Source organism: Vigna umbellata, chromosome 10 (assembly GCF_029865625.1).
Source record: "Vigna umbellata cultivar VRB3 chromosome 10, Vumbellata_1.0, whole genome shotgun sequence".
In the NCBI taxonomy this organism is placed as follows: domain Eukaryota; kingdom Viridiplantae; phylum Streptophyta; class Magnoliopsida; order Fabales; family Fabaceae; genus Vigna; species Vigna umbellata.
This window is the reverse complement of record NC_142174.1, coordinates 8103130-8175218: the sequence shown is the minus strand read 5'-3', so window position 1 is coordinate 8175218 and position 72089 is coordinate 8103130. Positions and strand designations below refer to the sequence as shown.

Genomic DNA, 72089 nt, shown 5'->3' with positions numbered 1-72089 from the left:
CAACTGTAGAAGAATTTGAGCATATTCTGGGCTTGCCATTAGAGGGTACCAAGCCATATCAGCACTTGGAGCATCATGCCTCTGTTTCTACCCTTGCTGTTATAATGAAATTACAGCCCAATGAATTGGAGAACCGGTTGATAACGAGACATCAAATTCGGGGGCTGACACAAGGTTACCTTGAACAATATTTGCACGACCTGGGCGATAGGGAAGAATGGGAGACCTTCATGGATGTACTAGCCCTCACTGTGTTTGGCATTGTCCTGTTTCCCAAGCTGGAAGACTTTGTAGATTACACTGCTATTGATGTCTTCGTGGCAAAAAAGACGAGATCAGAAAACCCCGTAACAGCAGTCCTCGCAGATGTGTATGGGACTATGAGTTTTTGCCAGGAGAGAAAAGGGAAGAGGATTCTTTGTTGTTTGCCGGCGTTATATGCGTGGATGACGGCACGAGTATTTAAGGGAGTAGTCGATGTTAGAAGTTCATCTGAGAATCTGTCGCATCAAGGAGGTAATGGGTGGGCTCTTTTCTTTGCCGGTTTGAGAGAGGGAAACGTAAAATGGCGCCTTCCTTGGCTTGAGACTAAACCATCTATCCATCATTGTGGCAACTTCCCTAACATACCTCTCATAGGCGCTAGGTATTGTATTAACTACAACCCTATTTTGGTCCAAAGACAGTTCGGATATCCTATGAAGGGAGCGCCTTCACCAGATTATCTCACAGCCTTCTTCATCTACTATGAGGACGGACATTGTACTGAAATGTTGAGGAGAGTCAGAAGTGCCTGGGAAAATGTGGTGCGAGCAGAGAAGGACCTGAGGAGTGGAGTGATGGATAGCAGGGTTAGTTATCATACCTGGATTCTGGAGAGGGTAAGAGAAGTCAAGTTGCCTTTCAAGCCCATCAATGATCAATCGGCGAGTGAAGGGACATTCCAAGCCCCAGAAAGTGAAGAGGTGAAACAGTTGAAGGTTGAGGTGGAGAAATTGAGGGTGAGGAATGCTAGGTTGGAAAATGAATTACAGAAGGCTCGCAATGATTTTGTGGATATGAGGAATGATAACGAAGAAAAGTCACGGGCTTATGAAAACATTGTCAAAAGCCAGAAAGCAGAGAGAGATTATACATTCCGAGTAAAACAGGATCTTGCGGCCGCAAGTAAGGAGTTATCCATGAGGGTGAATGAGAAGAATGTGGCTCTAGAAGAGGGCAGACAGTGGAAACAACTCTATGAAGAAGCCAAGAGGGATAAGAGGGAAGCCCTAAAAAGACTAAGGGAAGCGCAAGTCCAAGCACAAGAATCGGGGCATCAAATGAAGGAAATGGCTACATCATTTGAGGCGGAGTTGAATCAGGAGCGCTGGAAGCTGGCAGAGGCTGAAGGGGAATATCGAGCCATGTTAAAGCAGATGGAGGATTACATCGAGGAGCAGGAGGAGCGATGGAGGTCGATGGAATTTGAAGAAAGGCATCAGGCTTTGATAAAGCGAATGAAAGAGCACATCGCAGAGCAAGAAACGGCCGTAAAGCATTGGAAGGAAAGCTTCTCTCAGTTGGCTGCTTTGGCAAATGGGGCAATTGAAGACATCCCCAGAATGGTGTCGGAAGCTGAAGCGAGTACCCACTTCTATAGCCCACCAGTAGAGATAGAGCTTTTTATTAATCACTGTAAACGGTTGATAGACGAGATGAAATCCCTCATCACTCGGGATAGGAATTGATGTATTTTGAGATCTTTATGATTTGTTTCCTGTAAGAAATGTAATGAACTTGTTTCCCTTTAAATGAAAGGCGTGGGATGTCGTTTAGCATCTGCTTATGTTAATTTCCATCAGTGATGTCATTACAATCTTGTGATTTCCCCCTATTACTAGCATGCATCATCTTTTCTTTTGTTCAGCATGTTTCATTTCCATCTAATTAATTAAAATAATAAAGCAGTACGCGTGAGAAAAAACGACGACCAAATTTCCACGACATCCCTACCGGACCCGGGCAAATTCAAAAGCCATGGCAAGCTGGGAGGAGTCACAAGAGTCTCTCAAAGCGGATGTTGGCCAGTTGAAGGACCAGATCGGCCAGATCTTGGCGGCGCTTGAATCCATGAAGACTACTGGAGAGTCTTCATCTGCGCATGTTGAGGGGAATGCTCACCCTTATCCCCCAATGTTCAACGCTGCGAGCCAATCTGTTCCTTTCCCACTGTATGGTTTACCTACGGGTTACACTCCTCCTGTAGGAGAGTACTCAGAAGCTGAGCACGCTTCATTCCCCGCGACTGTCAATATACCACCAATCGGCACTCAGGGACCTGTCTTAGTGTCGGCTCCCATGGTGGGCACGGGAATGAATGAGACCAACACCACTGATGGAATTCGGGTGACCCCAGTACCGCCTGTGGTTGCTAGGGAGGATTTTTCAGCCGAAGCTGCACCACATGCCACGGTGGTTGGGGGATTCGGTAGCCTCGTTGGAGCTACGGGTAGGTTGGAAAGTCTGGAGGCGAGGTTGAGAGCTGTTGAAGGAGTTGAGAGCTACGGGTTTGGAGATGCGGCCAGATTAAGTTTGGTTCCGGGCTTGAAAATCCCGCCTAAGTTCAAGGCGCCGGAGTTTGAAAAATATAGGGGTAGCACTTGCCCTAAAAGCCATGTGACCATGTACTGCAGAAAGATGGCTGCGTATGCTCATGATGAGCAGCTACTCATCCACGTTTTCCAGGAAAGTTTGGCTGGGGTGGCATTGAACTGGTACACCCACTTGGAGCCACACCGAATTCGTTGTTGGGCGGATCTAGCTGACGCCTTCGTGAAACAATATGTATACAATACTCATGTTGCTCCGGACCGTCTGCAGCTGCAGAATATGACAAAAAAAGGACAATGAAACTTTCAAAGAGTACGCCCAGCGATGGAGAGAGTTGGCTGCGCAAGTTGAGCCGCCGTTGTTTGATAAGGAGATGGTGTCGATGTTCGTAAACACACTCCAGCCGTCATTTTATGAGCATATGGTGGGGAATGTATCTGTCAATTTTGCTGACACCATCATCATTGGTGAGAGGATAGAAATTGGATTGAAAAATGGGAAGATAGCCTATGGCCCACCTGCAGCTACAAACTACAAAAAGCCCAGTTTCAATCAGGGGAAGAAAAAAGAGGGGGAGGTACATGCTGCGTCGGTAATGCCTGTATGGAGAGGACGAGCTCCCAATCCTAATTATCGACCATACTTAAACCCACCCCCTTACGCTGCTAACACCACGTTTGCTCACCAAGCTAGGCCTCAACAACAACAAGCGTATTATCCACCGCAGCGTATCCCAACCGAAGCTCCAAGACCGGCCGCAAACATGGGCCCAAATCTGAATGTGGGTCACAACAACAACCCAAGGGGAAATCAATTTGTTAGGTTCACCCCGATCCCTATGACCTACACTGAATTGTTACCTAACCTAGTCAAAAAGGGTCTGGTCGCCATTTGTCCGATGAAGCCTGTACAGCCGCCGTATCCTAGGGGTTATGACGCGAATGCCAGGTGTAGTTATCATGCAGGAGGCGTTGGCCACTCGACCGAAGGATGTATGGCTCTCAAATACAAAGTTCAGGCTCTGATAGATTCGGGTTGGTTAAAGTTTCAAGAGGACCAGCCCAACGTCAATACTAATCCATTGTCCGGGCACGGGGGTTCCTCGACGAACGCCGTCGAGGTTGGAAACCATGATCTGATAAGAGATGTGGGCGAAATCCGAAGTTCTAGGAGGTTTATCTTTGAAGCTTTGTTGAAGGAGGGCCTAGTGAAGGGCGATTATGATCTGGGTGTAACGTGCGCACTCCATCCGGAGGCCGGGCACTCTATTGAGGAATGTATGGAATTCGAGATTTTTCTACAAGACTTACTTGATAGAAATCTGATGCAAGTGTGCTGCAAGGTCAGAGAGGAGGAAGTATTTGCACAAATTGGTGGAGAATCTGATGTGACTCTACCCGAACCTTTGGTGATCCATTTTACTAGGACCACCCCTGCACTGGTAACTGAAGGAAATCCGTCTATGGTCATCCGAGTGCCAACTCCTTTCCCTTATAAGAACGAGAAAGCCGTCCCATGGAGATATGGGGCAACTGCATTAGATGAGGGAGAATATGCAAATCCGACTGTGGAAAACATATCAGGCATTGGTGGAATGACCAGAAGTGGTCGAATCTTTACACCACCAGAATTGGCGAGAGAAAGAACCAATGATAGGGAAGCATCAATGGCTGCAAAAGCAAAGGAGTTCTTGAGGGGAAGAACGTGGAGGCCGAGGAGACCCCCGACACAGAGGAGAAGAGGGAAATATCTGAAGAAGAAGTTGGTGAATTCCTAAAGTTCATACAACAGAGTGAGTACAAAGTGGTGGAACAGTTGAATCGCATGCCTGCCCGGATCTCCTTGCTAGAATTACTCATGCACTCTGCCTCGCACCGAAAGTTGTTGATGAAGATACTCAGTGAGGCTCATGTAGAACAAGGTATTTCTCTGAACAAGTTCGAGGGCATTGTTGGCAACATCGTTGCTAATAATTACCTCACCTTCACTGATGAAGAGATACCTGTTGAGGGGAGAGGTCATAACAAAGCCCTTCATGTCTCTGTGAAATGCCTGGATCACGTTATAGCGCGTGTCTTGGTGGACAATGGCTCCTCTCTGAACGTCATGCCAAAATCGACATTGGAGAAGCTCCCCTGTGATGGAATGCATATGAAGCCGAGCTCTATGATTGTGAGGGCATTTGACGGCAGTAAAAGGGTAGTGATGGGAGAAATTGAATTGCCCGTTCAAGTCGGTCCTTGTGTCTTTCAAGTGACCTTTCAAGTTATGGATATCCTCCCGGCTTATAGCTGTTTGTTGGGTCGCCCGTGGATCCATTCTGCAGGAGTTGTGCCTTCCACACTACACCAAAAGCTGAAATATGTTATGGGAGATAAGCTGGTGATAGTATCAGGAGAGGAGGACCTCCTTGTGAGCGGACCATCATCCTCCCGTTATATTGAAGTAGCCGAGGAAGCTCTCGAGGCAACTTTCCAATCTCTGGAGATCGTGGGAAACACCTACGTGGAGCCATTCGCGATCAGTCCACATCTGTCGCGTGCTTCTATCATGATGGCCAAAGTCATGTTAAAAGAAGGTTACATGCATGGGAAAGGTTTGGGTAGGTATGGACAGGGGCGAGCATTCCCTCTGGAGGTCGTCGAGAACAAGAATAGGTATGGCCTGGGATACAAGCCCACCAAGGAGGATAGGAGAAGGCTGATAGAAGAAAGGAGGGAGCGCAGTCTGGCTCGGATGGAAAGACGGGAGCCCAAAGTGGGAAGAATTCGTATCTGTGACCTCAAGGAGAGCTTTCGCAGTGCTGGTTGGGTTAACACTGGCCACATAGCAGCTGTGGGAGATGAAGATGGATCGGAAGGTTCCAGTTTCGTGTGGGCCTGCTCCCCGGATGCACGACTCGACAACTGGGAGATGCTGGATTTGCCCGTGATGCTTAATTTGAATAAGATGTAATAACTTTAATTAATCCTATAGCTTTACCCGGGGCTTTAGGATTCATGACTTACGGGTTGACGCTTTTAGTTTATTATGCTCAGCGCGATAATCAAAGTGTGTTTGTTTGTGTTTTATCATCATTTTGCATTCCTCGTCGTTTTTCGTTTATTTATTTCCTTTTCATAAACTCAAATAATGCAGATATGACAATGAATGTTTTGAAAGTAATTATGTTGATATTCCTGATTTTGGGCGCCCCGTCAATAATACGGAAGATGATTGTGATGATGACCCGGAACCCCCTCCTGAACTGTTGAGACTAGTGGAACAAGAGTGTAAGGAGATGAAACCTCACCAGGAAGATGTTGAAGTACTCAATTTAGGGAATGGGGATGAGGTAAAGGAGGTGAAGATCGGTACAGCCATGAAAGCAGAAGTGAAAGAAAAATTGCGTGACTTATTGAGGGAGTTCAGGGATGTGTTTGCTTGGTCTTACAATGACATGCCAGGCCTCGATACAGATATTGTACAACACAAGCTCCCGCTCAAGCCGGAATGCCCACCGGTAAAGCAAAAGCTAAGAAGGATGAAACCGGAAATGTCCTTGAAGATCAAGGAGGAGGTACAGAAGCAATTCGATGCAGGGTTTCTAGCTGTGGCGAGATACCCAGAATGGGTAGCAAACATTGTACCGGTGCCTAAGAAGGATGGTAAAGTTCGGATGTGTGTCGATTATCGAGATTTGAATCGCGCAAGCCCAAAGGACAATTTCCCATTACCACACATCGACACCCTGGTTGATAATACAGCCAAGTATTCACTGTTTTCGTTCATGGATGGTTTTTCGGGGTATAACCAGATCAAGATGGCGCCAGAAGATATGGAAAAGACTACTTTTATTACATTGTGGGGCACATTTTGTTATAAAGTGATGTCTTTTGGACTCAAGAATGCTGGGGCAACATATCAAAGGGCGATGGTGGCACTTTTCCATGATATGATGCACAAGGAGATTGAAGTTTATGTGGACGACATGATCGCGAAGTCCGAATCAGAAGAAGAACACGTCCTCAACTTGAGAAAGTTATTCGAGAGATTGAGGAAGTATAAGCTTAGGCTGAATCCCGCCAAATGTACATTTGGAGTGAAATCCGGGAAATTGTTGGGCTTTATTGTCAGCCAGAGGGGGATAGAGGTGGATCCAGACAAAGTGCGAGCGATAATGGAAATGCCTGCGCCTAAAACGGAAAAAGAAGTTCGAGGGTTTTTGGGTAGATTGAATTACATTGCTAGATTCATCTCCCACTTAACTGCTACTTGTGAACCACTGTTCAAGTTGTTACGAAAGAATCAGGCTGTGGTGTGGAATGAGGATTGTCAGGCCGCTTTTGAGAGAGTCAAACAATACTTACAAAACCCTCCTGTATTACGTCCACCAGAACCAGGAAGGCCACTCATTTTGTATTTGACTGTATTGGACAAGTCAATGGGTTGTGTGTTGGGTCAGCATGATGAGGATGGCAAAAGAGAGCACGCTATATATTACTTGAGCAAGAAGTTCACAGACTGCGAACAACGATATTCATCGTTAGAGCGGACTTGCTGCGCATTGGCGTGGGCCGCTCATCGTTTAAGGCAATACATGTTGAGTCATTCCACATGGTTGATATCCAAGATGGATCCTATCAAGTATATTTTTGAAAAGCCTGCTCTTACTGGAAGGATAGCTCGATGGCAGATGCTATTGTCAGAGTACGACATCGTATATGTCACTCAAAAATCTGTCAAGGGTAGCGCACTAGCAGAATACCTGGCTCATCAACCCCTTTGTGATTATCAACCAATGCAACCTGAATTTCCTGATGAGGATATCATGGCTCTATTCGAAGAGAACAAAGAAGACCGAAACGAAAAAGCGTGGACGGTGTTATTCGACGGAGCCTCGAATGTGATGGGACATGGAATAGGGGCAGTGCTTATCTCCCCAGAGCGTCAGTATATACCAATGACGGCAAGGTTGTGTTTTAGCTGCACAAATAACATCGCTGAATATGAAGCCTGTGCCATGGGTATTCGAGCAGCAATTGAGTCTAAGGCAAAAATTCTGGATGTGTATGGAGATTCGGCTTTGGTCATCCATCAACTGAAAGGAGAATGGGAAACTAGGGATACAAAATTAATTCCCTACCAAGCTTACATCAGGGGATTAATGGAGTATTTCGATTCCATCACATTTAACCATATACCTCGAGAAGATAATCAATTAGCAGACTCACTGGCCACCTTGTCGTCAATGTTTGAGGTTGATCAAGATGCAGAATTACCAAAAATCAAAATGAAAAGCCATGCAGAGCCCGCATATTGCCACTTCATCGAGGAGGAGTTAGACGGTAAGCCTTGGTACTTTGATATCAAGCGTTATCTTAAAACCCGAGAATACCCTGAGGATGCGTCTGAAAACGATAAAAGAGCACTAAGAAGGTTGGCCGGCAGTTTCATCTTAAGTGGGGATGTTTTATACAAGAGAAACCATGACATGGTCTCCTCAGATGTGTGGATGCAAAGGAAGCCGAGTTGATATTGAAAGAAGTGCACGAAGGTACATTTGGTACACACATGAATGGACATTCGATGGCTAGGAAGATCTTAAGAGCTGGTTACTTCTGGTTGACCATGGAAAACGATTGTTGCATACACGTGAGAAAGTGTGAGAAATGTCAGATATATGCAGATAATATCAATGTGCCACCCACTACTCTGAACGTGTTGTCTGCACCATGGCCATTTTCGATGTGGGGAATAGATGTCATCGGAGCTATAGAACCAAAAGCGTCAAATGGACATCGCTTCATACTAGTCGCAATCGACTATTTCACCAAGTGGGTTGAGGCTGCTTCGTATGCCAACGTGACTAGAAAGGTTGTGGTTAGATTCATAAGGAAGGAGTTGATCTGTAGGTATGGGCTACCTAACAAGATCATCACTGATAACGCTACCAACCTGAACAATCAGATGATGGCGGAGTTATGTGAGGAATTCAAAATTCACCACCATAATTCCTCTCCTTATCGTCCAAAGATGAATGGGGCAGTAGAGGCTGCTAACAAGAACATCAAGAAGATTGTGCAGAAGATGGTGGTCACCTACAAGGACTGGCACGAAATGCTTCCTTTCGCTTTGCACGGATACCGCACATCAGTACGAACATCAACTGGGGCCACGCCGTTCTCGCTAGTGTATGGGATGGAAGCGGTACTTCCATTTGAGGTCGAAATTCCCTCCTTACGCGTGTTAATGGAAACTAAGTTAGAGGAAGCTGAGTGGGTTCAAACCCGATTCGACCAACTCAACCTTATCGAAGAGAAAAGGTTAACAGCAGTGTGTCATGGACAGCTGTATCAAAGGAGAATGAAAAAGGCGTTTGACAAAAGGGTGCACCCAAGAGAGTTTCATGAAGGCGAACTGGTGTTGAAGAGGATTTTGCCCATCCAAAAAGATCATCGAGGCAAGTGGACCCCAAACTATGAAGGGCCGTTTGTGGTGAAGAAAGCATTCTCTGGTGGGGCACTAATTCTCACAAGGATGGATGGGGAGGAATTACCGTTACCGGTTAATTCTGATGCGGTCAAAAAGTTCTATGTATGATGATTCCGTGATAAGGGTTGCCGTTAGCGAATATTAACATTGCCTTTTAAATTGTTGTAATCTGTGTTATTTCATTCAATAAATACCGCATATTAATTTTTGTTCATACTTTCTGAAATTATTGCATGTCGCGCTGAGCTGTTTAGGTAAATAAAGAGGAATGAAAACGAAAATAATTGAACGAATGTCAATAAAAGCATCACGGGTATTCAGTCGGCTTAGCTCGGTCCTGGTGGGTGTCGTAAAAATAAAAAAAAAAAAAAAAAAAAAAAAAAAAAAAAAAAAAAGCAAAAGAAAAGACACATGTTGAATTCGTTGTCAATGAGGTTGTCAAGGGCGTAGTGTTTTCGAAAAGCAAAAGCAAAATAAATTTTGAAAATACCAAAGTTGGGTCTTCTCCTGATGCAAGGTTTCGGGGGTAACCATCGTTCTTTTCCGGCTAGAGCATCTGCATTCATACTACTTGAACCCTCAACCTTTTCATTTCCCATTAAAACAAAGGGTTGTCATGAATACAATACTGGGGCAGTGTTCATCATGGTACACATCCCCAACGATCTGTTGATTGGGAGATAAAAAAAAAAAAATAAAAAAAAAAAAAAAAAAAAAAAAAAAAAAAAACAATGAAGTCGATGTGTCAACCACTACCGAGTTTTATTCCAGGGCTAAGGTCGCGAGAAAGTAAGGTAAGCAAAGATTCAGAGTGACGTGTGGCCATTTTTTCTTTATCCAAACGTTAAAAGAAGTTTATCCAATTGCACCCCTTTTGAGCCATAAATTATATTTGTTTTCATCACCCCCGACAAGAATCATTAGCACATCGATGTCAACCTAAAGGGTACATCAAGGGCATCCGAAATCAAGGAGGGGATTTCTAAAAAAAAAAGAAGAAAAAAAAAAATAAAAATATAAAGTCTCAAAAGTACACAACAGAGACACGAAGCAAGCGACCCAAAAGGGGAAGAAAGAAAAAAACAGCAATGAAAATAAAAGGATGCCCGAAGTTTCAATCTTTAGGATAGTTGACTCGACACCTTGCAAATGATTCTTGTTGAAACAATTTAACCGCCAAACACTTATTTGAGCCTTCATTATCCATTTCTTTCAAAACCCTTTGACCTTTGGCCACGGTACAAGCCAATAAAAGTCCACGCTGACTGAAGACTGTTTGTCCTAATCTTTCTCACGATTTTAACCCTGAAACGAAATGATGGTGAATGACACAATCACTCAAAAGAAAAAAAAAAAAGAAGGAAGAAAATGAAACAAAAAAAAAAGAAAAAAAAAAGACAAAAAATGTGAAGTCTCCCCGTCAATCAAGAATCGCCAAATTGGGGCAATCCTTCCTACCCGAACCTTTCCACCTCTCCAAATCAAGTTTACTATACGCAACAAAGTTGGGGCAGCCCTTGCGGGTCATGCGTGTGTAGATACTAATAACACCTCCCAAAGTTCAAGCTAGTGCTAGAGGGAATTTGAACCCCTAGTTACGTTCGCTTCCTTGCATCAAAGAACCCACTGCTCCTTGCCATTATTTTGACTGAATGCATTTCGAACGTACATCGCGTTTGACGTCAACATCGACAACGGATTCCATGCATAGAATTCCCAAAAAAAAAAAAAAAAAAAAGAAGAAGAAAAAGGTGCAAGATAGAGAAAGCGAGAGCAAAAGAAGGGAACGAAACCACTGGCTCATATGCATTCATGCACCATCATAACATAACATCATTTCATAGAAAGCAAAGAAAATTGTTCAAAAATCCGTAAAGGGAAAATGAAGTGGTGAAAAAGGTTAGCAGACCTTTATATCTAAATCTCTCTAATGTTTTGCTCAGTATCTACCAATGTTTCTTCAAAAAAAAAAATCTGAATCCCAGAGTTGTTTCTACGATAGCTCACCTCACACACAGTCATCCATAGGGTTTGTTCACCCTCCACGAGGTTAGTACGCCTCATAGCATTCATCCATAGGGTTTGTACACCCTCCAAGAGGTTAGTACACCTCACATCATCCATAGGGTTTGTACACCCTCCACGAGGTTAGTACACCTCATAGCATTCATCCATAGGGTTTGTACACCCTCCGAGAGGTTAGTACACCTCACATCATTTGTTCAGGGTTTGTACACCCTCCACGAGGTTAGTACACCTCATAGCATTCATCCATAGGGTTTGTACACCCTCCACGAGGTTAGTACACCTCACACCATTCATCCACAGGGTTTGTACACCCTCCACGAGGTTAGTACACCTCACACCATTCATCCACAGGGTTTGTACACCCTCCACGAGGTTAGTACACCTCATATCATTCACCCATAGGGTTTGTACACCCTCCAAGAGGTTAGTACACCTCACATCATTCATCCACAGGGTTCGCACACCCTCCACGAGGTTAGTACACCTCATATCATTCGTTCAGGGTTTGTACACCCTCCACGAGGTTAGTACACCTCATATCATTCGTTCAGGGTTTGTACACCTCGTTCCCCTCAAGCACGGTTTTGGTTCAGCGTTTCAAGCCCAGTCTTGCCTGACGCCTCTAGTTTTTCTTTGATTTTGGGCCCCTCTGCTCGGCAATGATCGTTTATGTTGCAATCTCACATTCTTCATCGATTTGTTTAACTTATGTTTCGTATTCATTTTGCTTCCTTAGAAATCCAGACGAAATTAGTATTTCTATCTTTACTTATCTTTTACTAAATAATGTGAAGACATTACATTGTCATATTATGTAGTAAAATCTAAGTAAAGAGGGGCAGCTGTCAATACCCAATTTCGTCCGGATTATTTTTATAGTTTCATTTACCCATTTCTTTTTTAGTTCTATTTATTTTAACTTATTGTTTTTTTATTACCCTTTTTCTTTATTGCTTATTTTGTTTTGATTCTATTTCTTTTATTTATTTTACATTTTTTTTTCCTTTAATTTATTTATTTATTTATTATTTATTCTTATTTTTATTTTTTATTTTATTTTCTTTTAATTCTTCATTTTAATTTTAATTCTTATTTTTCTTAAAACTTTTTATCTTTTCATAATTATTAAAAAAAAAATGAAAAGAATAAAAAATGAGAAAAGGGACAAATTGGCAAAAAGGAGTTAGGCAAACGGTTCCTGCTGTGAGGAGACAAACTGGTTTTGGGGCAGGCAAGGACAAGGCACGTTTTGGGATGGCAGAGACGTTTTGGAGCCTGCATGGCACATACACGATTTGATATACGGAATGGCAGGGTGGCACAGAAAGCAGAGAAAAGCATAGAGAAAGTGGGATTTTGGGAGGAGCTACAGGGGCCTTCATCAAAGGAGAGAAATCCATTGCTGGAGATAAAAAAAAGAAGGGGAGGAGGATTGGACACGGCGTCTTCGAACCTTCATCTTCGATCATCATCCAGAGCATCCAGCATTTTTACAGCAAAGAGAAAGGAGAGGTCAGCCACTCAAGGGAGAAGGGGGGTTTTCCTGGAGATCTTCACTACCAGCACCAACTTCACTCGCAGTTGCAGCAGCCACCAGAGACGCCAAGCAATAGCATAGGAGCTCCAAGAGGTAAGCAACTACTTCACTCGTTCATATTGTCCTGTATGATGGAATGAACACTGGAGCTTTTATGGTTGCTATTGCCTTTTATACTCGTTATTGCGTTTTTTACACTTGATATTGCTCTGTTTAAGATTGGTGTATTTGAACCTTCACCATCGTTTCCGGCTACTATAGTAACCAACACCCTTTCAGCCACCCTTTTCTTCCACTCCCAATTTTCACCCTTCAAGTTTCCCTTCATTTCCAATCAACAACACCTTAACCCACAACCTTCACGCTCCCACTTCAAACTTCCGCCATCTTCATATTCATCTTCATCACCTTCAACTCCGTCATCCACTATACCTCCAACGTCTGCCCATCACCCCGTGAACCCGTCATCCTCCTTCACGCAATCACCGCCGCTCCCCACTTCATCATCTTCATCCCCGAATCAGCCTTCACCTTCATCACCACCAAAACAGACTCACCACCCCAGCCTCATCCTACCCTTAACCATCTTCATCCATTTCCCTACTCCAACCTTTGTCTCCCTCCCTCTCAAGCTTCCATCAACCCCTCTGATTCTCCACTCTTCTCCATCATCTCCAACACCCGTGAACACCTCCATCGAGGAACATAACCCATCATCCACTACACCTATCATCGCACAAAAACACCCTTAAGGCCTCCACTTCACTCTGCAGATACCTCCTTCATCCATTCCCAACAACCCAAACACGCCCCACGACCTTCAACAAGAGACCAATGCTCTCTTTGCAGAATCCAAACCTGTAAACTGATATCCTTCATACACAACCCCATACCAATGCCATTTTCCTGTGTGAAAAATAATTAATCCAAGCACCCACCGAGGCTGTCGCCGTTATCACTGGCGCCGAATCTGGAGCTCCCCCGGCAACCGCGTGTGTTGGCGATTGAGTCTGGGTCTTGCGTGAAGAAGAAAGGGAGAGGAAGCAGAAACCCGTCTTCGAGCCGCGCGAGAAGAGAAAGAGCTTGCGGACTCGGCTTGGGCTAACGAGGGCTCCGGTGGCACAAGCGGTGGTCGGCGCTGGCATAGGCGACGGTGGGCCTGCGGAGAGAGCAAGAGACCTTGGATCTCTGGGAGAGTGTTGGGTCTGAGTGGGTGAGGAATGGGGATGGGAAGGCGGAACCCCTAGGGGAATTCTAGGTCAGAAACCACCCGGGTGGGCCAAGCCCAGAACGAACGCGCGTTATTTGGCCTTTTCCGAACGTTCGTCCTTTCCCACATCTTCCAAACGAACGCTCGTCCGTAACGAGCTTTCAATATTCTTCCCAACGAACGCTCGTCCAGAACGAGCGTTCGTCATCCGTCATCCACATCTTCCCAACGAGCACCAATCTTCCTTCCCAACGAACGCTCGTCCAGAACGAGCGTTCGTCGCTCGCATTCAACTTCAAACCGAACGCTCGTTGTGTCCACAACGAGCGCTCGTCCACAACGAGCGCTCGTCATTCAGCCTCGTCCAGAACGAGCGTTCGTCGCTCGCATTCAACTCCAAAACGAGCGCTCGTCCACAACGAGCGCTCGTCATTCAGCCTCGTCCACAGCGAACGCTCGCATTCAACTCCAACCGAACGCTCGTCCACAACGAGCGCTCGTCTTTCAGCCTCGTCCACAGCGAACGCTCGCATTCAACTCCAAACCGAACGCTCGTCCCCAACGAGCGCTCGTCATTCAACCTCGCCCACAGCGAACGCTCATCATTCAACTCCAAACCGAACGCTCGTCCCCAACGAGCGCTCGTCATTCAGCCCCTTTCCCAGAATCCGTTCGTCATCCAGTCTCGATCTTCCCAACGAACGCTCATCCCAACGAGCGCTCGTCCTTCAGCCCCTACCCTAACGAACGCTCGTCCCAACGTCCGCTCGTTATCTCTCCCATTGAACGCTCGTCATCCAGATTCCCACCAACGCTCGTTCGTCCTCCTCATTCACAACGAACGAACGCTCGGTCTTACTCTCATCCTCAACGAGCGTCCGTTAACACTCGTCCGTCCTCGTCATTCGCAACGAACGCTCGTTATCTCACATTCACCCCCAACGTCCGTTCATAAATCCCCTAACGCTCGTTATTTGTTTGTTTTTTCTTATTTTATTTTATTCTATTTATTTGTCTGTCTTATTTCATTTGTTTTATTTATTTTTATTTATTATTTTATTTTGTTCTATCTACTTATTCTAGATATTTACTTTTCCTAAATATATATTTAATAATGCAATATTTACAATTTAAATAAAGAAATTCACAAAAATATGTTTTAAAGGTTTAGGCACATGTGTGATCGCACGCATCGTCCTTGTGCTGAAAACCTTTTCCCTTTCTTTTATAAAATTACAAAAAATACGTTTTAAGGGTTTAGGCACATGTGTGATCGCACGCATCGTCCTTGTGCTGAAAACCTTTTCTCTTTCTTAATTAAAATTACAAAAAAAATATGTTTTAAAGGTTTATGCACATGTGTGATCGCACGCATCGTCCTTGTGCTAAAAACCTTTTCTCTTTCTTAATTAAAATTACAAAAAAAAATATGTTTTAAAGGTTTATGCACATGTGTGATCGCACGCATCGTCCTTGTGCTAAAAACCTTTTCTTTTCCTTAATTAAAATTACAAAAAATATGTTTTGAAGGGTTTAGGCACATGTGTGATCGCACGCATTGTCCTTGTGCTGAAAACCTTTTCCCTTTCTTTTATAAAATTACAAAAAATACGTTTTAAGGGTTTCGGCACATGTGTGATCGCACGCATCGTCCTTGTGCTGAAAACCTTTCCTCTTTCTTAATTGAAATTACAAAAAATATGTTTTAAAGGTTTAGGCACATGTGTGATCGCACGCATCGTCCTTGTGCTAAAAACCTTTTCTTTTCCTTAAGTAAAATTAACCAAAAAATATGTTTTAAAGGTTTATGCACATGTGTGATCGCACGCATCGTCCTTGTGCCAACAACCTTTTCTCTTTCTTAAACAAAATACAAAAAAAGTATAAAATCTTCAAAAAACCCGAAAACATCAACAATTTTAAACCACAAATAGTCTTGCTACCCAGAACTACGTGATCCTTGATTCTCCATCAAAAGTGGAGATACGTAGGAGCAAGGCTAGCCCTTGTCAGGTTCACTTTCCCAAAAATCCAAATTTATCCGTAATCATTTTCTCAAACAAATCTTTCAATCCATTTTCCAAACAAAATTTTCTAAACAATTTTCAAACAAATTTTCAAGCAGTTTTCAAAAAGAACTACGTAACCCTGATTTCTCATTCCGAATGAGAATACGTAGGAGCGAGGTCAATCCTCGTCGGGCCCAAAAAACTAAAAATATATTTTGTTTCTTTAAAATTTTATTTTAGGGGATAGAAACATTTTGAAAACCACATCACATTCGCGCATTTAGTTAAAGGTACTGCCTTAGGGCAGGCGTCGTGGGGTGCTAACACCTTCCCCACGCGTAACCGACTCCCGAACCCAGAATCTGGTTTTCGTGGACCGTGCTTTATCGTTTTATGGTTTTTCCGTAGTTTTCCATAATAAACTATGGTGGCGACTCCAAAATCTCTTTTCCAAAACCGATTTCTTTTTGGATCGTCGTCCCGTCGCGATTCCGGTTGCGACAAAAACAAACATTCTTACATAAATAAAAATTTAGAACATTATAAGTTGTGATTAACATTTTCTAGAATAATTTATAGGTCTATAAATATTCATGTACTCTACCATTTGATATAAGACAACATTTATCATAATTAAGACAACTACAAAATGCACTTCTTCCAACTAGTCCTTTCAAATTCTATTATCTCCAGACTTTCTCTACCACATCAATTACTCCTTCCACTACCTCAAAATACAAACCGTAATACTAGAGCTACGTTCAGTCATTTACTCTAGGTATAGATAAAATTTTCAACGACTTTAAACAAAACTATAACTTCATTCTATATTACTTCCAAAATATTTTCTCAACCTATGGTCACTACCAATTAAACATCATCAATTCCAGTACCTATTTTTACAAGAAAAAATTATAATTTTTAGAGTGTCAAAATAAAGACATTCTTTCGATCTCAAGATTTATGCGAGATTATAGAAGAAGGATTCACTATTCTAAAAGACACCTCTAATCTGCAGCTCAGAAGAAGGAGTTGAAGGAGAATAAGCAAAAGAATTCAAGGGCTTTATTTACTCTTCAACAAGCAAATGATGACACGATTTTTTCAAGAATAATAGGTGTCAAGTGCAAAGCAAACTTGGAACATAATACAAAAGGAATTTCAAGGAAGCGACGAAGTACACAATGTTAAACTTCATTATCTAAGATGAGAGTTTGAATTAATAAGAATGAAAGACTACTATTCTAAAATAAAAGAACGTATGAGGAAAATATTTTTGACAAAAAAATTGTTGAGAAAATTTTAATTTTTATTTCCCAAAAATATGATGAAAAGATTTGGCTACATTGTCAGTAACACAACTAATGGACTCTCTTGAAGCTTATGAACAAAGATTGAAAAGGCGTAAAGAAGACTCAATCGAAAATGTCTTTTAATCAAAACTAAAATTATGGTCTGAAAATAAAGAATATGAAGGAAATACAAGTAAAGGAGAAATTTATAGAAATAAAGAAAATTTTATAAAGCTTCTCTATGAATCGTCAAGGAACATATTCTTCATGTGGCATTTGTAAAAAAACAAGTCACTTGAAAAAAAAATATTGGCATCATGGAAAACCTTATTGTCATTATTACAAGAATTTTGGCCAGTTAGAGAAGTATTATCGAAATAAAAATAATCATCAAGCAAACTTTGTGGAAGAACATAATCAGGAGCAACGCTTATTCTATACCAATCAAGAATCTCCTAGCGGGGAAGGAAGTTGGTAGTTGGATAGTGGATGCAACAATCATATGGCGAAGGATCAAAGCATCTTCAAAGATATTGATAAATCTATCAATGTCAAAGTTTAGTTGGGAAACAACACCATAGTGGAGTCTCGAGCCAAAGGAAGTGTCATGGTGAAGACAAAGAAAGGTTTGAAATTCATCTAGGATGTTTTACTAGTTCTCAATTTTAAAAAGAATCTTTTAAGTATTGGCTAAATGATAGAGAATGGATATTAATCATGCGAAGGATGTCTCCTCGGCAAACAACACTGATTACTATTCTCAACCGACAAAGCATGGAAAGCAAAAGACTTAATGGAGTTGATTCATACCAATGTTCGTGGACTGATGAGGACACCTTCACATCATAACAACAAGTATTTCATCATCTTCATTGGTGACTTTTCTAGAATGACATGGGTCTATTTCTTAAAGGCGAAGTTAGAAGTCTTTGGAATATTCAAGAAATTCAAGGTCCTTGTCGAAAACCAAAGTGGAAAACAAATAAAAGTACTTAGAAGTGAATGTGGCAAGGAGTACACATCTCACAAGTTTGACAAATTGTGAGAAGATGAAGGCATAAAGCAACAACTTATCATCGCATATACTCCACAACAAAATGGTGTGTCAGAGAGAAAGAATCGCATAGTCATGGAAATGGTAACATAAATGCTAAAAGAAAAAAGTATGCCTAACATTTTTTGGGCTAAAGTAGTCTGCATTGCAGTTTACATTCTAAATAGATGTCCAACTAAGACAGTTAAGACTAAGACTCCTATTGAAAGCTTGGAGTGGAAGAAAATCATCAACTAAACACCTACAAGTATTTGGATTTATTCTTTACATATATGTTCCTGATCGAAGGAGTCACAAGCTTGAAGACAAGACTATACAAGGAATATTCTTGAGATATAGCATACAGTCAAATGGTTATCGAGTCTACAACCTATGAACAAAAGAGTTCATCATCAGCTGAGATGTTGAAGTTGATGAAAATGCTTCTTATAATGAGGAAGAAGAAAAATGTTTTAAAAGAAATATTTTAGTACCAGTGCAACATGTCAATAAGAAACTCAAGAAGAGACAAAAAATTTAGGTATGTTTTCTCCACTCCACAACAAGATTCTTCACTTGATTCCATTCCAAGACGAGTAAGATCTTGGGTAGACATATACGAAACTTGCAATATGGCCATGGTTGAGCTTAACAGTTATGAAGAAGCTTCAAAACAAGAAGAATTGGTCAAGACAATGGAGGAAGAAGATCAAACTGAAGATATTCACAAAGGCGTTACTTAGACCAAGATTTGAACTACTACTCACTATGTTTGGAATTACCAAATTTGTATTAAGGAGGAGTATTAAAGTGTAATGCAAATTCTAAAAGAATATAAAAATTTCCTTAAAGATAAAAAATGCAACACAAATTCTAGAATATTGTAGAAAAGACTAAGATATAAAGAAAAAACATCAGGAATACATAAGTAAATACTACATTCCACATATGTTGTGACTAGGATTTTTTTAAGAGAATCTATAGATTTATAAATACCCATGTATTCCACCATTTGATGTAAGACAACATCTACCACAACTAAGACAATTACAAAATACACTTCTTCCAATTACTACTTTTACATTTTATTATCTCCATATTTTCTCTATCCTCTATTAACTATTTTTCTACAACCTTCAAAATACTAACAATAATTGTAGGGAGGTTCAATATACACACAGATCTCCACACTGGTAAGATATTGTCCACTTTGGGTCAAGGCTTCTTACCAATAGAGGTATCTTATGTGTATATAAACTTATGTCCATCTCTTGTTTTATCTTACTATGGTTCTCTACCTCTCTTACCACGGAAGTCTTTTTTCTTATTCGAGAGCACCATGGTCTATTGACCCATAGTTATTGAGCATTTCTTGCTCTCCACCTCCCATGATTTTTCTGGATATCTTTCATTGACCACCTGCCTATACCTCACGAATTTACTTTTGATACCACTCAAAAATACCTCTTACCAATAAAGGTATCTTATATATATATATATAAACTCATATTCATATCTTGTTATATCTTATGTAAGACTTTGTTTGTACCTAAAAATGATAGGTATTAAATTGACCGTGTGCTCATCCCAACGTTGCGGCTTCTACTCTTGTTATTTCAAGTTTTACCCCTTTTATAAATATTGTCCTGTCACCGGAGAAGAGATGAAGTTATCATGTTTTAGTTTCTTGTACTTCCTTTCTCTTAACATTAGTTTGGAGTATGATATTTTTATCATTCTCTTCAATATTGTTTTCGTTAATATTTCTTCCTAAAAGCTATATTAAAAATGCAATTTACGTATTAAATAGATTACTCTCTTCTTAAATTATATTCGTTTATAACTGTAATCAATGCCAGTACAACTACTAGTACTACTATTGAAGATAAAATGATAGGAGATTTATTATAAAAAAATAAATAGATAAAGTATAAGTATATTTATTTATGTATAATTTAAATATTTTTCATTCGTGTAGATGATCTCTCTTTCAGTTTATGAAATCCGGTTGAAATGAATTAACTAAATGTTTAATTAACCTAACTTAATGTTCTCATAATAATAATTGGAATTAATACTATTACAAACCATCACATGCATAGGACTCATTTTATATATCCATCTCCATCCACACATATATGTAGGTTTGTTCCAGAATTTTACATGGATATTTTGCTTGCCTTTTATCTATTGGACTGGGTACAATAATAAACACTCTGCTATGAATAAGCTGCTTTCTACAGACCTGATGCAGTATTTACTCTCATTGCTCATGCATCATCTTTCTGTGGGAATCATTCCTATAAATTTTCAGTTAATTTCCAAATACTTAAATAAACTCAATTACAAGTCCATAATAAAGGTTATGAATAGTATTTCACCTTTTTTTTTTAATCTTTTTTTCAATTTGCTCAAGCATACTGTTAATTTTTATTAACTGGAAATTATATAAGAATTCGTCAGGATCAATTATAAGACAAGCTCTTTAGGAAACATTACAGGTTTACATGTGATTTGCCTGAATAAAAATTATTCCGAAATTTCATATTTATTAGTTTGATCACTTGATAAAAATATTTATCAGTATAAAATTAATTTATCAATCTAATTCAGGAAACCAAACACTAACGTAAAAAATCATACAATTAGTTTAATATTTTAAGCTGATGCAAGTATTAAATAATATTGTTTGTGAACGCACCAAACATTCATTTCAACCATTTCAATACTTCGTGGTGAACTTCAAAAAGGATTAAATGAAGTTGGTAAAACAATGTGAAGTACAAAAACAGAACAAATGGGCATCAAAGTCCCCCAAGGAATTTGGATTCTCGTATACCCAGATGGGCTTTCCGAATCCAAAATATTAATATATTCCAAAAATCTCTTTCTAAAAATGAATGAAGTGACAGTTATAATACGCAGAAAGAAGCATCCAATTAATAGAGTCAACGACTAACAATTGATAGACAAACTAACGAAAGAACAATAGAACATACCTTCATGAGGAAAACATTGCCACTCCATTAACCAACGGAAATTATTAACCACTTTTCTGCAAGTATGCTTTTCAAAGGTATGCATTTCACAACGTCTTATGGAAGGAGTAGAATAATAAGTTTGCAACTATTAACAATATCGCAACACATGTTGATTTCATTTCTCTCTTGTAAAGTGACCTTGTGAACACGACATTGCAACAACTAAAGCTGAAAAAAAGATACAGAATAGGGCTGGCATATATCACTGCATGAAAAATATCTAATTGTTCTTATATGGAGAAAGATCACATCATTCAAAACTGCTCTGCACAATTACTACCTTCTTCAGCTTGAAGAGTCATCAAAAAGAAAATTACATCATCTACAACAGCTGGACTGCATATACCACATGACCACCAAAAGGTCCATCAGCAAACTAACTTTTGAAGTGACTAGAAGAAATTGTTGATCCAGATCAAGCACAGAACGCTGAAATGTCCATAGCCAGTCTTCTCTGCCGTGCCACACATAATATAAGCTTGTTATTATCGATATGATTGACCAAATGGATAACAACTATTTTCTCTAACCATAACATTAGTGAGAACATGAAGCTACTTAATACACCATGAGATATTATTGCACAAAATAAAAATGATTTTACAGAAACATGATTTTCATCCTTTAGCAGTTCATGATCAGCTTTTCATACACAGAAGCCTGGTGAACTATGCCACAAACTCTTCCTCTTGTTTCAGGCTGCTCTAGAGATCACCACTAGAATAAGCCCACGAAAACTGGACACTTAGATTGCAAAACTATGACACTGAATTATTTTCAATATAAATAGCATTAGTTTGTTTTCCAATAAAAATAAAAATCACAAGTTTTAACACTATAATATAATGATATTATTAGGTAAATGTTCCAATATAAATTGAGAGTAAAAACCAAAAAGAGGGGAGAGAGATGATGATGATGAAACAGAAGTACCACTAAACCATAAAACACCCATGAAGTATAAACATGAACAGCATACAGATACTAGCATTGTCTAAAAATACAGTAATAAAACATCAAGACATGGTACCATATTCATGTTTCCATGTGTGTGTAACTAAAATGAGAAAAAATTCAGATTCTTAACTAACGATTCAACCACATTTCCCAAATTGATAAGAGAAATGTCAATAACACATTCTCATGAACATTTTTTATTATTGGCTAATTCTATTGAAAATCACAAATTTGTAAGTCTCACTTCTGATTAAACGAGTCTCTCTCTTAATTAGGTTCAATAAATTTTAATCAATACTAGATTATGTGTTATTGTTTTCATAGCACTCCTCAGTTAAGAATCAGGATTTTACCTTCTCCAAATAATTTTCTAAACTTTTCCCACTTAATTTGAAAAGTCCTAGTTGTAATTTAACTTGATATGACATTTTTCTATGGCAATCGCACTAAAAAAAACTTCTAAGAGTATATTTATTGTTGTAGGCACTTTGCTTCCTTACAAAAGAATGACAAAATAAGCATTTCACGCAAATTGCTTGTCTTCAATCATTCATGTATGTTGAAATGTAATGTCTTTATTTATTAATATTTATGTAAGGGATTTTCCTTTTAGGGTTTTGTTAGGAGCTTTCCACCCTTTTACTTTTTAGAACTATTGTCTCCTATAAATACAATAGTAAGTTGTATTAGATTTTTTAAGTGAAATAGAACTTTTTAGCTTTTCTCAACTCTTCAAGTTGGTATCAAGAGCCATACCTTTGTATCTTCCTTGTCTATCGTCAGCATCGTCGTCTCTCTGTCATTTTCATCGTGCCGATGTTGTCTACATCGTCGCCGCCGCCGTCAACTATTGCTTTCTCTCGGTGAAGTCAAGGGTTAGGTGCGCCTTGAGAAGCACGACCCAACCCTGGTGGTCCCCTCCAAGAAGCCTTCGTACTCGCCGCTTCTCTCCGGCCAGTCTCAGGCACGTGTTCATCTTGCGTCGCCTTCCCAGTGTTGGAGTTACATCGCACCATTGTCAGTCGTCTCGCCAGTGCTTCCTAAGTGTGTTTTGATTCTTGTTCTCGGTTTCGTTGGTTGGGGCTCATACCTAGGGTTTCCTCCCTCAAGTTATTTGGAACGCTAAGTCTGGTTTCTTCTCACAGCTTTAGAATGGCCTCTTCTACTGGAACTAACTCCTCTTTATCTGCTAACCCTATCATTATGTCTGCAAAACTCAATTGGAAAAATTATTTATCATGGTCCTCTATTGTGGAATTATGGTTTCTTGCTTTAATCACCTTGAACAAGATGTTTCTATGGTCCTAGATGAAGAAAAATCTGAGTGGCAGAAACTAGACTTTCAGTTATTTGTTGTTTTGTGGCAATTGGTTGAGCAAGAGGTTCTAGATATCTTGAGACCCTATAAGACATGTTCCTCTTTTTGGAAAAAGGGCACAAGATATTCCTTTTGGAAAAAGGGCACAAGATATTTTGCTAATGACGTACAACGTCTTTTTGATGCAACCCAAACTGTAGCTTCTCTCAAACAAGTCAACCACAATATGGTTTCCCATATAACAAAAGCTAGGGTTGCGGTAGAAGAGTTAAATAACTTCTTTGTAGTTGATTCATTAGAAAGTATCAACAAAAAGCTTGACAAGTATTACATGGTCCTAATTCTAAGAAGTTTACTCTCAGATTTTGATCATGTACGTGATCAAGTTTTAACTAGTGATCAAATCCCGTTGTGGATGGCCTAGTTACTCGACTCCTTCGGGTACCTACACTTGCAGAGTTGAGAGAAGATGAAAAGTCTTATATTTTTCACTTAATGAGCCTAATACAACTTACTACTGTATTTATAGGAGACAGTAGTTCTGAAAAATAAAAGGGCGGGAAGCCCCAAACAAAGCCCTAACATAAATATTAATAATAATAAAGACACTATACTTCAACACTCCCCTCAAGCTGGAGCATATAGATCATATGCACTAAGTTTAGAACATATAAATTGAATTCTAGGCCCCCTTAGAGATTTGGTCAGATTGTCTACGAGTTGTTCATTAGAGTTGACAAACTCAGTAACAAGATCCTTTGACAATACTTCTCTCTAATAAAATGACAATCAATCTCTATGTATTTTGTTCTTTCATGAAACACTGGATTTGAGGCAATGTGAAGGGCAGCTTGATTGTCACAATACAACTTCATCTGCTCATTTTCACAAAATTTCAACTCTTGAAGGAGTTGTCTAATCCACACAAGTTCACATGTAGTTAGAGCCATAGATCGATACTCAGCTTCAGCACTAGATCGAGCAACAACACTTTGTTTCTTACTTTTCCAAGATACAAGGTTTCCTCCAAGTAAAACACAATATCCTGTTCTAGATATTCTGTGAATTGGACAACCAACCCAATCTGCATCACAATATCCCTCAACTCGAGTGCTTCCCTCGTCCTCATACAACAATCCTTGTCCTGGGTTTCCTTTTACATATCTGAGAATGTGAATCACTGCATTCCAATGATCAACATGTGGATTTTGCATAAATTGACTCACAACTCCCACCGGATAAGAAAGATCAGGTCTTGTTATGGTAAGATAGATAAGTTTTCCAACAAGCCTTTATATCTCTATGGGTCTGAGAAAAGTTCACCTTGGTCTTTCATTAACTTTTGATTTGAGTCCATAGGACTATCAATAGGCTTGCAATTTGTCAGGCCTGTTTCCTCCAAAATATCAAGAGCATATTTTCTTTGTGAAATGATGACACCTTCCTTTGATTGTGCCACTTCAATACCAAGGAAATATTTTAGTCGACCCAGATCTTTGGTTTGAAAGTGGTTGAACAAATGATTCTTTAATTGATCAATTCTAGTGACGTCATTTCCTCTAATGACAATATCATCAACATAGACCATAAGATAAACACTTTATTAGGAAGAGTGACTATAAAATACTGAATCAACCCGACTAAATTTACCAAACCAAGCTCGAGGTGATTGCTTCAAGCCATAGAGGGAACGATGTAATTTGCAAACTAACCCAGACTCCCCCTGAGCAACAAACCCAGGAGGTTGCTCCATGTATATCTCTTCTTCTAGATCACCATGAAGAAAGGCATTTTTAATGTCCAACTGGTAAAGGGTCATTGACGGATGGCAGCCATAGCAAGCAAAATACAAACAGTACTGGTTTTAGCCACAGGAGAAAAAGTATCACAATAATCGAGGCCATAGACTTGAGTATATCCCTTAGCTACCAAACGAGCTTTAAGACGATCAATTTCACCAGTAGGACCAACCTTAATAGCATAAACCCATCTACAACCAACAGGTTTCTTACCAGGAGGAAGAGGAACAAGGTCCCAAGTGCCATTGTGTTCAAGTGCCTGCATCAATCATGGCTTGTCGCCATCCAGGATGACCAAGTGCCTCATGAACATTATTAGGAACCTTAATGGAAGATAAGGAAGAAACAAAAGAGAAATATGGAGGAGATAAACGATGATAACTCAAAATTATAAACAGAATAAGGATTACAAGTAGAGCGAATACCTTTCCGAAGGGAAATAGGCCAATTATTATCTAAGTCAAGAGAGGGTGAAAAGGATGAAGGATCCATGGTTTGGGAATCTGATGAAGGAGGATTTGAGTCTCGAGGATCTTCAATGTTTTGAGTTTGAGATTGTGTCCGACGCTGGTATGTGAGAAGAGGTAGAGGAACAATGTCATTTGCATTTTGAGTTTAAGGTAAAGAAGCAGGAGTAACCAAGGGATCACATGATGGTAGAGGAAACATTTGTTGAACAGATGAACAGTCCTTCATGGAGGACAAGAAAAACGGTGTGTCCTCATAGAATGTGACATCAGCAGACATATAATACCTCTTGGTTGAGAGAGAATAACATTTATACCCTTTCTGAAGGCGAGAGTATCCCAAAAAGACACACTTAATAGCTTTTGTAGAGAGTTTATCAAGACCTGGAGAAACATTATGAACAAAACAAGTACACCAAAATATACGAGAGACAAGGTAAAGAGGGTCATTTGGAAAAATGACAAAGTGAGGGACTTTATTCTCAAGAGAGGAAGAAGGCATCCTATTGATCAGAAAACAGGTAATAGGATTGCATCACCCCAATGATGAACAAGAACATTAGTATTCAACATCACGGAGTGTGCAATTTCAATGAGATGTCTATTCTTTCTCTCTGCAATGCCATTTTGTTGTGGAGTGTAGGGACATGTTGACTGGTGTAAAATTGCTTGGGAAGATAAGAATGAAGAAAATGCTGCAGAAAAGTATTCTTTAGCATTATCACTTCTGAGGATTTTAATTGTCTTCCCAAATTGGTTCTTAATTTCATTAAAAAAAGACACAAATATTGCCAAAAGTTCAGATCTCTCTTTCATTAAATAAGCCCAAGTACATCGAGAAAATTCATCAATGAAGGTTACAAAATAATTAAAACCAAAAGAAGTAACACGACTTGGTCCCCCATATATAAGAGTGAATAGTTGAAAAGGAAAAATTACATTACGTCTCAGACCTTTTAGGATAGGAAGATCTAACATGTTTTCCTAACTGACAAGACTCACAATCTAAGACTTGAATGTGTTTGAGACTTGGAACCATCATCTTCAACTTGGATAAGCTTGGGTGGCCCAACCGATCATGCAAAAGTTTTGGGGATGAAGTTGCAAAACAGGAAACTAAGGAGTTAGGTTTTAAGAAATAAAGTCCTCGTGACTCATGTCCTTCTCCAATCAGACGACTCGTACCATGTTCCTATATAACAAAGGAATTAGCAGAAAAGGTTACAGAATAATTTAAGAAACGAGTTAATTGACTCAAAGATTAAATTGTAAGGACAATGAGTAATATACAAAACAGAATTCAATTTTAATGAAGGAGATAGAGAAACTTTTCCAATCCCTTGATATGCAACTTTGGATCCATTGGCAACAGTAATGAAATGAGGAGTTTTTAGAGAGGACATAGAAGAAAATAAATGGATGTTACCAGAGATATGATCTGAGGCACTTGAGTCAAGAATCCATGGACTATGACCTTCCACAGATTCAGAGATGCAGGCAGTTGACACATTTGTCATTGAGGAAGATTGACCAAGATTAAAAGACTTCTCAGACTTGTACCTCAAAAAAACTCTTGGTATTCTTCATCAAAAGTTCTAGATTCTGAATTATCAAATTTAGACACATGAACAGCTATGTCTGGAAAGTCATGCAAGGAATAACATTTAGGCTTAATATCCTATTTTGTCCCTAGTTTCGCTCAAATATGTCAAATTAGTCCATCTTTTAAAAAGTGTATCAATTACGTCCTCACTTAATAAAATTTGCATCAATGAAATCCCTTCCGTTAAATCCGTACAAACGGCATTAACTATTTTTTTCTCTCTTCTACTTTTTCTACTTTTTCTATACAAAGCAAGTTTTAGCAGATTTTTTCTCTCTTCTACTATTCTTCTCTCTCCTACCAATTATACAATATTTAAAATAGCATCACCTTTGTTAAATATTGTATGTTACTAAAAATATATTAAATAGAAAGTCAACTTATTTAATATCTTCAAATATAAAATATTAGGTATGTTATTTTATTTAATAGGACAGGTCAAACTTCAGCCTATCTATGTTTAATATCTGTCAGGCAGTATTTTGTTTCATTTTTATATTTTTTTTTCTGAAACCTATATGATTTTTTTTTTATTTTGTCATTTTTGAACTGTGTAATTTGAAGACAAAAATAATTTTTAGATTACGGTATTCAAAAATTTAGAAATCATTTGTTTATTTTAGTTTATTTATCTGAAAATTTTCTTTTAAAGAAAAAAATTATTTTCAAGTTGTGTAATCTAAAATTTAATTTTAACTTCTGAATAACATAATTAAAAGTTATTTTTATTTTTTAATTACACCATATAAAAGAGCTAAAATGAATATCTTTTATTGGATCGCGAAAATAATTTACTTTTCTTTCTTTTGTCTAACCATCGAAGAGGAACCAAAAAAATTGAATTACTCGTTCAATTTGTTGAACAATTATGAAGAAGCCTTAAACATCTGCCACTGGAACTCAGCGATTTGATGTTGACATGATAATCGTTGCGCTCATCACGATCATACTTTTTGGATTCTGCATTGCTCTAGTCAACGGCAAGCGCGGAGGAGCAGCTGTCGGATTCTTCCATCCGTATACTAACGACGGCGGCGGCAGGGAGAGGGTGCTCTGGTGCGCCGTCAGAGGCATCCAAGAGGAGATCCCTGACCTTGACTGCTGTATCTACACCGGAGATCATGATGCCACCCCTCGATCACTATGCCATCCTCTCTCCTCCAAAGGTGTTGCTATTTTAAATATTGTATAATTGGTAGAAGAGAGAGAAGAAGAACAGTAGAAGAGAGAAAAACCTGCTAAAATCTACATTGTACAGAAAAAGTAGAAGAGAAAGAAAAATAGTTAACGTTATTTGTACAGATTTAACGGAAGGGATTTCATTGATGTAAATTTTATTAAGTGAGGACATAATTGACACTTTTTAAAGGATGAACTAATTTAACATTTTCGAGCGAAACTAGGGACAAAATAGGGTATTAAGCCTAACATTTATCTTGGGTATGACCCATTCTCTTACAATATGAGCATTGAGGACGTCCACTTCGACCACCATGTCCTCCACGGTTGCTCCTACCTCCTGCTCTTCCTTGTGGTGTCACCATTGCTAATGTTTCAATAGCATCACTTAAATTCTCATCTTTTACCAATGTAGGTACCAGAAAGGAGTCGAGTAACTAAGCCATCCATCGACAGGATTTGATCACCAGCTAAAACTTGATCACGCACATGATCAAAATCAGGGTGTAAACTTTTCAAAATTAGGACCATGTAAAACTTGTCAAGCTTTTTGTTGAGATTTTCTAATAAATCAGCTACAAAGAAGTTCTTTAACTCTTCTACTGCAGCCCGAGCTTTTGCTATATGGGAAACCATATCATGGTTGACTTGTTTGAGAGAAGTTGCTCTTTGGGTTGCATCGAAAAGACGTACATCATTAGCAAAAATATCTTGGGCCCTTTTCCAAAAAGAGGAGCATGTCTTATAGGGTCTCAAGATATCTACAACCTCTTGCTCAACCAACTGCCACAAAACAGCACATAACTGAAAGTCTAATTTCTCCCATTGAGATTTTTCTTCATCTGGGACCATAGAAATATCTTGTTCAACGTGATTATGGTGTCCTTGACCAAGAAACCACAATTCCACAGCAGAGGACCATGATAAATAATTTTTCCAATTCAGTTTTGAAGATGTAATGATAGGGGTAGCAGATAAAGAGGAATTAATTCAATAGAAGAGGCCATTTTACGACTGCGAGAAGAAATGGGACTTAGGGTTTCAAAAACGTGAGGGAGGAAACCCTAGGTATGAGCCCAAGCCAACGAAACGGAGAAACAAGAACCAAAACACACTCAAGAAGCCCCGGCGAGACGATCTGGAGTGACGCGATGTAACTCCAACACCGGGAAGGCGGCGCGTGAGGAACATGCAGCCGAGACTGGCCAGAAAGAGGCGGCGCGTGGCGGCTGGTGTGTTGGCTTCGGAGGATGGGACCACCAGGGTTGGGTTGCGCTTCTCAAGGCGCACCTAACCCTTAACTTCGCCGGAGAAAGCAATGCTTGGCGGCGACGGCGACGAAAAGCGACGACGGACAACAGCGGCGACGGCGGACAGCGGAGCGAACGGCGGAAATGACAGAGACAATGCCACCGACGATAGACAAAGAAGACACAAAGGTCTGGCTATGATACCAACTTGAAGAGTTGAGAGAAGATGAAAAGTCTTATATTTTTCACTTAATGAGCCTATATGAAATATAAAAGGGCGGGAAGCCCCTAACAAAGCCCTAACATAAATATTAATAATAATAAAGACACTATACTTCAACACCTACATTGGTAAAAGACAAGAATTTAAGTGATACTATTGAAACATCAGCAATGGTTGCACCACGAGGAAGAGGAGGAGATAGGAAAAATACACTCTCCAAACGATGGCCTATTACCAAGAATACTTCGGGTACCAAGAATTTAAGTGATGCTATTGAAACATCATACACTCTCCAAACGATGGCCTATTACCAACCTAAGGAAAAATACCAGACTCTTGGCATAAAGTTTTATTTTGGCTGCTAACCGTGTCCCCATGCCTTGTGATTATAATTTAGTTGTGTCCCCATGTCCTATGACTTTTAATTTAGTTGTGTCCCCACATCCGTACTTCATAGGTCACAAATGAACCAAGGTACTTGAAGATCCTTATACTTGGTCTCTAACAACGACAGCTTTGAAAATTATACACAACAGAGTTCTTGAATTGATAATTTGAAACAGAAGATTTAACGAGTAAATGCAAATGAAATAGTTAAAAGTGCAAACTTATGAAGCATAGGGATGGACACTATCTATAAGCCCCAATATAACACAAAATAACAACTAACAATAGATTTGATAATATAATGACACAATAAATTAAAAACAAAAATTATTACTATTATTATTATAAAAGTGTGTATATCTTTATGTCTAGGTCCAAAAGAATAAATTCAACATACAAATATTAGAGATATATTTCACAGGCACTAAGACATTTAAATCATCTAAGTGTTAAATATCATAATTAATATTTTCATATACAAAGATTGCCGTGCTTGGAGATGTCAAAGTTTGTATTAGGTGACAAGTTTTAGAGTATGAGTGATCACATATGTCCAAGACAGGAAGGTCATTTCCTTGAAGTGACAGACTTAAATAACTGAATATTAACCTAGAACTCGAATTGTTTAAAAGGCAAAGTTCACACACCAATATATTTCATGAAATTGCATATTATACAAGTTGAAATCTAAAGTACATATTTTATGAAAAGCTTTAGATGTTTAGCAGAAAGGTCCTGGATATATAACAGTTGGACTTGTAAGCATCGCTTGTGCAAACTGGAAAACATTCTCAGGGACAAGACCTACCTACTACAACAAATCTAGTATGAATGAAGTGATAAACTACTTCCACAATATAACAGCTCCACTGTATTTTTCTTTGGTAGATGAATTACTTATTTATTTCAACAACATTGCTGAAAATGAAAATTCAGCTAAACGCAATTTAAAAAACAAGACTTACCTGAACAAAAAAAGAAGGGATCACCAGATTTGACACAGGAAGTTATTCTGAGGCAGCAGCAGATCTAAAAATTTTGTGTTTTAACTTCCTATTATGATTTTCCTGTTCAAAGTTGATAAAAGAAAAATCAAGCACGAGTTAACTTAAAATTCAATCATTTTGTATCAGCAGACAGGCAACAAACAAATTCCATGTCATGATTTTTCAATCCTCACAGCAACCAATCACTAGTCTTAAATCCTTTCCACTTCATGGAGGTTTTCAAGCTGTTCAGTAATATTGAAAAGTGTCTCATTGACACTACTCATGAATATAAATATTGATTGATCTTTGCATGTCAAATTGGCAAATATATATAGAACATAAAGGAAAAGTTTAGGAACTCGGTAATTGAACAGCTTACGTAAACTGTCAGGAAAAGAAATTGATAAGACTAAAATGGTGGGAAAATATAAATACTGACAAAACAAAACTACAATGATGAAAGGGGAGAAAATTGAGCATGAAGAAAAAGAAACACAATCAATACAAATATCCAAAAACACAAGTGCATTCCAGCAATCCAATAAAAGATATCTCGAAAAGAAAAGTATAATGCCTACAAAAATAATTGTAGAGAAATAAAATGAAAAGATGGAAGATACAAATCAAATCTGAAGAAAAGTAGTCAAAAACAAAATGCTTTGAAAAAAATTTTAAATAAAAGGCAAACAAACTGATGGGAGAAAATGGAATTAGCAGGAAAATTAAGAACTGAAAGGGTAGAGTGAAGTAGACAAAATGCAGAAAACAAAAAACTTCAAAATAGAAGAATAAAGCACAGAGAAATATATCAATTACAAAAATGCAGAAAACTAACCACATTTTAAAAATTGACTAAAAGCATTGAGCAAAAATGCAAACAATAAATCTAAACATTAAGGCAGAAATGTCAGTGAAAACTGAAAGAAACGATAAACAGATGAGTGGTTGGTTGAGCAGCAAAAAACTGCAAACAACAAATCAACATGTTCAAAAATAGGAAAACAGCAAGAGGTTGGTTGAGCAGGTTGAGTGGCGCAGTGGGGTGGGTGGGACGAAGCCATCATAGCTGAAGGGAAAAGAGGGAAGAAAGAAAGGTGCAGTTTTTGTAAGAAGCTTCAGGTCAGGTTGGTTGCATAGCACTGCCAGAAGTGCCACCAGAAGCCTCATTGGAAACACTGAGGGAAATAGAGAGGCAAAGTGTGAGAGGGAAGGGTCAATTTAATAAATAGGACAGTGAAAATTATTGGTCATAAGTTAAAAAGGAAAGTTACTCTTCTACCCTTAACGAAGAAAACAAACACTTAAGTGACCCTGTTTCCCAGCTTGGAATTGTGTCCCTTAGGTGAATCCTAAATCGCATCACAGACCTCCCTGCAACTGCGCATCTGTTGCAATTTTGTCAAAATAACGTGGCCCACAATTCACAATGCACAATGGCTGCAACCTTCTGGCATGGGCAAGCTGCTCTATTCCACACTGGCACAAACGTGTGCTACTGATTACTCTAATTAAAATAATTCAACAAAACAGTTGTACAAGACTCCAAAACCACAAAAAAAAAAAAAAACGGCACATCCACAACATCTCAATTCCCATCAATGCATCAGGCCATGGCAGCAAGCCACATTAGTTTCAATCGGTCATTGTCAACCACTAAATTAAAACCTCAAAAACTTGATTAAAAAACAGTAGTTTGACATCAACACATTCCCAATCATAAGCAATAATACTTATAGTCAATTAACATTCCCCACATTTAAACAACCACCACATTCTTCTACTAATTATCATCCCATATAACAAACAAGCACTCAACGTTAGCAACAGCCACTACTACATTCTAATCACGGTCATCATGAGTTTATAATAAATATAATTGTCCAACATTCACAACAACAACAACAGTAATTAGAATCTCCCAATCATTCCAAGGATAGACTCATAATTGGTAGTGTATGCTTTCTAAGATTTTTATACAATCATCCAATCACAAGCAAATTGTCACAGATGAGTTTGTATGGATTCAAGATAGAAGAGCTTTCAAGAGCTTCTCTGCTAAAAACATAAAGCTTTCTGTAACAGATGAGTTTTTGAAAGCTCCTCCTCTGTATCTCTTAGAATGTAGGATTTGGAACTAATTCAATTTTGAAAGCATTGCCCACATTTATATACTTTAATTCGGTCCCTAGGATATCCATTAACACCCAAAGCACATCATAAGTTTGTAACCCTTAGCGAGTTTGGATTTTCGTTAGGAAACTAAGTTGAGTTTAACTAAACCAGAATTGAATAAAAATGTAACTTAGTGTAGCATTTAACTCAAGAAAATTTTCCTTCTAACTCCATCAGAAAAAAGTAAATAATAAAAAAAACTATCAAACACAAATAAAATGTTGCAATTGAAATCAAACACAAGCAAGGTTTCCAATGGATTGACAATGCAAACTTAGTTACATGCATGAAAACTAAAGTCTAATAGTAATGTCACCTGCTCAAGAACCATAGCAGAACTCTCGTCCACCAAGCTAGTCAAATTCTGAATCTTAACAAGCATTTTCTTATACAACTCCTCCAAACCCTCGGTGTAGCTCCTAGCATCAGACCCGACCATTCTGCTCAACTTCCCAACCTCAAACCCCTCGACGCACCCGTCGAGCTCCCTCTGGTCATTGGCGGCCTGCTTCATCCGGGCGAGCCTCTCGTCGCCACCGTCATCCATCGGGGAGCCACAGAGCCCGCGGTCGAGTGCGGGGAGGCTCGAGGTGGGGATGAAAGCACCGTAGTGGCCGCGGAAGGCAGGGCCGATGTTGACGACGTCGAGGGAACGGGGCTCGAACCACTGGGCCCCGGTGCGGAACTGGAAGGCGCGGTACTCGTGCGTGTGCACGTGCGAGGAGGACGCGTTATCGAAGGGAGGGGAAGCTAGGAGGAGGAAGACGCAGGGAGGGAAGAGAGAAGGTTGTTCAGGGGAATTTGACTTTAGGTTTAGGTTTGAGTTATCGATTGAGGTAGAGAATTGAGAGAGAGACGAGAGGGAGGAGGTGACGGAGAAATCGCGCATGGAGGGGCGGAGGGCGGATCGGCGGCGAGCGGAGAACCACCCGAGGACGGAGGAGTGAGGGTGGAGGGCGGAGGGGATGACATCGCCGGAGGATTCATGGAAGGAGGGGAGCAGAGGAAGCCGGTGACGGTGGCGAGGAGGGTGGGGACGGTGGAGGGAGAGTCGTCGGAGGGTGTGGTGGGAAGGTGGGTGACGTGGCCGAAGAGGAGGCCGCGGATTGCGGAGGGGGAAGTGGAGAAACGCTGGATGAGGGAGGCAAGTGTGGGGCCGGAAATCGCGATCTTCTGCAACGGTGGATCGTCCATGGCGGCGGTGAGAGAGAGAGTAGTGAGAATAACGGATCTTGTTCACAATAGAGCGTTCTTGAGTCCGTTTTACTTTACCAGTAGAGAGTCTTGAAACCGAGATACGAAGACACTTTCCGGTGCTTCTTTTCTATGCTCAATATTCACAATTTTTTCAGTTAACAGTACATAAAAAATCACAATAATTTCGTAAATCTTATATTTCTTTAACTGTTTTAAATATTAAAGAAACCATTCAAAATTTAATCTCTTTGTACTGGTGTATTATAATTATTATAATTTAATCATAAGTTATTGCTTGTATAATTTTAAGAAAATGATACTTCAACAAACAATATTTAGACAGGGAACACGTGTTCAAATTTCAGTGGTGTACGTGAAAAATGATTTTTTAATATCATAATTACGTGACAATGAGAATTGAGGGCAGATTTCAAAATTCATTTTCATTTCGAAATTTTCAGATTTACAATCTGAGAAGCATTTGAGAGAGAAACTCGAGCACAAAAACTAGAGAGAGAAAGTGTCTTCTTTCCACCCAGCCACCACTGTTGTCGGAGTGACGTCGTACTTAAACAATGTTGTCTTTCCTTCATTCAGCCACCGAGTACCGCCGTAGTGCCGGCGTTCGAAGGCAAAACATAATGGTTTAATTTCAAACCATTATCTAATACTTAATATGATATACTAATAACTCCTTTTTACAAGCTATCTAATATATATATATATATATTTTTTGTAATATATTATTTTAAATATTCTACTAGAAAAGTTGATTGCACTTTATAATATATATAACATTGTAATCCTGTATACCCAAAGTCCTAAACAAAATATATATTAGTACGCTGTATAATATATAACAATAATTATAATATTTTAGATCCAAAATTTCAACCGAAAACTTATGTTAATATAATAAACAACGTAATAAATTTAATATATATATATATATATAATATAATATATATCAATCATGACTAACATTCCATACAATAATATATATGTCCTGCATCTACACTGTATAAATATATATTTTAAACAAGATTTAATCAACTAACTCAATCAATACTTCTGCAGCATTATAATCAAAATAGCAAAACTCTCAGCATCAATTTCTTTTTAACCCAAACAACAAATAATTTTAGTGTAGACTTTCAGCGAAAGAAAATAAAGACAGTAGAAATTTTCTGGCAGAATAGAATAAAACAACGACATTTTACTTTTTTTCTTTTTGGCAACAACATTATAAAAAAGCAAACCGTTCACTAAAACTTTCTTTCTCTAATTTTAGACTAAAACAGAATAAAAAGTAGGTTTATCTTTATTACCCAAGTATATGTCATTCATGCATCAGTATTTAATATTCATACACTTTAAAAAGTCACCTATTTATGTACATTTAATAAAATTTCTTCCTTCCTAAAATAAGCTCACTACAAGAAAAAAGTGAATTACATACAGCCAAAATCCGTATATAACACCTAAAATCCGTATGTAAAACTTAGTTATATACGGATTACATATGGACAAAAATCTGTATATAATACCGTCGAGCTAGGTTTATATACGGATAAATCCGTATATAAGTTATATACGGAAATTATATACGGATATTATATACGGAAATTACATACGAATATTATATACAGAAATTACATACGGATCTTATATACGAAGATTACATACGGATATTATATATGGAAATTACATACGGATGTATCCGTATATAACGTATGTACGGATTTATCCGTATATAATTTCCGTATATAATATCCGTATATAATTTCCGTTTATAATATCCGTATATAATATCCGTATATAAATGCCGTATATAATATCCGTATATAATTTTTGTATATAATTTCCGTATATAATTTCCGTATATAACTTATTTAAGGACAGTATATACAGATATATCCGTATATAATGCTTTAAGCAGAGCTGAATACATATTCTGTATATGGCAGTTTCCCATACACAATATACAAACAGACCTGGACATTATAGTGAACATTCACAATTGATATAGGCAATCCTGGACATTATACATTGCACATTGACATATAAATCCATAAAGCTTTTCAGATACACTTAATCCATAAAGGAAACATTGTATATATGAATACAACAATATTCTTGACATCAATATAAGTGCAATAATAAACATCAGGTAAGTTCATAAACGGATTGTGATTGTGCTTCTAAAAAAGTTCAACTATAATGAAAATAAGTTCTACAAAATGCCTAATAATGCATATAATCATTTCCATCTTCTGCTTGTTCATCTGTTGGTTGTTGGTGTGGTGGTTGCTGTTCTAGAGGTTGTTGTTCTGGTTGGACATCATTGGGTACTTCATTTTAAAGTTGAGGATTTTGAAGGTTTAAAAAGTCTTGTGCAGCTGCGGCTGCTGAAGGCGGAAGGAATGGCAGGAGGACGCCAATAAAGCCTTCAAACTTTTGAAGCTGCTGACCATATTGTTGTAACTGCGACTTGAGATTAACAATTTCTTCTAAATTTTGTTGTTGAGCAGAAGAAGATGCCTGTGTCTGTTGGATGTAACTATCGACACAGTCATCTTGGGAACTGACATTTCCAATGCCATATACGCGTCCCTTGTATCTTCCACCAGCAGCCTCTAACCAACATCGGTTTCTCAATCTTTCCTCCTCCGCAGGGTCTAGAGGAGAAGATGCTGAGACACCAACAGATGCAGTCTCAGATCTTATTTGATCAAATTTTGCAACAAATTGTTCCTGTTAAATGAATAAATATTAATATTAAGCATGAGGTTTAAAAACCGAACATTTATAATGGGATACAGTTAGTACAAACTTACATGGGTCCGCCTAGACCTTTCATCGACAAATTCCCCTGTTGATTGACGAATATGTGTCTGCTGAAATATTTCATCAACATGCACAGACCGACCAAGCTCCTGTGACTGCAAACAAAATGAGTTGTTAATAAATATTTTTAAAGTTTATGATTACAAACATAAGAAAAAAAATGTACAAGTTACATACCAAACGAATAGCATGCTCATGCACGCTTATAGACCCTCTAGTGTGCAAACAACCACCCTTTTCAGATGTCCGATTCTTCTTTGCTGTTTCACACTTTTGTCTATAAAGAGCGCTCTTCATTTTATATTCAACTTTATTCATATATTAACTCAACCAAGTTATACTCCATCCAAAACTTACGATACATCAACATTACTCTACTTTCCACAACAAGATTTTATTCCAGAATCAAGCATACATCAAGCTAACATATGTCTACATATTATCTTTCTAATTTCAAGTATACTTGAATCTAGAACCAAATATATATATATATATATATATATATATATATATATATATATATATTTATAAATGATACTAAAGAAACTTCTAACTGCACATTAGCCATTAAAAGGACATACAACACTGAATAGTTTATTAATATTTGATTATAAAACAGCAAGGTCATATTCCTAATTTGCATTCAATCTGCATTAAAATCAATTAGCATAATTTGACAGCATAATTTGACAGAATAGGACACACTCATACACTTTTATTTTGCATATATCACCAGAAGGATTGTAGAAAGATTGATCAATCAATATGTTCATAGTTAACAATCCATTATAAAATTAGACAGATTAGTCTATACATCATAAACTAACCACCAAAAATCAATCCTAAATTGATTCATATAAGTAATCGAAAATCATATTTTACCTTTCTTTTTCATATAATATAAAAGAGTATATGTATCAAAATTTCCAGAATCCATAGGCACCATTACAATCACATAGCAACACGATACAAAAATCAAAAGCAATTTAGCTCTTCATACAATTCAAAAATATAGGTAGCCTCTACCTACCAAGTTCACTAATAAGGACCTATAAAACAGTATTGAAAGAAAGATATGCAGTCATTGAGACTATTGAAAAAAATCAACTCTCAAGTTCATTCATGCATCCCTTCAAACACTCAGCAGGTGCAGGAAAATTAACACTCAGTCTTTCGAAAGACAAAAATTAGTTTCAAAAAAGCTTTGGAAATCTATCTTACAGCAACTTCCGAGACCAATAATTGCTATTAAACATTAAAACAAAAACAGTAAAGGTACGATTAATTAAGGAAGCAAGTCATAGTTAAAAGGAAGAAAAAACTTTTTATAAAGGTACGAACGGCGGCACTGGGTGGTTGGGAGGACGGAAGACGACACCGTCTAGGTTTTGCCTTCGAACGCTGGCACTACAGTAGCACTGCGGCGGCAATGGGTGGCTGGTTGGAGGGAAGACAACACCGTCTAGATATGGCGTCACTCCGACGGCAGTGGTGGCTGGGTGGAAGGAAGAAAACTTTCTCTCTTTAGTTTTCGTGCTCGAGCTTTTCTCTCAAATGCTTCTCAAATTGCAAATCTGACAAAATGAAGCTGAATTTTGAAACTTATCCCCTTTCTCATTGCCACGTCATTCTCATGTTAAAAATTCATTTTCCACGTGCACCACTGAAATTTGGACACATGTTCCGTGTGTAAATGTTGTCAAAAGTTGTTGTTGAAGTATCATTTTCCTTATGAAATAGTTATTATAGAAACAGAAATGATACTTTAACAACAACATTTGACAACATTTTGACACGGTCCACGTGTCAAAATGTGATTGGTGCACGTGGAAAACAATTTGAAAAATTAGAATGACGTGGAAAATGATATTTGGAAGCAAGGGTTTCAAGTTTTAGGGGTTCATTTTCAGCATTCAGATTTTGAATCTGAGACTTTGTTAGAGAGAGAACATAAGCTTGGGAGAGAGCGCGAACCCGAGAGAGTCCGTCTTCCTCTGACCGAGCCACCCATGGAGCGCGTTTTGAGTGGAAAGGAATATGAGGTGGAAAGGAAAATGGATGCAGGATTTCAAGTGGCGGGGTTTCATTTTGTCATTTCAAAATTGGGGATTCTGAGGCAACCTTAGAGAGAGAACCCTAGAGAGAAGAACTTCCCTTCTACCCACTCCTTTTCGTGCCTCTTCCCAAAAGCTTCATTGGAGTGTCGGAGTGTCGTCGTTGACGAAAGTATTGTTCATTCCGCTGACCAGCGCCGTTCGCCGGGTGAACATCGTCGGCATTTGAAGCTTTGATTGCAACAACCACTCAAAAAGAGCGTTTTCGCTGTTCCGCAATTGTTTGATCGTTCGTTTGGGAACTCTTTAGTTGTTGTTTGTTGTATGTTATTTTTGTTCTACTTTTTTCCACCATTTATTGATTTTATTATTTTATGGGTGTTATTAATATATTGTTTATCCTTATTTGATTTTGGTGTAGTGTCATGGAGGAACTTAGTGAATAGAGTAAAACTTCTTATACGAGGAAGAATGTATGTAGGGTTTTGTTTATTTTGATGTGCTATTGTAGATATTTTTACTTTGATGGACTTGTCTGAATGTATTAACACTGATATCTCCTGTTTTTCACTTATGGGTCTTTCAGTGCTGAATAAAGGATTTTATGGAAAAAATATTTTCTTGGTATGAACAAGCTTTTTGCATAGGTTTTGTTCTTTCAATTTACTGGGTTGCTAATCATCTTCTTCCAGTCTCTTCTAGGAAGTTAGTTTCATTATTATCCAATTGATCAATATAACTTATAAGTATGCATATAAAAGTGTTTGACTATGTTTATTTAGTTTTTTTTGCCCTCGTTCTCTGGTTTTATATCTTTCTCTAGAAATTCAAATGTTAAATTTTTTATATTGATTAAATATTACTCAGCATAGCTTATGTTTCTATCTTCATGTTAATGTATATTATTTCATGGACAGGATTCACACGACCCTACTGAACTTGTTCCCAAGAATGCATTTAAATGAACTTTAATGTTAAGAAGAGAAAGTACAAGGTAATAATGTTTTCCTTAACTCGTGATATTTAAGAGAGTGTAAATTCATATATTTTAGAAGGTTCTATTGAATCCTTAAATTTTGATAAGCTTCATAGTTTTTTGAATCCATCAAGCATTTTAATTTCTCATAATTCCTTGTTACCATCAACCCCATCTTCACTAGCAGAGCAATCAGCATGTCTGACGTGTGAAAATGTTATACTGGTATATCATTTTTAGTGAATCACTTTTGTAGCTTTGTCACCAGTTACATACTCTCTACTGCTCTTTAATGATCAATTGTTCATGTAGGAACCATTACATGCTTCCCCAGTTATATCAGTAATTATAATTGGAGAGAATCATTGACAGAGCCTTTATCGAAAAGTGATGGATATTGAAACCAAACTTTTTTTGTGTAGGTGCTGCCCCATTTGTAGATAGAAGTGATATAGCTGCTCTTAAAATGAGACTTGGTACTTAATATCTGTTTATTCCCTTCTCTTATATTTGTCTCCCATCACTTTATTATTAACTTGGAGAGTTTGAAATAGTAATGCCACCTTAGTGACTGAGTTTTTCTTCATTGATGCAATTTTCCAGCAAACACCATGTGCTTTTGATTGGAACTCCTCTCTAGGTATATTTAAATTCATGCCATTGTGCCTACGATGATTTACTTATGATGTCTTGAACTATTTTAACAACATGGGTTCATTTGAAATTGTCTAGTTTGTTTTCCGGCTTCTTACTGGGGTTTTGTTTAATGTCTAGAAAGCATGTGAGTCTTGTGATTAGAGTGAAGAATTTTATTTTCTTAAAGTCATTCATGCCTTAGTGGATGGAATACACACACATAATTATTATAAAGATATTAAAATATTTTTGTTTCTAATAATGTTTTATTTACAACTTTAAATTATTAACCAGTTTCATTGATGTGATTTTTTTGCCTTTGGGTATAAGGAAGATAAGGTGCATCATGTTAACTTTTAAAGAAGACTTCTTAGGTATAGAAAAATGACTTAGGAAGACTCAGTTATTACACTATACATTTGCCTCCCCCCTCCCTTCTTTAAAATAGTAAGCAAATGTGTATAAAATGTAATGTACAATGTCTTATAACCTCACATCTCTTAAAGACTATTGCACCATATGCACAAAAATCAAAATTTGTACTAGTTTTTTAAGACACCGTAGGATGTTATGAATAATGTATGCATTGGTATGATCAATATTTGTATGTACAGGATTATGACACAATAGTAGGGGAAGGAAAGATTGAATTATCTGAAGGGCAGAAACAATTGGTGGCAATTGCACGAGAATAGTCAAGAATACCAAAAATATTACTACTAGATGAGGCCACTAGTGCATTTGATGCATATGAAAAAGTGGTTCAAGATGCACTAGAGCGTGTTATGGTGAATTGAACCATAATAGTAGTGGCTCACAGGCTAACCACTACAAAGGATGTTGGTTTAATTGTGCAGTAAAAAGTTGTGTGATAGCATAGAAGGGAACACATGAAGCATTAGTGAGCAAGGAAGGTAATTATGCTTCCTTAGTAGCATTGCATATAAGTGTTTCTACATTCTAGTTTGCTTTCACCTCCTTTTGATTTTATCTAAGAAATACCGCTCTAAAATATTTCCATATCAATAATTTTTCAACTTTAAATGTCACTCTTTGTCTTCATTCTGCATGAATGTTCACAAAATATATATATATATATTTATTTATTTAGTTTTCATTTTTGTTATTAAATTGAAGACGTGATTGTTAACATATATCATTAATAATTTTATTAAATTTTGTTATTCCATTAACTATCCAAAATTTGTATAACTCTCTCAATTTGTAGTTTGAAGCACGATAGCGTTAACTTGGATAATAATATAAAATTCTTTTCTAGACTTTTTCACATTTTTATTATCACGTTATTTTATTTTCTACACTAGAATTTTATTTTATTGTAATTCACTTTAAAACAACATTTAAAATTTTTATTTGTAAAAAATATAAAAACAACGTTTAAAATCATAAAAAATTATATTTAAAAAATAGAAAATTAAAAATATAACAAAATCTCAAATTTTTAATTGAAATTTATAAGAGTGTTAAAATAGAAAGTAGAAAATTAAAAAAATAGTAAAAATATAGAATTTTTTTAAATTCGTAAAATTTTAAAATAAAAAAATATATAGAAATTTATTTAAGAAGAACTATAAAAATGGAAATTTTAAAATATAACCATTTAAGATATTTGAAATAAATTTCATTATTTTTATTTTATTAATTATCCACTTCAAAATCAATGTCATTTTCATAGTTGACTTTCGTGTGCAAATTTTTTACTTGAAGTATCCACTTATTTTGCCTTTGCTACCACTACTGTTTCTACACCATGAGTTTTACTAAATATGGTTCCTTGGTCATGAACTTCTATATAAATGACATAATAATTGGTTTCACATCACTTTTAAGTTGAAGAAATTATGATAAATAAATTAGGCAGTCCAAAATGAGTGTCATCTTCGTAGTTGACCTGCCTGTGCAAAATCATTACCTAAAGTACCCACTTACTTTTCCTTTGCTACCCATGTTGTTTTTGTACCATAAGTTTTACTAAATTTGGTTCTTTTGCCATGGAATTCTATATAAATTGCATAATAATTGGTTCCATATCACTTTTAAATTGAAGAAATGATGAGAAATAAATTAGACAGTCCAAAATGAGTGTAATCTTCGTAGTTGACCTGCCTATGCAAAACTTTTGCCTAAAGTACCTACTTATTTTGCCTTTGCTACCACTGTTGTTTCTACACCATGAGTTTTACTAAATATGGTTCCTTTGCCATGGAATTCTATATAAATGACATAATAATTGGTTCCATATCACTTATAAGTTTAAAAAATGATGAGAAATAAATTAGGCAGTCCAAAATGAGTGTCATCTTCAACGTTGACTTGCCTGTGCAAGACCTTTGCCTGAAGTACCCGCTTATTTTGCCTTTGGTACCAGTGTTGTTTGTGTAACATGAGTTTTACTAAATATGGTTCCTTGGCCATGAACTTCTATATAAATGACATACTATATGGTTCCACATCACTTTTAAGTTGAAGAAATGATGGGAAATAAATTAGGTAGTCCAAAATGAGTGTCATCTTCGTAGTTGACCTGCCTATGCAAAACTTTCTCCTGAAGTACCAACTTATTTTGCCTTTGCTACCACTTATTTTGCCTTTCCCTGAAGTACCCACTTATGTTTTGATCATGATGGGGCGTCCTTATTCAAATTAAAGGTGTTTGGACATGATGCTCAATATTTGAAGTTGGAAACATTTATGTTGAAGTCAGTCTACCTTGGTGTGCATAACTGCTAACGTAACTCTCCACTTATTTGAACTATGCTCCCACACCTATATTGAAGGTATATTTCTTTATTTTTAACATCATTTGGTTACTTAAGTGGTATGTTTTGATCATGATGGGGCGTCCTTGTTCAAACTAAAGGTGTTTGTACATGATACTCAATATTTGAAGGTGGAAATATTTATGTTGAAGTCAGTCTACCCTAGTGTGTAGAACTGCTAACGTAACTCCCCACTTATTTGAACTATGCTCCCATAACTTCAGAATCTCGATTTTATATTTCTTTTAAGTCTATCTAAGCATATAAAAATCGCTAATATGTGATGATACTATTAAGAAATAAAACTTAAACAAACAGTCCTATTACCAAACAAATTAATAAAAAAATTCACAATTTCGCCACATTTTCATTATGCTTAATTTGAAAGCCATCATCATAATGATTGTACAATTTAGACAATTTAGATATTAAAATTTCTCTATGAAAAAAGTCATTACAAAAAGGAATGCTTAGGGAACAAAGTCGTCACATGGCTAGCTAGCTGCTTGTAGAATACTCGACTTAGGTGACTTTTCTAGCCTTTTTAATTTCTACACACACGTGAAGAAAAAAATACTTCCATAATCTAAGGTCTGAAGAATGATTTTGAAATCATATTACAAACAGAAAATACATCAGAAATAATTTTGTAATTTCATTGCAGTTGAATGTAGATATTCTAACCATATCCCGGTTATTTTATTTCTTTTTCTAATTTTAATAACAACATTGAACCCACCCTTTATAATTAGAGGTTCATCAGAAAACATTATCAAATCAAACACATTAACTTATTGTTTGATAAACTGGAGGTATAATCCTTAAATATGTATATATATACACCTACGAAAGAACAATGTTTGAAAAAGGTTCTATTCTATGTACAAATCTAAAAGAAAATACAAGGGAATGGGTAATTTTTCAAAAAAGTACACAATTGGCACTCATTCCCATGTTCTCTCGTAAGCTTTAAATTCACTTGACCTCCTCATCTGTGATGATGCTGTGGATTTCAGAATCAGGTGATAGTTTAAACTTGAGAATCTTGTGAAGCTGACGAAAAGGTTTCACTTGCTTTGTTGGAGTTTGACTTGAATCAATTAGTCTTGTTATAGAGAAAAGGTTCACTTCAGATGCTCTTGTCTCTTCATGAACCACAGGGGCATCTGCATGTTATCAAATAACTTAATTTAAAGGGGGAAGTAAATCAAATTAAAACTTAGTTCCATAAAAGCATGTCTTCCATAAAACATGAGCATCTTAACAATTTGAAAGGCATCGTTACTGAGTGATTAAAGGATGGCTATTATTTTGAAAACATATCTAATTCAACAATTGATTGAGAGATAGAAATAAATTAAAATAAATATAGAAATAAAGATATTCTTCATTGCTAAATCTTCTACAAGTTCATTTTAGAGTTTACTCGAGACTATAGTTGCACCATGGGTGGAGAAGTAACAATACCAACTTCCAAATATAGATTACAGTTACATGATCTATTACTGCTATATAAAATAGTACATAGGATAACAGGATGGATGGAGAGTTAATTAACGGATGCTACTAAACATGCCGACAGATAGAGCAGTTGAGAGAAATTTGGGAAAAAATATAAATAACAACATTGTAGGAAAATGCCCATGATTTTCAATCTCAATGAAGACATGAACTAAGACATTATAAATCTTTTACTTACACAGGAAATGCGGAAGAATCAAATTAGCAACCTAGACAACACAAAACTATAAAAACAAAACATTGATGGGAATATGTTTTAGGGGAGGAACTAGAGACTTTTAGGTGCTTATATAACTATACAATAGAACCATACAACAAAACATAGATGGAAGGGGACATATTCTCCCATCTTAGAGATCCAATGTTATCAATCCCTTACATTACCCAACATATTCTCACAAGAATAACAACCAAAATGAACATGGGAAGAACTTTTGAGGACTAGAGATTTTCTAATTACTATATAACCATAAAACAAAAATGTGAAGGAGCAACATGGTATTCTGCTAGAAAGTTCAACTGACCTCGCTTGGTAGGGTGAGACCCTTGACAAGATGAATCCAGCCAATAGCCACATAGACCAGTGTTTCCAATGAAACTGCAAATAAAATGTGACGTCAAACAATCAATGAATCCAAAAGAACATACTGATGGAAAGCTACATTGAGTTGAAAATTAGAAGCAATAGAGATAAAAGGTTCACTAGGAAATGGCCTAACCTATCAGGAGAAAACCTTGAAAAATTGTTGCTTGTGAGAATAACACCAACTAAATTGTTGTAAGATACATTACTACAAATTTTTAAGTCAATAACCAATCTATTAGGTAAAATATATAGGATCTTTCCAAAGAATTATAATGCTAAATTGTTCCAAAAGTAAAATCAAAAGAGACAGAACTTACATCAAAGAAAGACTAAGGCAATTTACAAACGAAGACACATCCCCGGATAATTTGTTCATTTCTAGTCTCATGTGGAATTTCAAACCAATAGATGTGATTAAAACATGTAAGAACTGCAGCAAAATTATCATTCTATCATGATTTGTCAACTCAAATTAACAAAATAAACCCAAGAATGACAAAATTAGTTTTGGGTCTATTCAAGCAATTAAAGAACATGATCTCAATACTCTATCAAATCTAATGAACATAGATTCTAAGTATAGATTTTGAGAAATTCGTCCAAAAAGACAACATATATTGCAACAAATTTATGTATTTCTACCATCAATAAATTAGTAGAATTTAAGGAAGTTAGTTTACTGACAAAAGAGATTTGCAAGTCCATAAAATATAATCAACTTATATTAACAAGAACTTATAAAGCAAACATTGAATAAGCAAGAAAAGAGCTTACAAAGATATCATGTTCTGAAGCTGGATCGCGAATAGGGTTCGCGAATAGTTCCACCGGCGGCACTCCGGCGAGCAATGCACCGCTACGCTATAGTGAAGGAAGCGGGTGGGATGATTCGAGACTCAAAACGCGTCGATGGGTGGCTGGGTCAGAGGAAGAGGGACTCTCTAGGGTTCGCGAATAGTTCCGCAGGCGACACTCCAGCGAGCAACGCACCGCTACGCTACAGTGAAGGAAGTGTGTGGGAGGATTCGAGACTCAAAACGCCTCCATGGGTGGCTCAGTCGGAGGAAGATGGACTCTCTCTAAGGTCTGCGAATAGTTCCACAAGCGGCACTCCGGCGAGCAACGTACCAACGTACCACTACGCTACAGGGAAGGAAGCAGGTGGGAGGATTCGAGACTCAAAAACACCTCCATGGGTGGCTCGGTCGGAGGAAGATGGACTCTCTCTTGGGTTCGCGCTCTCTCCCAAGATTTTGTTCTCTATCTAGTAAAGTCTCAAATTCAAAATCTGAATGCTGAAAATAAACCCCCAAAACCCCATGCTCCCAAATATCAATTTTCAAGTCATTCTAATTTTTCAAATTGTTTTCCACATTAACAAATCCCAAATGTTATTGTTAAAGTATCATTTTCCAAAATTATTTTAAAGAATAAGTGTGTGAATATATATAAGTAGTGATAAAGAATTGTAAAATACATTTTCATACAAATTTTTTCTTACAATTTTTCTTAATAAAATAACCTTATACAATAATATTGTTTTCTAAAGCTGTTAATTAGTTTCATTATATATATATATATATATATATATATATATATATATATATATATATATATATATATGTGGCTACATATTGGATGCCTTATTTTTAATTCATACCTACAAATCTGTTTAAGAATATTAATTCCACAAATGGATTACATCGCTCTCGGCCAATCAATAAGTTTTCAGGATATCATCAATCACATAATTTCTTAAGATATTAACAATCAACTATAACACCAATCAGCACAAGATTTTAGTTATTAGCCTAACAACGTTCAACAACTTTAATGAAACTAGACATCAATGAAAATAGATAACACATTGTATCAAGTGATTGGTTCATCTTTTTACCTTCTAGCATTAGACTTGATGTTATGTTTATTTGCTTATTTTTAATTTGACTCAAGAGAATTTCATTTTGAGTTGCTAAACAAATATTTGATTATGTCATTGGAATATATAACCTTGATTGTTAGTTTAAGTGAATGGAAAATTCTAGGTTAGTGGGTTATTGTAATGTAAACTAGGATTGAGATAAAGTAAAACAAAACAAAAAAGGTACAAGTGGAGGGGAAGAAACTTAATGTTATGGGCAAGCTAAAAGTAAGGGACAAATGTTCTCTTAATAGCAAAATCGTAATATATCTTAACTACTAATTATTGTTCTCAACTACTATATATTAAAAATCTAACTAAAGGATTACAACGTTTACAATAGAAAGATTACTTTACCATGTGACAATAGTGTTACTATTAGTAAAAAGAATAGGTTAGATCTAAAATAAGAGTTGAATGGCTCCAAAGACTTTTTAAAACTACTTTTCAAGACGTTGATGGATAGATGATTTAGGAGGTTCTAAAATAGATCTTATAGCAAGTGGTGGTGAGGAAGAAACAAAGGACCCTTGTAAGGTCTTATGATACTTGTCAATAATGCATAGATTTCAAAAAATGTTTATCATTAGAGAGTCTAACAACTTGATGTGGCATTGATAGAAAATGTGACAAACTTCTTTAATATATATATATATATATATATATATATATATATATTTTGTCCATAATGGAAGATGATTAATAAAAATATAATGCAGAATTGAGTATAAAGAAATTGAAAAGCAACCTACTTTAGTTTATATGAATGTTTCATGTTGAAATATACACGAGAATCTTGAAATATATGTGAACAATTGGTATTATCCATAAAATTTTGTTGTTAATAGTCATATTGCAAAATAATTCATTGAATTTTGTTTATAGTACATGTCACATATTGAATTAATAAGAATTCCTAACTCTCAACATGATAGAGGATATAAAGATAGGATATAGAGATAAGGGTACTTGAAGTGTAAAGATTATAAAATAAACACCTGTATACATATTAAACAACATTAATGAAGTAATTTTTTTAAATATGACACCATAAAGTAAAATCAAGGTATTACACTTATGAATGTATGAAAAATAAGCATTGAATGAGCAAAACAAGAGTTTCTTAGGTTTGTTTAAGAAAAACAAAAACTATGATAAGGCTAATGCTTTTTTCAGGTAATTCATGGACCTAATAATGATGTCATTATATTTAGTGGATATGATATTGACAAGTATCCACTAATGTAAAACAATCATTAGTGTCACCCATTTTATATTGGTTGGAAAAAAATCTGCCTTCAAAAATGTACGATAGCAAAATTGAAACTTAGATGAACTTTTATTTTACATTTATGGTATTTGAACAAACATAAAATATCTTTTACATTGGGCATGACATCATCTAATTAACATAAAAGAAGTCTTTTATGTTTATTCATATGAAACCTTTCACAGACAACCTCTATATGACATCGTCTACAAACATGGACGAGTTAAAGCAATTGGTCGTTAAGTTCATGTGGTTGGAAGAAATGAGAGAGTATAGGAGCAAGATTTGGATTGAGACCATGCCGACTGAAAAGAAAAGGGTTGTATTTCTGAAAATTGACCAAGTCGGTCTCCGCTCCTGCCTGAGCCTTTTTCTCTGCAGCCATTACCTACCTTAACTCCTCATTCTCCTTCTACAACTCTTTTTTCTCATTATTCAACTTTTTTTATATTCAAGACACCTTGTTCTCATTGACTTCATCTTCTTCTGACTCGCTTCAAGGGCCTTCTTATCCTCGGCCCATACTTGTTTGTCAACCTCATACTTATGTCATAGATTGGTCATGTGACTTGAAAACACCACAAAATCTTCTTATTAGCTCAAAAGTACCTAAGTTACAAGAAATTGTTAACTTACCAATTAATTCAGTAATCGGTTGGGTTGAAAAGTAAACCCTAACAATATTTTGGGCATGCAGCTTGTGAAGGAGTTGCTTCAGTATCCCATCTATTCTCTGATCCTCCACTAACAAAATGTCCTTCAGCCACTCCTTATATCTACGGGGTTATCATTCCAATAAAAGGGAAATTTCATATTGGTGTTTTCATCATAAGAGTGTGATCAACCAACCAAGTTCACTACTATGCTAAATAACATATTCTTAAACTTTTTAAACGATTGGGAATATGCACCAACAAGCATGTACTCGACCTACTTACCAAAGATAATCATGTAATACATTGGTTGTGTAAGGTAAAATAGAGGACTCGACATATTAATCTAAATGCTTGTAGTCAATCCCAACTGTTCGAATGAAGTTGTGTTGGCACAACATTTTAGAAGTCAGAGTACAACCCTTTTAAACTCATAGAAAGGTAATTGGATATGGAGTTGTACGAAAAAAGTTATACACTAATGCAGAAAAGATCTTTAACGTCACCATTTAGTCGTCCGACCCTTGAATATCCAATGTAAAAAGTGATCAATGCCACTTCTATAAATAAGTTAATGTTGTAGACGTCGGACGGGGATGGTCCCCGACGTCTATGGTGGGACTAGAATACCAAAAGTCATTTTATTTTGCAGTGTAGACGTCTGGGCCCCTATGTCAGACGTCTAATGTCTATATAGACGTCCGGGCCCCTATGTCGGACGCCTAAAGACCTGACAGGTAGGTGAAAAGGTGCCTTGTTCCATTGCTTTAGATGTCCGGGCCCCTATGTCGGACGACTAATGACCTGACAGGTAGGTGAAAAGGTGCCCTGTTTCATTGCTTTAGACATCCGGGCCCCTATGTCGAACGTCTGATGTCTCTATAGACGTCGGGGCCCCATATATTGGACGCGGATAGCCTCCGCCAAATTTATTTTTTTAAATACACACAAACGTCCGGGCCCCTGTGTCGGACATCTGATGTCTCTATAAACGTCCGATGAAGGAGGACCCCGACGTCTAAGGCTGTTTTATTACACTTTGCGCGAACTCAGGGTAGTTACACGCATTATTCATCATCTTCCTCCTCACGTTTTCTCTCGCAACTTTGCATTTTTAGGTTCATTTTTTTTCTTTTGGATCGTTTAAACTACTTTTACAATGATTAAATTAGTTTTTGATGGATTATCTTCCATTTGAATCGATTAAAATGAGTTTTCGTTGTGTTTTGGTGCAGTTTTGCTTGTTTCCTTGGGCGGCGATTTCTTGCGTTCTTGGGTAGCGTATGCATGTCATTGACTTTTGTGTATGCATGTTATTGGCTTTTGCGTATGCATGTTATTGGCTTTTGAATATGGATGTGATAAAGTTTCATTGTGTTGTTATGATTGGTATGTTAGTTTATTAGTATCTAATTGAGTGAAACTTAGTTCTCGTTTGAAATTTAGCACAAACGATTAATCTTTTGATCGTTTGTATTAAATTTTGAATTGTCCGATTGGACAGTTTGGGAAAATTATTTTTCATAATTTGTTACATGTACGTTGAAATTTATGGATAAGATTGATAAAATTTTGGTTCAGTATTTGTGTTGTTCTCCGGATGCATATTTGATTGTGGTCATCCTTTACTACTCTCATTTCGTGTATATCGGAGACCAATGCGAAATGCTGCTGAAATCTTATCAAATTTACGATATATACTTCTTTGCATGTCTCTTAGCAAATTATGAAAAATAGTTTTTCTGAATGGGTAGGGACTAACCTTGTGAGAGTTAAAAAATTGAAACTGATGAAGTATATTACAAACATATGGATTGAAGCTAGATGAATGAACGTCGCATCAGTGAAGAATATGAGAAGGGTGTTTCAGAGTTCTTGCAATATGTTGAACAAAATGCTAAGTCTGTGAATGGGAGACATTTTTGTCCTTGTGTTTGTTGTCTTAATCAAACACTCCAAGACTTAGGCAATATGTGTGACCATCTATTCATGTTTGGCATAATGAGAACTTATACTATTTGGACTTGGCATGAAGAAGTATTGGACCAGCCTACCACGTCACGAGGAACAAATTATGTGGAAGAATGGTTGACTGATCATTTAGAGGACATGATATGTGATGTTGGTGAAGATAATTTTGGAAGAGTTAATTTGTATGATCCTCTTAAACATGATTCAGAGCAACCGTTGTTTCTAGGATGCCCTAACTTTACACGTCTGTCTGCAACTTTGAGGTTGTTTAGTGTAAAAGCATGGAATGGATGGACTGATAAAAGTTTCACAGTTGTTGGAGTTGTTGAAGGAGATGCTTCTAGAAAATAATACTCTACCTATTCGTCATTACAAGGCGAAGAAAATTTTACGTCCAATGGGACTCCAATATCAAAAGATACATGTTTGTCCTAATGATTGTGTTTTGTACATAAAGGAGTTTGCTTCGCTAAAGTATTGTCCAACGTGTGGTTTATCCCGTTTTAAAAAGAAAAATGACAAAAATAATAGTGATGAAGGTAATGATGGTGCACCTGCTAAGGTGATCTAGTATTTGCCTATAATACCTAGGTTCAAACATATGGTCTCTGTTAAAGAAGATGCAAAGAACCTTAAATGACAAGTTGCCAGAAGAAAGTGTGATAATCTTCTTCGACACCCACCTGATTCACCACAATGGAAGAAGATCGATGAAACATTTCCAGAATTTGGTGCAAATCTAAGAAACTTAAGACTTGCACTTGCAACTAATGGTATGAATCCTTATGGGAAGTTAAGTAGCAAACACAGTTCATGGCCAGTTATGTTGATGATATACAATCTTTCTCCATTGTTGTGCATGAAGAGAAGATATGTGATGTTGTGCATGATGATATCGGGTCCTAGACAACCTGGAAATGACATTGATGTTTACTTGAAACCTTTAATTGATGATTTGAAAATGTTGTGGGAAGAAGGGGTCGAAGTGTTCAATTTAGATGTTCAAGAAACTTTTCATTTGCGTGCAATGTTGTTTTTCACTATAAATGATTTCCCAGCATATGGAAACTTGAGCGGTTATAGTGTTAAAGGTCATTTTGCATGTCTCATTTGTGAAGAAAACACTAGTTACATTCAATTGAAGCATGGTCAAAAGACAGTATATACAAGACATCAAAAATTTCTTCCCCGTAATCAACCTTACCATAGATTAAAAAAGCATTTAATGGAAGTGTTGAGATGAGGATGTGTGCAGACCCCGCAATGGTGAAGAAGTTTACAACAAAGTCAAAAACATTGATATTGTCTTCGAAAAACATCATAAAAGTACCTTTGCGAAAAACATTTGGAAGAAACGATGAATATATTTTAATCTTTCGTACTGGTGTAAACTTGATGTTAGACATTGTATAGATGTCATGCACGTTGAAAAAAATGTTTGTGACAGTGTCATCGGAACTTGATTAAGCGTGAAAGGGAAGAAAAAGACAGAGAATAAAACAAGATTTGGCTGACATGGGAATCCGTTCTGAGTTACATCCACAGTTAATTGGAAGACACACCTATCTGCCCCTAGCATGTCACACTCTTTCTAAAAAAGAAAAATAAAGTTTTTGTAACTCTTTAAGAAGTGTGAAGGTTCCACAAGGTTATTCTTCAAATATTAGTAACCTTGTTGCTATGCAAGAGTTAAAGTTAGTTGGTTTAAAGTCTCACGATTGTCATGTATTGATACAACAATTGTTACCAGTTGTTATTCAAGGCATATTACTTGCTTCTGTTAGAGGTATTCTGACACATCTAAGTTTGTTCTTTAATGCCATTTGCAAGAAAGTGGTTGACCCTCGAGGTTTAGATCAATTGGAAAATCAAGGAATAAGAATACTGTGTGAATTGGAGATGTATTTTCCACCTTCTTTTTTTTATATCATGGTTCATTTGATTGTTCATCTAGTCAGAAAAATTTGAATATGTGGATCGATTTTCTTAAGGTGGATGTACCTTGTTGAAAGATACATGAAGATCTTAAAGGGATATGTCAAGAATCAGTATCGACCAGAAGCTTCAATCATAGAGCGATACGTTGCAGAAAAAGTCATTGAACTTTGTTCAAGTTATATGCCAAGTTGTGAACTAGTGGGTCTTCCTAAGAGCAAACATGAAGGAAATGTGAAGTTACAGAAGCTTCAATCATAGAGTGATACGTTGCAGAAAAAGCCATTGAACTTTGTTCAAGTTATATGCCAAGTTGTGAACTAGTGGGTCTTCCTAAGAGCAAACATGAAGGAAAATGTGAAGGTAAGGTTGTTCGAGGTGAGATAATTGAGTGAGTTAGTAGAAAAGAAGTTGATCAAGCTTATTTGTACATCTTAAACAACAATGTTGATGTGATTCCTTACAATTCTGAATATGTTAATGAAATAAAGGCAGCATACCCAAGAATGAGTGAAAAACCCATGTGTTTATCCTTCTTGCATCTTGGGATGACGTCCTAGAGGTCAAAAGGAACCTTTTATGGCAAGATATTCATGTATGTTTACTTATTATGACTTTGATATACTTTTTTCTATTATAAGTTTATATCATTAACATGTTCTTTATTTTAAACAGCAAAATTATGAAATTCCAAACACTGCTCAGCTTAGAAAGAAAGTGTTGTCCCATGTAGCGACCAAATGGAGGGATTTCAAGACAAGACTGACATGTGTATATGTCTTTCGAGACAGACAACATAAGAATCCATTGGAACACTACAATTTTACACAGGAGGAGTGGATGTAGTTTTGTGCATCTAGAGAGTCTGCCGACTGGCAGGTTTGTCTCTTAACATCTACAAAGTCTTTAGTTAATGCATTTTATTATGATTTTACACTTATGAATATACATGGTTTCATAGGGTAAAATGTTAGCCACCCAAGAAAGGCAAAGGCTAAATGATGCACCACACATGTTATCATGAGGTAGTTATGCAAAACTTGAGAAGAAGATGAGCAAGACTCGAGCGGAGGCCTTAGGACTTGAGTCCCCTGACCTAGCACCTGCACCTTCTAGGTACGAGCTATGGAAGGTTGCTCAAACTAAATCTGATGGGAAAATGACATCTTTCTCACCTGCCTTGATCTCACAAAAAATTGTATGTTCAAACCAAAGCATTGTTTGATTGTGTATTTATCATCGCATGTATTTTTATGTAACAAAGTTTTTTTTATATGCTGGATGAGTTGGTTGAGCAGCAAACTTAAGGTTGTTGGCCAAGGTAGGGACGACATTCTAACAACAGCCATTGGAAAGCCCGAGCACGCAGGACGTGTATGTGGAGTCCCTGGGGCGATTAGTCTTCGTGACTACTTTGGCCCTACACAAAAAAACACTTAATCCATGAGTCAGGAGGCATTGAGGAAGATGAATCTTCAGTGGGAGGAAAGGCTCAACCAAAGCATGAGATCAATGGAGCAACGATTCATGGAGCAACTACAAGAACAAAAAGAAATTCAAAGAGCGCTTGAAGAAAAGTTGCATTCCATGACGCAGCCCATTGATAACGGTTTAAAATACTGTTATCTGTGAGGTGATTTTGATGCTAAATGCACCCTTTTTGACTTAAAAACTTGCTTTGACTCATGTTTTTGCTTTAGTTTTGTGAATAAGAGAGTTGAGGTTATACTTGATGATTTTATCACTAAATTCCCTTGATTTTTTAGGCTATTGGAATGATTTGAAGAAAGAGTTAAAGTATCAAATAGTTGGAATGCAGAAAAGTCAACCAGAGTGCAGAAAAGTCAACCGTGAATCTTGGGCGCCCAGGAGGCTTGAGCGGCCAAAAATCGACGTCCACCGCCCGAGCGCCCAAAAAGGGGCGCCCGAGCGGCATGCGTCGTGGATTAGGCCCAATTTTTGCTCTGTTTCAAATCTTTTGGACCGGGCCCTGTTTCTACTCTTTTCCAAATTTATTTAAAGGACTCAGGCACTCTACGTTTGGTATCTTTGGCTAGAGCAACACAACAACACACTCTTCTACTCTCTGAAGACGGATCTGGAGATGGGAGCTTCCTCTTCTACTCTTAGGGTTTTACTATCTCATGTTTTTTCATTGTACATCTAGTTTCTCCATGTCTATGGGGAACTAAACTCTATTTGTTGTTGGGGAATGATGTAACCTTGTGAACTCTCATGTATTTGAATTGATTCTTAATCATATATCCTTTATTCATTAATTGTTAGGGAATTCATCTGTTTTAATGCTTGCTCTATTTAACTCATTTAGTTGCATGATTTATGAATTGCATGAGTGTTGGGAAGTTCCTTACAATTTAGGTTCTTGTTGAATTCACCCAAGGGTAATATTTCTCAAGGATGAGGGTATGAGTACTTGGTCGTCTTAAGCCCTTGATCTCCAGACTTAATTTTCTAGGAACGCTAGGAATTGCACGAACTAGGAATTAAGGCAGGCTTATTGCGCCAAGGGATTGGGTTCTAAGTACTTTAGTGAGTGACGTTAACATTAATGCATAAAGAGGAATTCTTATATACATGAAAGGGAACTTGGTGAAATCTAACCCCAACAACATATTCATCTCATATTAAACAACATTCGTTTATCTCTGTATTACTCTACTATTGATCAATTTGCATTCATATTTTATTTTATATTTTTGCATCACAAACCAATGATCTTGTTTCTTTTAAGTCTTAATTAATTAATTTATCACACGATTTTTTAGTGCCGAGAGTCCTCTGGGATACGATACTTAGTCTTACCATTTTATATTACTTGTGCGATTTGGTACACTTGTTAATCCATCAACACCCACCATGGGGTTGCCTACTGAAGCTCCCCCACCACCTAGGGCCAGCACTAGGGGATCATGCTCTGTTGTAGACCCTACCGAGTATAGTGGTCAGTATGAGTTGTTGGTTGATGGGGATCCCCCACGCATTATGGCTGTCGAACAAGTACTTGAGGAAGGGCAGACTATTCATGGTGTTCCCCTATTACCCCACCACGTGCGTGTGACGATTGACGAGGTTCGGGATCCCCAGGTTCAGGTGCCTGTACCCACTTCAAAAAATTCATTTTGTGGGAGAGGCCATAGGAACATTTATAGCCTAGCCTAAAGCATTAATCATGTCACACATTGCTACACCACAGGTATAATATTTTTATTATTAGTCTTTGTATGTTAAATTTAAAAATATTTATTGATAACTTTGAAATTTTTATGTTCAGTTCATACGTCCCTAGAAGTAGCGGATACATGAACCAATCATAGATGAAGATGATGACCTGGCTGAAGCGGAGGATGATCCTCTAGCAAAGCTCATGACAAAATTACCCAAGTTGAACAAAGGACCAGTAGAAGTGTACTAGGATAATAGAGTATTTGACATCCCCATGTCCTAGTATATATCACATTCAATAATGCACTGGAGATCATTGGTGGAGACAACATGTTGAATATTTCCATCCTTCAACTATGGTGCATGTAAGGTAGTTAATTTTGTCTTCCATATTAAACTTATTTACATTCTTAGTTTCTAACAACTTAACTTTGCTGTTTTAGGTACATGGACACAGTCATTGTGGACCAAGGTCGGTCTTCCATGTACGAATTTGTTGAACCGCAGACCATCCAACCTTCTGGTAACACAATTGAGAGCAAACAAAAGTATTTGGAAACATGGATGGCTGAGTCAAACAAAGACATATACTTTGTGCCATACATTGATGGGTATGGGTTGCTTTATGTAAAATTTCATTAAAGTTCTCTTAATTAGTTTACTAACTATTTATGAATCATGATAGGTCTCACTGGCAGTTGATGCTCATCATTTCCAAACAATGTAAAATTGTATGGTTTTGTTCGCTGCATAGGAAGATGAAAAATGACTTGAGAAACATGCTTCAAGGGTAAGTGTTTCTCTTTTTATGTTTCAAATTCATTTTGACCTTCAATTTTGATGATAAATATAGTTATATTAATATTACCTTGTGTTTTCAATGTAAACAGAGTAATGGGTAAAAACCAAGGTCAGCTAGTATTTGTCTTGTATCTAAAGGTTGTAAGTCATTTATAGTTATAATTTATTTTACTAGTTATTGAATGATCTAAATGCTTGACTATTTAGTTTGTCATTTTAGTGTAACAAACAGCCAGATTCATGGGAATGTGGCTACTATGTCATGTCTTGGATTAAGACCATTATTCGAGTTGTCATTACAGATGACTGGAATGAGGTAATGATGCTTAACTTATTTAGATTCTTAGTTTCTAACAACTTAACTTTGTTGTTTTAGGTACATAATGCATCTTTCTTCATTTTGCAACGCGTCAAGAGTACATATGCTATACCAGAAGACGCAATTAAGAAGATAAGACAGGAGTGGACAACTTATCTTCTGCAAAGATGGACTTAGATAGGAAGATTTATTATTGTTGTTGAACATATTTACATTTAGTTTAACTTTAACTTTTGATAGTTTAGGTTTTGGATTGTTTTTTAGTACTTTGTTAACTTGAAACGAGTTTATATATTATATTATAATGTTATGGGATAATTTTCTGCTTTCCAGGTGTTGTTTTATTGCAAAAATAAATCAATTTAAAAAAAAAACCCACTTAGACGCCTGTTAATGCCACATCAGACGTTTATAAACGTCTGTTAGTGTATACAGAGACGTCCAATGAATTATAGAGGCCAAACACGTTCCAAGGTCTTAGACGTCCGACCTGTACAATCAGACGTCCCGTCAACGTCACCCATATAGACATCGGGTAGGGGTCGGACGTAAAAAGAACAAAATAACAGACGTCTAAAGTGATTTCTACACTAGTGATATAGAGATAAAAAAAACTCTTCATCATACCCCTCTTGGTCATGACAAACATTGTCCATGGCACTTTTCCTCCTAGTGACATTATAGCCTCGGACACCTCGCTCTCAAATACATAAATATTATTCAATCAAGAGTTCAATATTCTTGACCACCTAAATTTTGAAAAATATTTTCTCACCAAGGGATCTACCCACTGGTACCCCCCTTTGAGATAGTTTGTTCTTGACATGTTCCTTAGGAGGATCCTCCTTATTCCCAGTTATATCACCTTCATTATCAACCCCAAAGCTTTTGACAAGACGCATTAGAAGACATTGAGGTTTGGGTACTATCACTATTTGTCCTCCTCTAGAACCGATGTTTGACCCGCTATGGTACCTTTGGGTTCTGTTCTTGAAGTTCTAAAGTTTTCTCACAAAATATCAATAGTAGAGTAATTTCTCATAAATTTGGTGTTCAATTTGGGAAAATATGGCCCATATTTATAGCAAAATCCTGCAAGCAAGTTAAGCTGTTTCGTGCCTTTCCTTCCATTAAATTGGATCTATATCGAAATAGTGGCGAGAGGGGTACTTATCACTATCCGAATCTTCTACTTTGCAACCTTTCACCTTCACACCCCTTTTCCTCAACCATTATATCTTTCCAAAATTCAAAGGCTAAGGGACGCGACTCTTCACTTTCTCAACATCACATTGTTTCTTGTGCAACCTGTCAACCCTATGTCTTTCACATCGAATCATATCTGGCATTTCATCATTACACTATTTTCGTTGTTACACTTCTCAAGGCTAGGATACTAGTATATCTGTAGGACAGATCGAAAGATACAAATTTTGTTTACACAAGAAGGACAACTACATAGTAGCAACATGAAGATTCAATTATGGACATATTAAGTCTATGGGGCTAGTGTGTCATATAGGTCCAAAGACACAGCGTCGAGCTTAAGGTCTACTTCCACATTCATTACTTACCTCATTTATTACTCGTAGATGCACTTTACTTACTTTAGCGTTATAATGTCTTCTATATACATAACCCATACTCGACTCAAAGAAGATGAGTATCCTTAAAGAGGTGGAGAGGCCGAATACCTCTAAAGTTAAAGGCTTGAAGCATTTGGATTGTTTTTTGAGTCTCTATAAAGTATACATTGAACTATGTAAAAAGAAAAAAACATACTCAAATTTTATTTATTTCATTAAAGATATAATTGATATTTGAAAGACTACGGGATGTGACAATAAAACATGTTGAAGCAAAAATAGTTATCTAGAGTCACAACAAATAAAAGCTTATGTATATTAACATCTTTAATTGCAACAAATAAAAGCTTATGTAAATTAACATCTTTAATTGTAATTTTAGTCTTCTTAATTTCTCACAAATAATTTTACTTGTCTACTTTTTATCATAACTTTCATCTCTCAATTAGCAAACAATATTTTTTTGTCCAATGTTTAATTCAAAGTTTCTTTTTTATTGGTTTAATTGATATTTACATTTAAACTATTCGTTAAGATACTATTAAAAAAAATTTAATTAATTAAAATATAAGTAAATAAATAAAAAATATACTTAATTATGTATAAAAGTTATGAATTTTCAAAGATCTGATATCAAAATGGTTCATCATAAATTAATATGTATATAAAAAGAAATTATAACTAATTATGGTCTAATAATTTATATTTATTAATTTTAAAATAATGACTACTTTTGAAACATATGTTGTATTTTTTATTTTAATCTAAATTTAAGTATGTGTCTCTTCTACAAGGTGCATTCCTTAAAGAGCATGAGACTAACATGTTTTTATATTAATCTAAATTTAAGTATGTGTCTCTTCTACAAGGTGCATTCCTTAAAGAGCATGAGACTAACATGTTTTTATTCTACTTGTCATGAAATGGATACGCAATGGTTTTTAACTGTCATAGATATAAACTTTCCCTATCCCTTTTTCATCCTTGCGAATGAGAAATGCGAGGTAAAGAAGATGCATTGAAGAAAAAGAATCAAGTAAAATCAAAATCATAATCGTTTCATTTAATGAAATAATTGTCATATAGATATTCAAAACATACATTATTGCTCCAAGTTAAAAAGAATACTTAGTGTAAAACAATTCTCACTCTATATACACATAAACTCAATGAACAAATAAATAAAGAATAAAACGTGTAATCCTTTACTCAGTTGTTTGAACCTTGGTAGCTCCATCATCCCCTGCAGCCAAGTCTGGTTTGATCTCCTCCAGTTGCTGCAGAACTAGGTGTACTTCAGGCCTAGCAGCAGGAGATGGATCAACACAATGCAGTGCTAATTTCAATGTGTTAAGCAGTTCGTCCCCTATGGCTGGTGCATCCCTCATGAGTTCCAAATCAAACACTTCATTAGTCCACTCTTCCTTCACTATGGAGGCAACCCATTGGGGCAAGTCCATGCCATTGGTTGGCTCCCCAGGTGGCTTTCCAGTTAGGAGTTCCAACATGATAACACCAAGACTGTACACATCAGTCTTTGTGTTAGGCTTCTTGGTCTTTGAAAGCTCTGGTGCGTTGTAGCCAAGGCTTCCTGCAGTGGCAATGATGTTGGTGTTGGCAGAAGTTGTCATCAGCCTTGAGAGACCAAAATCTGTTATGTGGGCTTCTGTTTGCTCATCCAATAGTATATTGCTTGATGTGAGGTTCCCATGAACAATGTTCTCTTGGCTATGGAGGTAGCTCAAGCCCCTAGTCACTCCAATCATTATCTTCATCCTTGTTGGCCATTCAATAACAATTTCAGGCCCACGAGCTGCATTTGTTAGAATCAGATAAATCATAACACAATCAGTATCAGAAGCAATGACACAACACTAAATAATCACTCTTTAGTACTTACAATGCCGGAATAATTCATTTATTAATTTCAGAAGCAATGCCACAACATATTCTCTAATTACTGTCAAGTACTCACCATGAAGAATTCATGCATATCTTAAATATATCATATCAGCATCAGAAGAAATGACACAACATTACAGGATTTAAAAACTCTACTGAAACGAAATTCTAATTACAGTTGTAAAGTTTAGATATATCAAATACCAGTATCAGAAGCAAAGGCAGAGTCAGTTTAAAGATACACTTACCATGAAGGAATGATGCTAGACTTCCTTTTGTCATGTAATCAAAGACAAGAAGCTTCTCTCCTTTTGGTCCTAAATAGTAGGCTCTAAGTGCTAAGAGATTTGGGTGTCTGATTTTGCCAAGTGCAGCAACCTCAGTTTCAAACTCCTTCTGCCCTTTAGTAGTTTTTTTCCCTCAACCTCTTCACAGCAACTTGGTTACCATCTTCCAGTGTTGCTTTGTATGCTGTTCCATATGCACTTTTTCCCATTATCTCCGCAGTTGCACACAAAAGATCATCAGCAGTAAACACAAAAGGCCCATCAAAGTGAACTAGTTTCCCACCAGCTTCACCTCCTGCTTCAACCTCACCACCAGCTGAAGCACCTTTCTCAAGACTCCTAGCAGATGCTGCAGCCTTAGCAGCTTTGCCACTCTTTCTGCTTGAAGCAGTTCTTCGCCTGATCAAACAACACAACAAAAAGCAGCACAGTAATAACAGAATCAACAGAAGAACACCTGCTACTATGAGGATTATGTCCTTGGTGCTTAGTTTTCGGTGGTGAGGGTTAGAAAGAGATTGTGGTGATTGAGCTGGAAGATTATGAGGAGGGGGTGAAGAGCATGGTTTTGAACTGATATACCCACATAGCTCAAGATTCCCTACAAAAGAGCTAGCATTGAATCTTTTGGAAAGTAGAGATGGGACAGGACCAGATAGGTTGTTGTAAGAGACGTTGAATGAACTGAGATGCGCAAGTTTAGTAAAGGAATCTGGGATTCCTCCAACTAATTTGTTCTCAGAGAAATCAATTTGGCTAATGCTTGAGATGTTCCCTATTGTTGGTGGGATTTCGCCATCAAGCTTATTGTTCTTCAGGTTAAGCACAGAAAGGTTGTGCAACCTGTCCAAAGAATCGGGAATATGGTTTGCAAGTTGATTGCTATTTAGGTTCAATGAAACTAGAGAAGAGAGATTAGAGAAGCTAGCAGGAATGCTGCCATTGATGGCATTGTTTGAAAGATCAAGAATTTGAAGCCTAGAAAGTGCTCCTAGTTCACTTGGAATAGGCCCTACAATCAGGTTATGACTCAAAGAAACATTTTCAAGTAAAGCTAGCTTGCCTAGAGAAACTGGGATGATTCCAGAAATGAGATTGTGATCAAGGGTAAAAACCTGAAGCTGGGAAGCTTTCTTCTTTCCAGCTCCACCCCAAGAATCTGGGATAGAGCCAGAGAGGTTGTTGTGTTGAAGGGCAAGAATGGTTAGAGAAGGAGACATGGTTAAACTGCTAGGAATGGATCCAGAAAGTGAGTTGAAGCTCAAATTGATCCGAAGCATCCTAGTAGATCTCGCTAAACTGGGAGGGATTTTACCACTGAGGGAATTGTTGCTAATATCAAGAGACTGAAGCATTGGACAATTGCCAAGGGAAGGAGGGATAGAACCTGAAAGCTTGTTATTGAAGAGATAAACCCCTCTAAGGTTGGGAAGGAGGCCAAGTGACAAAGGAACTGGACCAGCAAGAACATTGTCATGAAGACTGAGCTTCCTAAGAGACTGAAGTTGGCCAATTTTCTCAGAGATCCTGCCACCTAACCCTCTCCAAGGAAGCTGAATTGCAATAACCTCACCATTCACACACTTGATTCCTGCCCACCCAGAACAAGCACCTAGACCACTGTCATTCCAGCTCTTGAGAACCCCTTTGAAGTCAATTAGCTCATTCTTAATAGCCCTCAGGGCTTGAAAAATCAGCCTGAGTAACAACCACCCCATCCCACAACTGCCCTGAAACAGGCTGAATGACAGAAGCCAAAGCTTGCAAAAGAAACACAAAAGAAGCTAAGCAAATAAAACCACCACCCCCAACACCTTTGTGGTTCCTCCTCCTATGACCATATGAAGCAAAAGAGAGGTTAACCTGAAAAGGGTCTGTGAAGAAATCTTTGGCATGACAACTGTTGTGTCCCATGAAAGTGGTAAGTGGGAACTTAGAACAAACAATGGCTAAGCAAAGAAAGTAAGACAGACACAAACAGGTTCCACTTTCACTCTCTCTTTAGGTTCACACCTCTCAGACAGACTCAGCTCAGATAACAGTAGTAGTGGTATAATACTAGTACAATGAAGAACAACGAGGAAGATCTAAATACTAACACAAGAAAGCGGAGAGTGAAAAGAGAGGGACTACAGTTCTGAAAAAGGCATGTGAGTGAAGAAAGGTGCTGGTGGGGTTTAAGGATGAAGAGAGATAAATGAAATGAGGTGGTGGTCATGAGTAGAATGAGTCAAAGCTTGCAATTTTCTTAATCCTAACGGCTAGTTTTACTTCATTGTCTAAATTATCATAACTGCTGCTGCATAACGGGTTGGGTTGGGACATTAGAAGACCAAGCAGAGATGAGATGTGATATGGGGTTTCCTTCTCCAACGGCTACATTGCATTGGATTTGGTTTTGGATGCATTACATTTTCTAAGGGTCCCATTCTTTTCCTCGTTCTACTCCTCAGTGTGACTCCTCATCATCAACATTATTATATTCTCAGAAAATATGTCACAAAAGACAAAAACTTTAATTACCTAAACTACCCTTCCATGAGTGAGTGTTGTAAACCCCACAACCCACAAGCTGCAGTTAACAAAAAATAAATAAAAAACTAAAAAAAAAATGTTTAAAATGATAAATTTTAGATATTTTAAAAATCATATATGACAACATAATTAAGTGAACTAAACTTAAGTATCCATCTAAAGATGCAGCTTGTTGAGGGCAAAAGTGAGAACAGATGAAACTATGTTTTTCTTCTTTTACTTTGTGATTATTTTGGGTCATAAAGAAGGTGTTTATCTAGGGCATCTTTCTGGCAATGGTGTGTAATGTACTGCGAATAGGGACATCAAAGTGACAGATTGTGCACCTTATGCTTTCATAATTCACAGATCTGTGGTATAGAACACATTATTAGCTTGAAAAGGTGGAGCACAAAACAAACAAGAGTTGTAAATTGTGTTAGTTGGGGCAAAAGTATATTGGGGTGTCAGTGTCACATTCATTATTTTGTTGCAACGAATTGATTTTATTATGTTTTGGAAACAGCACGGGGAAGAAGTAAACTAGAAGAAATTCAAGAATTAAGAGGATTAATTGAGGATTAAGGCATTGTGTTCGACTTTTCCAACTAACAAACAAAATTTTGAGATGCAAAAGCTAGATAGTGATAGTGTTTATAGCTTCAACATTACTTTACATTTATATTCATTGTTAAAAAAATATCTATTAATTTTTTAAGCTACACGTTAAATAAGTTCTTAAAGACACTACAGTAACAGTTAAAATTAAATCACTTCAGTAATTAATTGCATGTCTAAACTGAGAACATTATCTGCTTGAATTTAATTGATGAAAAGTAATTTTAAAATAGTTAATTAGAGAAACTTTGTCAATCTCAATGATTATATTTAACTATTATTTTCCTTGTAAAAATGGAAATAAGTTTAACTTTAAAAAAATGTCAACTAACTTGTAGTATTAGAGGAAAAGAGTGATCTATTTTGGTATTCAGGTAGAAAATTTTCCCATTTCCTTATGCAAGAAAAAGGTCATAGGAACAATTTTCTCTTCTAATTATTAACTCGCTGCTCCAATTCAAGTCAAAATGCAAATATGACTAGTAACACCTTTGGCCATGCTTAATTATCAGATACCCATATATAGATTTTACTTTTAATTCTTCTAATAGTTATGTTTGTTTAAAAAAAATCCGAAAAAATTATTTTCTTGATAAAATAATTACTTCTAAACAATTTTTCTATATTTCGACAAACTGGTTTTAAAAAATTGAAAAAAAAACCTCTTTTCTTACTTTCGTCTTTGAGTTATTTTTAATATAAGTTGGAAAAAAAAGTAAATATTTTTTTCAATTATAAACAATGATGTTATGTGAGGAGGAGACGAATTAGTATCCATTATAGGAGTCGAAGCCCCAAAGCCCCAAAGCCCAGTTTTCACACTGGCTCCAAAGTTCAGGTTTCACACTAGCCCCCTAAGCCCAGCTCACACTGGTCCCCAAAGCCTAGTTTTCACACTGGCACCCAAGCCCAGCTCGCACTGGCTCCCTAAGCCCAGCTCACACTGGCTCCCTAAGCCCAGTTTTCACACTGGCCCCCTAAGCCCAGCTCACACTGGCTTCCAAGCCCAGTTTTCACACTGGCCCCCTAAGCCCAGCTCACACTGGCTCCCAAGCCCAGTTTTCACACTGGCCCGTAAAGCCCAGTTTTCATACTGGCCACCAGACCTAATTTTCTCTAAAACAAAAAATCTGTTTTTCAACCAGTATCATAATTTCCATTTCATATTACTTTTCTGCATGCATAAAACAAAAAAAAATACGCAAAAGTTGAGTCATTTGTTTTCGATGCAAATCATCCATTTAATGAGATTTCAAAAAAAAATGTAATGGATGTCATAATCTCCTGTAGTCAAATGTTTAAATCACATGTTCTTAAGAGATATCTGTGTGTGCATTGCTTGAAAACATCATCCTTCAGCCCTCGCTATACCAGGAGATTGACCCAATCATGTTCTTGAGCCCAAATAATAAACACCAAGTTTTACACTCGGGCAGATTTTCCATTACCTCCACTGGTTTTCATTTGGGAGATTCCTGAATCCGTTAGGACAAAACAAAAAAAAAGGGGAAAATGAAAAAGGATGAAAAATGACTCTTGTTGAGATCATTTAGTCTTGTCTCCTAATTAATCTTTTGAAAATGAAACAACCAAAATTTGAAATGATGTGTGGCCATCTTTTTTCATCCAAATAAACAAAAGTATATCCTTTGATACCAAATTTGAGCCAATGAGAAATTTCTCTTCAAAATTTACCCAAACAAGGGTTACCATCACAGTAAAAGTCGACTCAAATTGCAAAGGAACACACTTAGTGATCAAATGAAAAGAATTCCTCAAAAGTGAAGCAAAAATGGAAAAATCACAAAGTGATGGCAAACAAAGAATGAAATTTGAAAAATGGCAACATAGTCAAAACAGATTTGACGAATAGCTGATACAAGGTGTAGATGGTAACTCTTGTTTCAAATAACCCACAAAAATTTATTTGAGCCTTTATATCCTTTCTTTCAATACCCTTCAGCCCAAGCCACATTACAAACCCAATAGAAGTCCACACAGATTGAATAATGGTTGCTTAATTTTTCATGAAGCTTAATTTTTGAGACGAGACAAAAATGACTAACAATGCAGTTGTAAAAAAAAATGAAATGACGATGAAAAATAAATGTCCTCGGAAGAAGGGAACTCCCTATTGATCAAAATTATATGAAGGAGAATCAAGCCAATTGGGGCAATCTTTTCAAGCCAATCCTTTCCATATCCATCACAAATTCCTGAACACATTCAAATCCCATTCAAACTCTTCCCCCAATTCCCAAACTAGGGGGCAATTTTGGGCAACTTTATTTCATATGTTTTGGCCCATTCAAAATATGGGGCAACTTTGTTAGTCTCACATTTGTTTCATCTGTATATTCAAAGTTCGTACCAAGACCGGGGCATCCCTTGTTGGGCCTCTCAGATTTTTCCGCACTGAGATTCATAGATCCACCCTCAAAATAGGGGCAGACACTTTGGGGCTTTATATGATTTCGAGTCCATCTTATCATTCCTAAACCCAAAGTGGGGGGCAACCTTTTTTTGAACCTCGCATAATTGACTCATACCCAAAACCAAGGCAACTTTGTGAGTTTCATATGTTTAGGCCCGGCCCATTCAGAGTATTGAGCAACTGTGTTAGATCTCAAATTTTTTCATCTGAATATTCAAAGCTAATACAAAGATTGGGGCATCCCTTGTTGGGCCTCGCATGATCTTGGTTCGCCCCGAACTTCAAAAGTTTATAACCACCAAGACTGGGGCATCCCTTTTTGGGCCTCGTATGATCCTGATTTGCCCCAAATTTCATAAATCCATTACCACCCAAATTGGGGCAAATTTTTTGGCATTCTCACATTCCTTTTTCCAAACACTAAACCGGGGTAACCTTTGGGTATATCATTGTTTCACATTGACATTCACATTCACATATTACATCATTCATGGATGATTGTATGAGGAATTGCATGCCCAAGAAGCCGTCTCAGTCTCCCTTAAACCCTTCATTTTAACCAACCCCTTGTATCAAACATATATACACACTAGTATCTCGGCAAGAAATGTGTAGCACACAAGCTTCATTTTGAACAGTTGACTTTAGAATTGGACATCCATTGAAAGGAAATTGGAAGTCTAGATCGTCATAAATTTGATGATTTCAAAGAAAGCAAATTAACTAAAAAAAAATATATCATAGTTTTCCATTACAAACAATCATATCATGTACATATTTTCATCAACTTTGAATTTGCCTCCATGTATATTCATCAAATTTTCTTCCTTCAAAAAGACAAAAATGCATCAAAGTTTTCCTCTCTAATTTCAAAATTTCATCAAATTTTCCTCCTTCAAAAAGACAAAAAAATCAACATGCATCAAAGTTTTCTTCTCCAAATTTCAAAATTTACATCAACCATGTTTCTCTTGCACATCGAGGTTTCAAAATCCAAATCCTTGTACAAAAATGCAACACCTTGTTTCTTAATTTCAACCTTATGCAAAATTTTCAAAAAAAAAAATCAAAATAAAAAAAATTTTCAAAATTTCAACAAATTCCAAAATTTCAATTTCAAAACAATCAAATATTTTTACTTTCTGTCATTGGTATCTCAGCCCTCTGTAAGACAATGGTCGAGCCCAATTTTACTTTCTGCCATTGGTATCTCGGCCCTCTGTAAGACAATGGTCGAGCCCAATTTTACTTTCTACCATTGGTATCTCGACCCTCTGTAAGACAATGGTCGAGCCCAATTTTACTTTCTGCCATTGGTATCTCGGCCCTCTGTAAGACAATGGTCGAGCCCAATTTTACTTTTTGCCATTGGTGTCTCGGCCCTCTGTAAGACAATGGTCGAGCCCAATTTTACTTTCTGCCATTGGTGTCTCGGCCCTCTGTAAGACAATGGTCGAGCCCAATTTTACTTTCTGTCATTGGTGTCTCGGCCCTCTGTAAGACAATGGTCGAGCCCAATTTTTCTTTTTTCAAACGACCCTCTGTAAGACAATGGTCGAGTCCAGATTTTATTTTTTCAAACGACCCTCTACATGGCAATGGTCACGACCAGATGTTAACTTTTTTCAAACGACCCTCTGCATGGCAATGGTCAAGTCCAGATTTAATTTTTTCAAACGACCCTCTGCATGGCAATGGTCAAGTCCAGATTTTATTTTTTCAAACGACCCTCTGCATGGCAATGGTCACGACCAGATGTTAACTTTTTTCAAACGACCCTTTGCATGGCAATGGTCAAGTCCAGATTTAATTTTTTCAAACGACCCTCTGCATGGCAATGGTCACGATCAGATGTTAACTTTTTTCAAACGACCCTCTGCATGGCAATGGTCAAGTCCAGATTTAATTTTTTTCAAACGACCCTCTACATGGCAATGGTCAGGTCCAGATTTTAATTTTTTTCAAACTACCTTCTGCATGGCAATGGTCGAACCCAATCAAATTCAAATTTCTCATTCACTTAATCTTGTTCATTTTATTTATGCACTCAAAAAAAAAAAAAAATTTGTTCCTCGTTCACTTCATCTGTAGCGTTGGTACACCCTCCACGAGGTTGTCACACTTCAATTCTCTCAGCTTTGTTCGTTTGTTTTATTCTTTGTTTGTTGCTTGCTTATCTTGAAATCGAGACGAAATTAGTATTTCTATCTTTACTTATCTTTTACTTTGATAATATGAAAACATTGTTGTCATATGATCTAGTAAAATCTAAGTAAAGAGGGGCAGCTGTCAACACCCAATTTCGTCCGGGTTGATTAATAAATTTATTTTCATCATAAGAAATAAACAAAAAAAATATAATATATAAAAAATAAAAAAAATAAAAATAAAAATATAATAAAAAAAATAATAATAATAACAAAAAAACTTTCGGCCCTTGTGTGTGACTATGTGACCATTCCCCCAACCTTGATCATATCAAATTGGCGAGTCAAAGTGAGTTGTTGAAGAACAACACAAGATTCAGTACTTGAGCTTACTTGCGGAAGAGGATGGTAGAGACAAGAAGCCCTTCACATTGGTGAAGGCAGAGAGCCCTTCTCAATGGAGAAGGAGATGATGGAAGAAGGCTTGGTCATAGGTTGAATCAACGGAGCAGCAACATCAAAACATCACTGTTGAGAACAACAGTACCCTGGTTCAGGTTCTTCAAAACAGAAACTGAACAGGAAGAAGAAACCCAGTGGTGGAGAAGGGAGCCCTTCGCAATAGAGAAGAAAGGAGAAGAAGATGGCAACTCCTCTGGAGGGTCTGAACAGAGAGAGGAGGTCTAGGCGACGGCTATGGAGGTGTCACTATGAAACTCCGACACCGAGAAGGCGGCGCGTGCAGAACACGTGGTCGAGACTGGCCGAGAAGAAGCGACGCGTGACAGCTGGTGCAGAGGCTTCGAAGGACGGGACCACTAGGGTTGGGTTGCGCTTCTCAAGGCACACCTAACCCTTGACTTCACTAGAGCAAACGACGTTCGGCGGCGGTGGCGGCGACGACAGACTGGCCGGAACGAAGCGTTGCGTGGCGATGCATGACTGAGAAGTGGCTCTCGAAACCGGCGTGGTTGGCCGTCGCTCGAAGAGATGGTCCAGATCCGCAGGTCATCCATCGAAACTGTGAAGATGGCGGGCAGTGGCGACGGCAACGGCGGCGACGGTTGACGGCAGAGGTGACTAGCTGTACTGGTACTGACTGTGGCACAGATTTAAGAAAAAGAAAAGGGGATGCCCACTGAAATTTTAGGGGTTGCCGACGGCCAGCTGAGACCACTAGAAGAGGATCAGAGAACTTGTTCTGATACCATGTGAAATGTAATACAAGAATATGTATTGAACTACTTGGTTAATACACCCTTCTCCTTAACACTATATTTATAGGATTAAATGAATGGAACACACCTCACACACACTCACATATAGCACATACACACTCACATCTCACATACACTTAAACACAACTCATACACACTAACAATCCTTTCCAACTCACTCTTAGTTGGAACACACTTGAACAATAATTCTAACAAAACCCACCAATGTTATCTACCCATCGACCACATAACTCTGATAACAAATTCCTACCTATCTTAATACAATCTGGCAAGTATAACAACCAAAAAAAATAGTCTTCTCAATGTAATCCTTTTGTTCAGAAGTCAATCATTTGTTCAAATCACCTATGACCTTGGTCTTGCAGAAGTGTCTAAACACTAACTGTATACAAAGTCATGCTTACTACTTCAATACATCCAAACAGTAAATATATGGAAATCAAATATAACCCTACATACCTTATTACTCGTATGAGCACCTTTACTCTATTCACCAAGTTCCTGTTAGAATTGCTGCAGCGGAATTGTTAGCGTGGAATAACAAACCAAGAGGGTTTTTAATACGAACGTGTGCCTTTTAATTTCTACTCAATTAAACTTACCAAGCAAATAATAAAGACAAATAAAGAGAGTAAGGTTGAGAGAAATTTGCACAGATGATTTTATCCTGGTTCGGATCTTACCAATCCTACGTCCAGTCGCTTATCTCAAACAAGATAAACCTTTTTCACTAACACAAAACAATTACAAATTACAATCACAAAGAAACACAATTTGTAAAAGTTTAGAAACCACCTCTCTTGATACCACAAGAGATGAACCTACACCTCCTTTGAGTCTTCACAAAGGATGAACACCTCCTCCGAATACTTCACGAAGGATGATTCTCTTCCGAACACCTCCTTAGACACACCAAGGATGAACCGGCTATTTCCTTTGTCACCGTAGCAGCACTTCACCAGCTCCACAGACAAGAGTTTCACAAGCCGAATAAGAGCACACAAGTCTCAATGATTTATGAGTACTAGAGCACAAGGGAAGAGTTGTTTATGAGAGAAAAAGTGAGCCAATTTATAGACTCAGCCTAATACCCTTCCATTCTTCGAAAACGGGCCATCTAACGCATTTAATCGATTAACATAAGTATTAATCG

The 72089-nt window shown here is 37.2% G+C and overlaps 1 protein-coding gene, 1 long non-coding RNA gene and 2 pseudogenes across 4 annotated transcripts; 1 reads left to right on the top strand and 3 right to left on the bottom strand.

The window, feature by feature from the left end:
- Positions 1 to 21268: 21268 nt before the first annotated feature.
- Positions 21269 to 34788, bottom strand: LOC148191800 (uncharacterized; annotated as a pseudogene). Its single transcript, XR_015782489.1, has 3 exons — positions 33877 to 34788; positions 31365 to 31466; positions 21269 to 21670 (listed from the first exon to the last, which is right to left on the bottom strand). The product of XR_015782489.1 is annotated as an uncharacterized LOC148191800 (transcript).
- Positions 34789 to 37115: 2327 nt separating this feature from the next.
- On the bottom strand, positions 37116 to 37901 carry LOC148191799 (uncharacterized). Its single transcript, XM_088099965.1, has 3 exons — positions 37782 to 37901; positions 37595 to 37699; positions 37116 to 37511 (listed from the first exon to the last, which is right to left on the bottom strand). The coding sequence occupies exons 1-3, from the start codon at positions 37899 to 37901 to the stop codon at positions 37116 to 37118; spliced, it is 621 nt and encodes a 206-aa protein (XP_087956091.1).
- Positions 37902 to 39503: 1602 nt separating this feature from the next.
- On the top strand, positions 39504 to 42277 carry LOC148191798 (uncharacterized). Its single transcript, XR_015782732.1, has 6 exons — positions 39504 to 40131; positions 40245 to 40282; positions 40576 to 40652; positions 41057 to 41110; positions 41238 to 41274; positions 41885 to 42277. It is a non-coding gene; the product is annotated as an uncharacterized LOC148191798 (long non-coding RNA).
- Positions 42278 to 60833: 18556 nt separating this feature from the next.
- LOC148191797 (probably inactive leucine-rich repeat receptor-like protein kinase IMK2) lies at positions 60834 to 64304 on the bottom strand (annotated as a pseudogene). Its single transcript, XR_015782493.1, has 2 exons — positions 61947 to 64304; positions 60834 to 61609 (listed from the first exon to the last, which is right to left on the bottom strand). The product of XR_015782493.1 is annotated as a probably inactive leucine-rich repeat receptor-like protein kinase IMK2 (transcript).
- Between the last annotated feature and the right edge of the window lie 7785 nt (positions 64305 to 72089).

What these genes read in the sequence shown, in the direction of transcription:
- LOC148191799 (XM_088099965.1), bottom strand. Translation starts at nt 37,901, where the DNA reads ATGAAGAGCGCTCTTTATAGACAAAAGTGTGAAACAGCAAAGAAGAAT. An exon ending in ATGAGCATGCTATTCGTTTG is followed by an intron (nt 37,700 to 37,781) that starts GTATGTAACTTG and finishes TTTTGTTTGCAG; the next exon opens with TCACAGGAGCTTGGTCGGTC. An exon ending in AAAGGTCTAGGCGGACCCAT is followed by an intron (nt 37,512 to 37,594) that starts GTAAGTTTGTAC and finishes TTCATTTAACAG; the next exon opens with GAACAATTTGTTGCAAAATT.